This window comes from Schistocerca cancellata, chromosome 5, assembly GCF_023864275.1.
Source record: "Schistocerca cancellata isolate TAMUIC-IGC-003103 chromosome 5, iqSchCanc2.1, whole genome shotgun sequence".
In the NCBI taxonomy this organism is placed as follows: domain Eukaryota; kingdom Metazoa; phylum Arthropoda; class Insecta; order Orthoptera; family Acrididae; genus Schistocerca; species Schistocerca cancellata.
Genome location: NC_064630.1, coordinates 528,417,556 through 528,489,644, shown reverse-complemented (window position 1 = coordinate 528,489,644; position 72,089 = coordinate 528,417,556). Strand labels below are relative to the sequence as shown.

The following is a 72,089-nucleotide window of genomic DNA, read 5'->3' as shown; positions in this document are numbered from 1 at the left end:
CCACTCTTATGCGAATGGCGCGAAATGTCAACAGACATCATCTTTCAGATGTAGAAACAGGCCTACCAATTATAGGTTATGTCGCTTAACTCCTTCTTGGTGATGCTCTTTTTCAGTCAGTGTATTTTGTCGTTCTAGTCATATGTCGGCTCTGTTTTTTGTTGGGAACACTACCTGCTTCGTTAAGCTTACTGGCAATTAGCACGCCTGAATTCGCTCATATGTAGCATTGTTTTGTTTTTATCCTAACACTACCGAAAACTGCAGTGCTTCACAACGGCTAAATATTAATGTGAATAGGGTATACATCCTAATCTATAACTCATCCTCTCTCTGTCCATCACCTACTACCTCTCCCTCTGCCCTACCTCCCCCCCCCTTGTCATTGCTCCTCCCCCACGCTCTGTACATCTCCTCCTCCACCCTCTCCCTCTATATCCATTTACTTCTTCCCCCCTCTGCCCATTTTTTCTTCTCTCCACTTTTTTACCTTGAGCTTTGTTTAATGTTACTGTCAGCGAATCCTTGATTAGGAAACTAAGTTGTTGAAAATAAAGGGGTAAACTGTATACATGGTACCAAAAAATTTCTCTTTCTACTGCCTCTATGACGAAGGTAGCTTCGGTGACATTTCACGCAGTGTTAACCTTCGAATGGTTAGAATTGCAAAGTTTCGGACTATTTAGATTTCGTAGCAGTATTTTAATCATAAGCCGGTAAGGCATAAATATAACTATCTTATTTTCTGTTAAAACCAACTGCGAGGAAGAAAACAAACAGTACATTGTTATGTATACAAATTTTGTTTAAAATTATGTATGAGGAAAAAAAAATATGTGTCTAACGTTATATGCTCTGCCATCATCTTTGAAATCGATTACTGGAAAGGAAATAAAACAGCATATTTTCACGGCATAGCACACCATAATATTTCCATTTCCACTGTCGGTTTTAAGTGACAACCTGTACATTGCAGTTTAATAAGGTACACAGCCTATTTCCGTCTGAATACGAGGCTGAGTCAAATGAAAACCTGAAATTTGTAATAACAAATCGAAAGTTCGCGCCCTTATCCTGTAAGTTGGTAAGCGTGCTACACACAGCGTGCAGAATCGCCCGCAGGTGGCAGCATAGTGCAAATTCACACATACCGTCGCAGTATCAGTATATAGATGGCCGCCCCACTTGCAGCTTGCATCAGGGAAGAACAGCGTTCTGTTATTCGGTTTTTGCGTAGTGAAGGTTGAAACCTACTGAAATTTATCGACGAATGAAGGTTCAGTACGGTGATACATGTTTGTCTCAGCAGCAAGTCTACGAATGGAGTAGGATGTTCGCAAATGGTGTGACTTCAGTGGAAGATGCTTCTCGTCCAGACCAGGCACAACGAGTTGTGACTCCATAGAACATTGCAGCAATTGAAGCCATAATGAAGGAAAACCGCTAAGTGCCAGTGAATGACATTGAACCATGTTTACAGATTAGTCATGGGTCAGCACACCACATTGTGCATGATGTGCTCCAGTTTCACAAAGTGTCTGCAAGATGGGTGCCACGACAGCGGTCTCCTGAAATGAGAGAATGACCTTTTGATGCGTGTGAAAAACTTCTTCGGCGCTTTGAACGAGAAGGTGATGGCTTCCTTGCAAGAATCGTTACTGGGGACGAAATCTGTGTTCATTTCCACCAACTGGAAACGAAGAGAGCGGGCAGGGAATGGCGCCATTCCTCATCACCAAAACCAAAGAAGTTTCGCTGAGAACCATCAGCAGGGAAGGTTATGCTTACTCTTTTTTGGGACGAAAAAGGCGTTATTTTGGAGCATTACATGCCTTGAGGGACCACTGTCAACAGTGCATCATACGCAGATCTCCTAAAAAAATCATCTGCGGCCTGAAATCAAATCAAAGCGATGTGGATTATTGTCAGCAGGTGTCCTTTTGCGACATGACAATGCAAGACACCAAACTGCCCGTACAACAGTTGCAACAATCACAGACATCCATTTTGAGTGTCTTTCTCATCCACCATACTCACCAGACCTTGCCCCAAGTGATTTTCATATGTTTGGACCATTCAAAGACGCAATGGGAGGAAAGAAGTTCTGTTCTGATGAAGAGGTACGCCACGCGGTGCTTGAGTGGTTATGCCGACTACCAAAAGAATTTTTTAGTAAAGGAATTTATGCACTTTTTATGCGCTGGAGGACTTGCATTGAGCGTGGGGGAGATTATGTTGAAAAGTGAGACAGCTTTGTACCACTTCTGCACAATAAATAATAGTCAAAAAAATATTTAAGCTTTTCATTTGACTCACCCTCGTATTTAGTAGAATATCGTGGAAAATTTTCAGGTACATCGGTCAAAAGTTTTTTTCTAAAAACGTTTCCTCTCTCTCTCTCTCTCTCTCTCTCTCTCTCTCTGTCTAATGCTGATCAGCCAAAACATTATGACCACCTAGTTAATTGGGTGTTGGTCCACTTCTGAAACGCAACTTAGCAGTGATTCTGAGCTCAATGGATTCGACATGTACTTGATAGGTTTCCGGAGATTTGTGGCACCAGATGCATACGCACAGGTCACGCACTTCCTGTAATTTACGGGCCGATGGTTTATGGGTGCAGAGCTGGCACACGACAGCGTCCCAGTTGGGTTTCATGGGACTCAGATAAGAAGAATATGATGGCCAAGATATCGACGTCAGTTCATATAATGCTACCCAGACCATTTCAGCACGATTCTAGCCTTGTGATAAGAACGGTTATCTTGCTGGAAGATTCCGCCACTGCTGAGGAAGACATCAAGCATGAACAGTTCATGAAATCCAAAGCTGTCATCGTCCTTTCGATTACTACCGCAGACCCCATGTAGACCCAGGTGAATGTATCCCATTACATAATACTGCTCCCACCGACCTGCGTCCGTGGCGCGCTGCGTGCTTCGAACAGCCGTTCGCCTGGACGACGATTATCGAATTATTTTAACAATAAACGGGTTCATCCGACCAGGCGAGACGATTTCGTTTATTCGCTGTCCAATCTCGATGACCCAAAGTCCACTGTAATCATTACTGACCATGTTGTTGGATCAAAATGGGAACATGTAGGGGTCCTCTCCTGTGGAGCACTATTTTTATCACTGTGCGTTGAACCATGTGCACCAAAACCCTTGTGCCTGCGCCGGCACCGCAGTCAGTCGTCAGAGCTGTCACAGATTGCAGCCTGTCTGGTTTGGAGAGCGTGCAAGCGGCCGATCCGTATGTTTCGTTATGAGGTATTGGCATCCAGCTTCTTATTCATATTCTTGGTTTCAGAATTCTTCCACCAATTTTCACACATGCTCACGACAGTAGCACTCGAACAGCCGAGATGCTCGCTCCCAAGCACTGGGCTACAACAATCTGGATTTTGACCAAGTGGCGTAAGTCCGCGGATTATCGCATTTGCGCCAGTTTTCCGATCCACCATTCGTGTCTTCTCCGTTCATATACTTCTCTTACCGCGTCACGTCTCCTCAGCGTCATCAGGCAGCATAGAACTTCACAGTGGGTATTGGTCATAAAGTTTCGGTCCAACAGTGAATAAATGTCCGTTATCCTGCTGGAAGATGCCATCGCTGTTGAGGAAGACATCAAGCATAAGGTGTTACAGGTGGCCCGTTCGTACGTCTGTTAGAGTATGGTATAGAAATCTGAAGAATGCTGGGCAAAAACTTTTCTAGATTTTTGGTAACGATGTTAAACGACGACTTGTCTTTAAATGGTAGTACAGATTAGGTTTATGGTTAGTCGATAAAATGAGAAGACTCGTTTTCGAGTGGTGGTATTTTATTTTGCTACTGGACAAGTCAACCTGTCCAGTACAACTTGCTCGCTGTTTGGAACTTTGTGTTTGTGTGCGCCTGCCTGGCACATCCTGACTTCTTGTTCAGGGCGGCCATGTAGCTTGGGTACGTCGAAGCGTAACCCCTCCCAGAAGTATCACAATGAGCGGAACACGTTGTGTCGCGTATCGCACAAGCATTTATGAGAGTGAAATGAAGGTGATTTGTGTATCAAATTACTTGTTTCCTGTGTAACTAACTGAATAGATATTAGAGGGGTACAGGGACTCTTCTCGTATTGTACACTAAAAACTTAAATGCAGGAATCAGTGGCTTTCAAATGAACAGCTACTTACACCCCTAGTTCGAGTAGTACCTCTGCTCTAAGTGTAAGTAGGCTGTTTAGGTTCTTATATTGGTAACGCCGCCGCCACGTAGCGCTCTCTGTATGAAAATCACTGGCTGTGCTGTGTGCAGTCTGTGGCTAGTTTGCATTGTTGTCTGCCATTGTAGTGTTGGGCAGCTGGACGTGAACAGCGCGTAGCGTTGCGCAGTTGGAGGTGAGCCGCCAGCAGTGGTGGATGTGGGGAGAGAAATGGCGGAGATTTGAAATTTGTAAGACTGGATGGCATATATATTATGATTATTAAGATAAATACATTGTTTGTTCTCTATTAAAATCTTTCATTTGCTAATTATGCCTATAAGTAGTTAGTGCCTTCAGTAGTTTGAATCTTTTATTTAGCTGGCAGTAGTGGCGCTCGCTGTATTGCAGTAGTTCGAGTAACGAAGATTTTTGGTGAGGTAAGTGATTTGTGAGAGGTACAGGTTAATGTTAGTCAGGGCCATTCCTTTGTAGGGATTTCTGAAAGTCAGATTGCGTTGCGCTAAAAAAATATTGTGTGTCAGTTTAAGCACAGTCCTGTATAAATGTTCAAAGGGGACGTTTCATATGTCGACCCTTAGCCGAGGATACCTCACTGGAATCTTCTGATTTTTTCTTGTAGTTTGTGTAATTAGTGTAGATTTTGTTTATTGCTAGTGCATAATTGTAGAGAGAATCTCCTTTGTAGTTGCAGTCTTTCATTGTTGTACAGTAAAACAGTTGTGGCATGCATGCAGATTTGCACCAAGTATTTCGCAGCTGCGCTTGCAATTAACTAGATATTATTTTCAGTGCTATGTTAATGTGTTCCCCTATTTTTGCTCTTCAAATTGTGTTTTTCTGTGTTGTCGTGTGAAATATTGTGACAACAATGGCGTGTGATAAAACGTAACACTAGGCTCCAAAGTAAACTGAGAAATAATAGTGACAACGAGCGTAGCTTATCAACACCACTGTGTAGTGAATTAATAGACATTCGAAGTAGTAATTTGGTAATTGTGCATAGGGAAATGGAGCGGGCGGCAAACAATGGCGTAGGCAGTGAAACAATTAGTGAACAGGGAAGCATTATCGATCGATCGCTTGGCAACAGCTCGCCTCAGGAATCCGAAATGACAGGACACAATTTTGCAAATACTGTAGATTCAGGTTTTGCGTCCTCACCGTTTTCTCAAATAAGTCAAGACACATTTTCTGCTTGTCAAAATGTGAATGTTGCCGGTGCAAATACACTGCCGAAAAGCGTAGAGGAACAGATTCCAGACACTAATGCATTGTTATTACAGCTAACGCAACAAATGGAACAAAATTAGAGACAAACACAGCAACAGTTAGACACAATGGGACAAAATCTTCAAAGTTAGACACAATGGAACAAAATCTTCAAAAGTTAGACACAATGGAACAAAAGCTTCAAAAGTTAGACTCAGTGGAACATAAGCTTGAACAAACAAGTGAAGATTTAACTACTGAGTAATATAACATTCAATCGAAATGTCAAAAAGTCTGTAATGATGTGAAAACACAAATTTGTGAGCATTTCCAACCTATTTTTTCGCGGCATGAAAATGCATTACAGAATCACGAAGCAGCCATAAAAGAACTCCAAACTATTTTTCATGAAAATCACGACACCTTGCAAGCTAAAATTGACTCAGTTGCATCTGCCGATTCGGTTACGCAACTTGCAAAAACTCAAGAAAACTTAAAGGACACAGTAGATACAATTTCAACACAAATGGACACTCTGAAACTTGGTTCAGAAAAACACACTGAGGAAATAAGTACACTATCGGAGAAAGTAGCCGAACTTTCGGATCAGTTCACTAACTTATCTGCAAAGATAGATGATGATCTGAATGACACAAGACCTGTAGCCATCACTGACACAGAAGAGTGCAAACAAATTAGGAAATTCAAACAAAATCAGAATCAAATTAATACGCAAAATCAAAGAGAAATCCGGGAAGTACAAGATCAGCTGACACAGGTAATACAAGAATTACGTATTTCAGAGGCCACTCGCGCTCCAATACGGGAAGAGGGACATAGAAATACGGAACAGCCACAAAATAATAACTCAGGGCACTTCGGAAATTATGAAAGAAATTGGCAAGGTACACCGAATTTTGAGATGGAACCGCAGACACTACATAACAATGACCGATATGCTACTCGCCGACACGATGATTTTGACTATAAGCTGTTCATTACTACACGTAAATTCAAAACGTTTAAGAATTCTGCCAACGACATTCATCCACAAGCGTGGCTCCATCAATTCTCTCATTGTTTTCCTCCCAACTGGTCATTGGAGCACAGGTTAGAATTTATGTGTGGCTACTTGGAGAATGAACCAGCTGTAAGAATGCGATCGGTCGTTCACGATTGTCACAGTGAAGGAGAATTTTACCATGCGTTCCTCTCACCATATTGGTCTCAAGCTACACAAGACCGAGTAAAACATAGCATCATAATGATGAAACATTTCGAACAATCTGAATTTTCCAGTCTTGTGAAATATTTTGAAGACATGTTGCACAAGAATCAGTACCTGTCAAACCCATACAGCCCCTCAGAACTCATCCACATTTGCTTAACCAAACTGCCTGAACATTTACGACATATTATTTTAGCAGGTCGTTGCAAAGACGACATTGAAGCTTTTCAGGGACTGTTACAAGAACTGGAAATTGACACTGACAATCACGGAACGCGAAAACAGGAGCACAAAAATTACAGATCACATCCGTCACAATTCCACGATGACAGAAATAATATACGACAAGGCTATTCTTTCAATGTAAATCGTGACCGAAACAGACACCACCCGTATGAGAACCGTTGGCAGAGTAGTAATAATTACAGGGAAAGATCACCTCTCCGCGGTAATGACTCTCACAGAGACAATCAGAGAAACAGACAATATGGGAACCAAAATAATTATTACCAAGGGAGACAGAATAACTTTAGACACAACGGTCCAGCACGCAGTTACGACTCAGGGAGAAATTCTCCACCACGTGACCGACAAGAAAGAAACTACGGAATCTACCGACATGACGACAGATGATATGATCGTAACGACAGACCTGAACTGCGTCAGAACTGGCGGGATTTAAACAGGGCAGGGCCCTCTCGTCATGGTGAATTTGTAGAAGTTAGGTCTCCAAATCCCAATAACGACGCGCGCCAACAAAGAGACAATAGGCAATGACTCACGCCGCTGGCAGCCACAAAACGTACTTATGAAACTGACGACGCAGCTGCCGTAGCTAGTAATTACCAAAAAATGGAAGACATTAGGGACATCTTACTCCAGGAACACGACGTAAAACATAACAACATTGCATATCCTGTGATTCACATTACTGTAAATGACATAAAATTTACGGCAGTACTTGACTCTGGCAGTCCCATTTCAGTAATTAGTGAAACAGCTTTTAGCAAATGCAACAAATCGAACGATTGCCCCACACTTCCGTTACGTAAGATTAAATTACAAGGTGCAATCTTTGGAAAAAGTGTAGATGTACGCCAACAAACCAATTTAGAATTATTTTGCCAAAGCCACAGCTTCTCTATGAACTTTCTTATTGTTCCATTATTGTCGACGGAAATTATACTGGGAGTAGACTTTTTGAATGAATACAAAGCAATCTTGAGCTTTCACGATGCTGAAATAAGTTTAGAGAAAGAAGGTAAGTCAATAGCTTTGAAATTTGAAGACTGGCTCTCAAACCATGATGAGGAAATTAATCGGCTTTACCTTCTGTTAGACAACAGTTCGGAATTTTCGACGGAACTAGACACTAACAATCACTCTGCAAGTACTGACAGGGATGATATCAACGGCATATTTGAAACTAATGAGTTAATTCAGAATAAAATTCAAACAATTGAGAATTGTAATGACACTGATAGGCAGGACCTTTTTGAGATTTTACAAGCACATTCCACAGTTTTTACTCACAAAACAGGAACAATCAAGGGATTTCAATACCAATTTCGTGTTCGTGAGCATACTAAATTTTGTGTTAGACCATACGTAATCCCAGCACATTATAGGGACTGTGTTAGAACAGAAATACAATCTATGCTTGATGAGGGCATTATTGAGCCTGCAGTAAGCTCATACAACAATCCGTTACATGTTGTTGAGAAGAAAAATGGATTGATCAGGCTTGTCTTAGATTCGAGACAAATCAATACTATCATTATTCCTGAAACAGACAGGCCGCAGACGATGGAAGAACTTCTTCAAAATTTTAATGGTGTAAAAGTGTTGTCTTCCATTGATCTCAGATCCAGCTTTTATCAGATCGAACTTCATCCAGAATGTAGAAATTACACAGCTTTCCTTTGTTTCGGCGTTTGTTATCAGTTTCGGAAACTTCCTTTTGGTTTGAACATTTCTTCGGCAGCATTCATTTGCGGGCTAAATTCCATATTACCTGAGTTCTTAAAACGTCACATCACCTTATATGTGGACGATATTCTAATAGCAGAAGCTTCATGGGAACAACATAACCGCAACCTCAACAGTTTGTTACGTATTTTTGCAGAATCTGGAATTACAGTTAACTTGGAAAAGTCTGAATTTGGTAGGTCAAAGGTGAGGTTTTTGGGACATATTATTTCTTCTGAAGGCATTCAGCCGGATCCTGAAAAGTTAGAAGCAATCAGAGCCATTCCAGTTCCATCCACAAAAAAACAAGTCCGCAGTTTTCTAGGTCTCATAAATTTTTACCGTCGTTTTCTAAATATGCAAATTCTTGTTACACCAAAACTTTGTTCTCTCACTGAAAAAAATACTATTTGGAACTGGGACGAACAAGCACAGTTGGAATTCAATTCTTTGAAAGAATCGCTACTTAACGTGCCAATACTAGATCATCCAGATCTGTCACAAGATTTCTCCCTTAGCACGGATTCTTCTAAAGTCGGTCTTGGTGCCCATTTATTTCAAGAAGCCATAGAAAATGACACTACCATTCAGAAAACCATTGCTTTTGCTAGCCGAGTGCTAACAAAATCTGAAAAAAAATTATTCCGTTACTAAATTAGAAGCTTTAGCTATCGTTTGGGCATTTAAAAAATTCCGTTTCTTTCTTTCCAGCAAGCACGTAAAAGTATATAGTGATCATCGTGCATTACAATTTCTTATGTCTTCAAAATTAAATCATGACAGGTTAAAACGTTGGGCATTGTTTCTGCAAGAATTCCGCTTCACAATAGTCTACATTCCTGGCAAGGAGAACATTGTAGTGGACGCACTGTCACGCGCACCGGCTGGACTTGAGAAAAGTATCACAGAAGGCAACATTGAGAAAAATTTCAGTATTCTTTACATTCAGAAAGTCGCCTTTGAAAACTTCATCACCACATCTTTAAAGGACATTGCTTATGAACAAGATAAAGATCCGATTTTGAAAGACATCAAAAGTAAATTGCATGAAAAGACACACACTCAGCTTCGGCATTATTACCTGGTTAGAAACAACATACTCTTCAAACGCTGCACTGTTGATGACAAGCTATGGGTACTTTTCATTCCAGACGATTTTGTTAATAAGCTCATTTGGTACATTCATTTCAGCTACGCACATTTTGGCCCACGAAAATGTTATCATATTCTTCGAACGACTTGTTATTTTAACAATATGGAAAAGCGAATTCGAAGAGTCTTGTCTATTTGTAAACTTTGTCAAAGGGCGAAACCATCTACTATCTCACATCGTGCTCCGTTGTTTCCTATTATTCCTTCTAAATTAAAAGAATTTGCTGCTGTTGATCTCTTGGGACCCCTTGTCAGAACATCGAATGGATTTTCGTACGTTCTAGTCGCTGTTGAACTTACTTCAAAATTTGTTTCTTTCACTCCGTCACGTAAAGCCACTGGACGTTCTGTATCCAACACCTTTGTTAAAAATTTCTTACGTGAAGTTGGCCACGTTGCTGAAGTCATTTCAGATAACGGACCGCGATTCAGATCTGCTGTTTGATCACGCATGCTTCGGAATCATAAAATCAAACCTGTTTTTATTTCATTGTACTCACCACATTGTAACCCGTCTGAAAGGATTATGAAAGAAATTAATAAGCTTTGCAGACTTTATTGTCACAGAAAGCATCAGCATTGGGACAGATATTTACACTTATTTCAAAATGTGCTGAATGAAATGCCTGATGATTCCACTGCTTTACCACCTACTCTTGTACTAAAGAATGAAGAACCACCGAACAGAATCAGAGAGCTTGTACCTTTCCCGAATACACGTAAACTTCGACACAAAGACATAATTGATTTGGCTCTTAAAAATATAAAATCTGCAGCAAACAAAAGGAGAAAACTACACGGTAAAGCAAATGCAAAGAAATTATATATTGGTCAGAAGGTTCTCATTAAAGCTCATTCATTGTCACATAAGAAGAAACACTTGAGTCACAAATTCTTTCTAGTTTACAATGGACCTTACAGAATCCGACGTATACCACATGATAATTGCGTTGAAGTTGAAACTCTGCGTACTAGGAAGAGTAAAGGTTTACAGCACATTTCACATGTAAAACCGTTGATTGAAAGATAATCTGCTTTTTGACTTTGTCTTTGCCATAAAACGTTTCACTTCACATTTCTAGTATGCATTGTCAGACTTAGAAACTGTTACCATGCAACAATGTTTGAAGTTAAATATCCAGTCAAGAACCAAGAGAACTTATTTAAACAGAAATTGCGAATGCATTGTTATTGTGAACAGACGACACAGTGTTATTGTGTGGGTGCATTCTTGCTTGTTAGTTGCACGATTACGTAGCGACTATAAGGCTCACATACTTAGAACATTTACCAGTACTGCTAATGAGATTTTAATGCAACATTTTGGTTTACTTGAAAATACATTCTGAATTAAAGTACTTTCTGAGAGATGCCAGATGACACAGGGTTAGTTTATGTGACAGCTACACGATTATATCACGATGTTACTAATGAGTGACAATTTACAATGTTGCTTTTGCGGTGTATCTGTTTTATATCTGCACAGTTTTTCTGAATTCTTCTGTAAAGTAAAACATGTTTTAGTAGTAACTTTTGTGGTATAGCTACAAGGAGACAGCCTTTTCCGTAGCACAACAATACGTTACAGCACAATACTTTCATCATCACAACAATAAGTGTAATAACTAAGATATCTATACGCAAAGCATTTCACTTTTGCTTATCATGAGGTAAGTACATTGGCTTCTGCAGAACTTAGCTTTCGGAGGAAAATAACTACGACACTTCCACAGAGATTATCTTACAACAAGACGCACATTTAGCGCTACAGGACACGCATTTCAGTGATTAATTTTGTACTTAAAACATTTATTTTTAAAGATTTTTGAATTACAAAGAACGTTTTCCGTGATACATTTCATTCCATTGCTGTAATCTGTAACACCTGAGGGTATAATTACATTAATCCTCAGAGGGGTACGTGCTTGCTTTGTGTACCATGTGTTTGGCAAGCACAAGGAGCCCTAGCTAATATGGTATTTGCTTATACAACTTTACACATCGGTACCATATTTCTCCAACACAGAATTACACAGCTAACTGATCATTTAACTGAGAGATAAACATTTTTTTGTTACTACGTCAGTGACAGATGTGTAAGCAATTACAGAGTTGGATTACTTCACACTTACGAAATTGTATTTTGTCTGTACTTTGTGAACTGTTTATATTTTTTCAGAACCATTGTGATACTATGAGAGCTTTGAATGATGTATTTGGTAAGGGAGAATGATTTTAAAGTACGTTTGAGGTAGATGACACTATTGAAATGAGCAGAGAATTTTTTTTAGGTTTTGACATTAATGCAGAAAGCTACGACGTTTTTGAGATTTGATTGAGGTGTTATGATGTTATTTTTACGACGACGATGTGTATTATGCTGTTGAGGTATGTTTATGATCAATAAGCTGATGTTATATGAGGAATTTGATTATGCTACATATTTATTCAGATGAAATATTGAAGAAGTGTCGACGAATAAGGTAAGGAATAATGAGTAGTGGTTAGGGACTCTGGTTTGTGAAAAAGGTTGTTGGAAACCAAGAATCGTACTTTAAGAGTTATGAAATGTATGTAAATGCATGAATGTATTACAATGCCGACGAAAATTTTTGGACACTGTTATATCAATAGGATTTTGTTTTTACAGCTTTGTAACGCAAATTCTTGACCTGTGAAATATTTTTATATGAGACTGTCACTGTAGCGGAAACTGCTGTCGTAAATATTTCCGTAAGAAAGTTAAGCGACCACCTGCACGTAATGCGTCGTGAGCACCCAGCTGTGTCAGATGCCTGGAGAACAAGCCATTAGGGTGTGCCTTTTCAGAGGCACAGGTAGAAAAATAAAGGGAGGCCATTACCTCGCTATTGACATTCCTTTGTAGCAAGCATCGCAAATACGACACGCTCATTACTTGGAAACATTCTTACACCTGCACACCTGATTATGACAAGTATATTTCTACGAGAGTTAAGAGATTTTTTTACTACTTTATGAAATGCCATATGGCTAATGAATGATGTTTCATGCCTTCCTTTGTACATATTTCCATTTTTTTTAATATCTAGTTTCTAGCTGCACTGCAGCATTGGTTAAAATAGAATTTTATGGATGTACTAATATAAATATTTTCTGTCTACAGATCCAGTAAATACTAATTTTGTAATACATTTCCGAAAAATGGGGGAGCACAAAGACATCTCCCTTCACAGGATTTGCGTACGGAATTTTCTTTTCAAATACTTGGTAATTTTTTTTTTGTAGAATAACTTCTTGTGGTGCACCACTTTAATTACATAGACATTAAGATGTGAATATACATTTCCCTTGTCTGCATTGTTGTCTTTAGTGTAATGTTTTTTTCTGCTTGAGCTATGTCATGTTTAGATATAAGTTATTTCATTTGCTGCTGCTGTTTGCCAGGCATAGTGTTACTGAATTTGACTTTGTGTTACTCTGCTAAGCCAGTTTACTATTGATTTATTTTTCTTGTTTGCTGCTCATTGCCTTATATTAGTTGTAATATTGTTGCTTACTATGCCAATTTGAATTTTTTTGTCATTGCTGTTCATGTTAATTGTTTTGTGCTGCTGCATTGCCTCATCCCTTAGTTTAGCATCTGAGCTCATTAGATTTAAGTTAGCTTAAGAGGGGGTAGCCTACAAGAGAATGAGTTGCGATGAATTTGAAGAAATGCACTGAGAGGTTATACGAGAAAAATACAGAAAGCATGCTTGGATAGGATTTTTTTGACTGGAGCAAATATCGAAATAAGACGAAAGATCTATGGAATGAAGTTTTGGGTTGGACTGCAGTACCAAATGTTACACTGAAAACAAACCCTGTCCTTTCCTTTTTGGTGTTATCCCACTATGTGTTTATTTACCCTTGTGTATTTGTTTTCTTCCTGTCTCTGTGTAGTTTCATAGAATTTTTTCTTCTTCTAATACTAAGCTACATTCACTATGATGAGGAATACTGTTATCCTCAAATATAATTGGCATTGACAATATGTTATTTACTTTGTAAAGATGTTTAGACATTTATTCTGCTCTGTTTTAATGCTCATGTGTGAAGTTGATGTTTCGAATGTTATTCTGATCTTTTATGTATTTACTTATGTCATAATTCCTGTAACACTGATGTATATGTTAGTTCAATTCTTTTGTAAAGCCTGTACTACAAATGTTATCTGTATTGTTATGTTCTTTAATGATGTATTTTGTACCTTTGTTAATGTATTCTTATGTTATAAAATTGTAATTGACACCAGTTCATCAAATTAAGTAACTTGTAAGTTACATTTCACAGCACACGTTCCTGTTGGTCATAGTATATGGACAATATGTGAGAAGTTGGGACTGATAGTGTTTGCACATGTGTTAATAATTCAGCAAGGGACTGGATAACAGCATTGCTGGTTCTAAGGACAATTCCAAAAACTTTGTGAGTGTACAAGCGGTGGTTATGGACTTGCTATATTCTCCGCAAGACTCTGTGATGGTGATTGTGCACCTGCACAGTCGCAACAGATGGCTGCTGGCCGTCTCTACAAGGTCTGCAGTGGGTCTGCCCCTTTGATGACCCACCAATACCATTATCTCTACAAGGACTACAGTGGGTCCGCACCTTTGATGACCCACCAATACCATTATTTCTACAAGGACTACAGTGGGTCTGCATCTTTGATGACCCACCAATACCATTATTTTTACAAGGTCTGCAGCGAGTCTGCACCTCTGGTGGCCCACCAATAACATAATCTCTACCAGGACTACAGTGGGTCTGCTCTGTGATGAGCTACCTAACAATCTTCTTCAAAACTTCGAATGACTCTGCTGTGGGTTTGCTCTGTTGTGGCCCATTACCTGTCTGCATGTCAAGAGTCAGCACTGTCTTTCCGTTGGAAGGACAACACTACTTCTTCAAGACTGCATGGAAATCCACTACTTCTGTGTGCAATTTCTTTTACTAATGAGACTTTGTGAAAAAAAAACTGTAATTACTATTATGATGAATGATCAGGACTATCTTTATGGACTGTGAGAAAATTTTAGCTTTTGACCAACATTGTATCAATAAGTGCGTGCATTTGATTTCTTTGTTATTGTAATTACGATTATGAAAAATTTTAACAAATATGTATTGCCCAGTGCCCAAAATAATTTGTAAAACTTTTTGTGGGGAGCATGGGGGCTATGTAAGTAGGCTGTTTAGGTTCTTATATTGGTAACGCCGCCGCCACGTAGCGCTCTCTGTATGAAAATCACTGGCTGTGCTGTGTGCAGTCTGTGGCTAGTTTGCATTGTTGTCTGCCATTGTAGTGTTGGGCAGCTGGACGTGAACAGCGCGTAGCGTTGCGCAGTTGGAGGTGAGCCGCCAGCAGTGGTGGATGTGGGGAGAGAAATGACGGGGATTTGAAATTTGTAAGACTGGATGGCATATATATTATGATTATTAAGATAAATACATTGTTTGTTCTCTATTAAAATCTTTCATTTGCTAACTATGCCTATCAGTAGTTAGTGCCTTCAGTAGTTTGAATCTTTTATTTAGCTGGCAGTAGTGGCGCTCGCTGTATTGCAGTAGTTCGAGTAACGAAGATTTTTGGTGAGGTAAGTGATTTGTGAGAGGTACAGGTTAATGTTAGTCAGGGCCATTCCTTTGTAGGGATTTCTGAAAGTCAGATTGCGTTGCGCTAAAAAAATATTGTGTGTCAGTTTAAGCACAGTCCTGTATAAATGTTCAAAGGGGACATTTCATCAGGAGTGAAGTGCTTGCGCAGAGAGACAGCGTGCTTGGCTTAGGCATAAAACTTTGATACTCGACAATGTTGTGTAACTACCTTCAGGTGAATGAGCCCACACAACAGCCGCCACTGTAGCAGAGGCTGCTAATGCACACTAGTGTGGTGGAGTGCAATTGACAGGGAGAAACAGGTTCGAATCCTGGTAAAAGAATTTTTAAAAATTGTGGTAAGATCTTGTGGGACCAAACTGCTTAGGTCACCGGTCCCTAAGCTTACACACTACATACTCTAACTTAAACTAACTTGCGCTATGGACAACACACACCCACGCTCGAGGGAGGACTCGGACCTCCGACTGGGGGAGCCGCGCGGAGCGTTACAAGACGCCCAGACAGCGCGGCTACCCCGCGTGGCGAATCCTGGTGGTGGAGGAGCTATTAATCACAGTATTTCACCACAAGGAAGCAGAGATGTTGGCTAGCAGTTCCTGATCAGCAGACTTTACGTCATTATCCTGAATAAACTCCAAATTGCTTCATAATGTGACCTTACTGAGGGGTCACGAGGCACTCTTTTTGGTAATCCAACCGTGTGATGGGTACGTTCAGCACGGCGAACTCCTTGCTATTTTTCGAAAGAGTCAGGATATTTGTCGGCACCAGGTTCCCTCTCCCCTATCGTCGCCATTAACAAAGTGAACATAAATACGCAAATACACCATATACACACTCACTATCGTCACATGTACTTGAGATAGATCTAACTGAGAAACATGAAATGGACGCAGCCCAGGTAGTGTCAGTTGGAACGACTTGTAGTAAGTCCTCAGTCACGTGCTTCATCATCAGCATCATCACTAATACAGACATTCATGCTCAGTCAGAAAATCTAATTGTTTTGAGTTCTCGCTCAAATAAACAACAATGAGGTTAAATAAAACAGTTATTGAATTTTCAGAATTTTTATTTCTTATTAATGTCCTTACAACAATAGTAGCTGTAAATAAGTAACATCACTCTTTCTATTTCACTTTTTCCTAATCAAGCATCCGCCTTCGCGATGACTTTTGCAAGCCGGTCATATATTGTCTGAAAGAACAAAAACACGTTTATTCGCAACACATCCAGTTGTCATTTGTATGTTTTTATCAACATATGCTGAAAAACGTATTGAAGATTTGCTGTGTGGTAATTAATCGGTAGCTGTAAAGTAACAAGGTAAAATGTTTTAAAGCGATATCGCAACATCATTTCTGGATAAAACAGAGGTTTAGAAAAACCGTGACTTGGTAAGATTTTATTAGACTGTAGAATCAACAGAAGGAGCACAGCCAAAACATACTGTAATCTAAGTGGAGAAAAATAAGTCGAAGAGCTTACCCCCAGTCGTTTATTTTACAAGTACATTGTATCCTGCAGAAAGGGGTATCTGGAAAATGTTACAAAGACAATGATGTTCATATCATTTAAGTACTGTAGTACATCGTGTCTAGTTTTCATAATTTGCGAGGTTTGTGATCTTCGTCCGTGGTCGCGTAAGAGTCCAGAGGCGCTAAGAGCGCGAAATTTAAAATATTTTCTCGCGGCCCTACGGACAATATTATATGAAGTGAATCACCGTTTTAATATCGCCCCTCTTTTGCTGTTGTTCGTCAGGGAATCAATTATACTAGGTACATATACGATCTTCAAATGAATAAATTATTGTTATAGTTCAAATTTATAAACGTTCGCTAATTATTTACGACGATATCTGAGTCACTGACGCTAATAGAATAGTAACTAACAAGAGAAGAAGACTGCTTTTTAGGAAATACATAATTTGTGATGTATTTGTCATTCTGTCTGAAGTGAAATGACCTGAAACGGTTGATGCTCATTTTATTTTGGTGAAATTTCGTAGCTGCAACTCCGTGATTTGTTTCAAATAATTCCACTACTAGTTACATATTAAATACAATGATTTTTGTGCTGCATGTCATCGTCAGTAAAAACATATATTCTATCACTTAATCTGCTTTTAAATACGTTGCACTTTATAATGCAACACAATGAAATGATTTAACATTATGAAATATTACTGAAATACAGTGGTAATGTTGACCATAACAAATGTAAAATGGTGATTTTTATGAGTCATTGAGGAGAACCGTCAATAGAGTAGATGGAGTTGTTCAATAGAATGGTGTTTAATTCAACCTTAAACTTCACTAAATTACACGTAAGACATTTAATACACTCTGACAGGTTGGTGAACAAATGAATTCATGGCTGCCACTACTTTCTGTAACAATATTAAGATCCTAAAGTCTTTATAGAATTTATTTTTGGGTCTAGTAATATATTTACACTATTTGTTGGGAAATGTCAAATATGTGATAGAACAAATGAGACATCTACTTCCACATCTGAATCTGTACCTCACAGTCTGCGTTATGGAGGGTGGTGGAGGGTACTTTGAGCGCAAGCATCATTTCACTTTCTCCCTTTCTTGTTACGTGGGAAGAAAGACTGTTGGTAGGCCTCCATTTGACCTCGAAATCTTAATTTTCCTTTCATAACCTTTTTCCGGAATATGCGCAAGGAGGAATCAGTATAGTAAACCACACGGTTACCCACAACGCCACTCATGTAGCGTGTGCCACTGGAGTTGGGAAGCTTTCGCGCTCACTAAATAAAACGGACGAAACGCACTGCTCCTCTTTGGATCTTCTGTAATTCCTCGATCAGTCCTATCTGGTATACATCTTACAGTGACTAACTAAACTGAGTGCTTAAGCCACAGTATTTCTTATCACGCTCGGCAATGGTGTATCTACAGAAAATCATTGCTAGCGAAGAATGGGAATAAAAAATCTATATCCCGAAATTCGAGAAAGAGCGAAGGATCCTTTTGCCCCCCGCCCCCCGACCCCACACCCCCACCGACCTCCTCCAATTTCGAATGCCTGCTGGTTATGACGTACTTAATATTAGCTCTCTGTTATTACAAATAAAAATGGTTCTAATGGCTCTGAGCACTATGGGACTTAACATCTGTGGTCATCAGTCCCCTAGAACTTAGAACTACTTAAACCTAACTAACCTAAGGACATCACACACATCCATGCCCGAGGCAGGATTCGAACCTGCGACCATAGCGGTCACGTGGTTCCAGAATGAAGCGCCTATAACCGCACGGCCACACCGGCCGGCTCTGTTATTACAATCGTACGTAAAGGTAAGTCATTCCATTGTAATTAATTTCAGTACAATCTACACCCTTTAATTCCTCCCACATTCAAAAGATCCCCGGCCGTAGAATTCATGTATTTTAACGTGGCAAGACATGAAGGCGACTTTGTGACATGTTTTTTTTTAATTCTCTGCTCTTTTTGTAAATTAAAGAACGTTTGCGAGCAAAAGATTGTTTCCCACGGAAGGCACTTTGTTCATTCTAAATTTACGCATAATAAAAGTTGGTTCTGAGGTTACATAAAATACATATTCGGACACTATACATAAAATTGCTTGAAATTATCCGTATTTTTTAATAACGACCTTGTATATCTTCGTCTGTTTCCCGTTTTCATAACTGGCTTCTCTTTTAGAAATAATCCACAGCATTCCTAACAGCATAAATTCGAAGCTAGCACCACGTCCTTTTCGCAGAGACATAAGACCTTTTGTGGGTGATGGCTTCCACTTACAAATTCATTAAAGCCCAATACCCGAGCACTGCATGGATTACTTTTGCGCGTTTTTTGAAAAGCGTCTGATGTAACTGAAGCGCCACAGTGGATGTGTTAGGTCGAAGTACTTATAGACATGTAATTTGTTTCACAAAAACATCAATGTTCCAATTAATATCAGTTACTTAAAACATCAATAAATATGCATCACTCACATATGAAATACTTTGCTCAGATTCGGAATCTATGACGAATATGAAATCATTTTCTCCTCAACTTTGATTTTGACATCCTTCTAGTGACTTTTGTTTTGTACGTAAACACGGTTCAACCAATATATGACATACATGGTTTGTATGCACACTATTTTGATTCACTGAGCCCTGCTGAAAGTTGGCGTTCCTTATCACTGTTTATTGGCCAAAGATTTATTTGAGGCATTAAGATACTTCGTATATTTGACGTAGGAGTTGTTTGACGCCATAAGAATGACATCACAAGCCTCCATAACAGCAGAAGTCGCTTCAGACAAAGGTTGATAATTACGGAGTTTTCCGCGAGCTGGACCAGTTACTATGATGGGAGCAACAGTTTCAGCGGATTCGGTTCTAATAAACAGTATGGTGGCAACACTGAGATGACACAAAATGAAGGCGAGCTGTGCGGTTTTTGTGGTGCCAATTATTAAATCGTAATAAACAAACATCCCAGAACATTTATTTGTTATTCATGAATTTCAAAATCGTCTCGAACATAATATGAAGATATTGACTAGCAACTTTGGAAAAGCCATCGACTACAACATAGGTATATCCACGGAAGTTACAGATTTGACAATCTGCTGACTGGGCCTCACCATTCACGAACAAAACATGGAATCAAAGCCAAATCTCAATTTATGAGAAGGAGTCGAAGGTAATCTGTGTGCTGGAGGTTACTTCTTTTTGTCATCACTCATCTCGCTGGTTTGATGAGGCCCGCTATGATTTCCTTTCCTGCGCTAATCCCTCCGTATCAGAGTGGCTACCAGTTATTTGTTGGATACATTCCACTCTTTGTCCTACTCTGCAGTTTTTGCACTTTGCATCTCCTTCTAGTGCCATGGAGGTGACTCCCTGATGTCTTCACCCACGTCCTACAATTGTGTCACTCCTTCTCGTCAAAGTTTTTGACCTGTTCCTCTCCTTGACAATACTGTGTAGAACCTCCTCATTCATTACCTAATCTGTCCGCCTAATTTTCAACATTCTCCTGTAGCACCACATCTGGAACGCTTAGATTGTCTTCTGTTCCAGTTTCCCCACAGCCCGTCTACCACAACCATTCAATGCTGTGGTCCAGACGTACATTCTCAGAAACTTCTTCCACTGTTTAGGGCTGCCATTTGATGCTAGTGGACTTCTTTTGGCCGGGAATGCCGTCTTTGCGTGTTCTGCTAAATCTCTCCTTGCTTCGTCTGTCTAGGATTATTTTTCTTCGTAACAGAATTCCTTGACATCGTGTACCTCTTGATTCCCATTGTTGATGGTAAGTTTCTCACTAATCTGATTTCTGCTACTAATAGTAACTTTCTTCTTTCTTCGCTTTACTCTCAATCTGTGATGTGTGCTCATTAGAATGTTCATTCGATTCAACTCGTCCTGCAGTTCTTCCTCAGTTTCATTGAGGATAACACTAACATCAACGAATCTTATCAGTGACATCTTCTCAATCTGTATTTCACTCCACCTCCTGAACCTTTCTTTCATTTTGTAGGACAGCCACAAATCTCAATCAGTATTTTTCACTGGTCACTTTAGTTCAGTTTGACAAGGACGTCGTAATAACGTGTGGAATTTACATTGTGTAATTTCAAAAAAACGAATTAAATTTCCAATATGATAACTTACGTTCAAACTAATTGGCTTGTTACCTTGCCGAAAACAGAGATTAAGCTGGTGGTAGGTATCTCTAATGTCTATGATCATGTCTTTTATGCCAGTTTAACATATCATACCCTAACACTTTCTAAGTTCCACAGTTTCTGACGATGCTCTTGTTAAACTGCGTGATACTTTCCAATAAAAGACATTGACTGCGGCTTACGACTGTCTTAAAAACTTTGTTTCAACAGTAGTTGTTTGCCTATAAGGAATGGCTGTTCTCGCTTTCTTTTATTTCCGCCATTGCTTCTTCTGTGTATAGACTGAACAGCAGCAGATACAGACTATAGCCTTGTCTCATACCCTTTGTAACCCGAGCCCATTATTCTTGGTCTTCCATTCTTATTATTCCCTCTTGGTTCTTCTACATATTGTTTACTACCTGTTTTACCCCGTAGCTTATACCTACTTAGTAATAATCTAAAGACTCGCTGGTTGCACCTCAGGCTTCCAGCTTACCTCGTAGCCCTTGGCCTCCATTGCCTCGGACAAGCAGTCGCCTGCGACGATCCCGCATTCGCAGTAGCCGCTGCATCCTGTAACTGTGATACAAAAAGGCACAATGTCAGCGACTGTAGCACATTCGTGACGGAACAGACGTGTCATTTTCCTGCCATCTAGCTTCACAAGATTATTGTCTCAATAGACACATCCTTAAACAATGGTTTAAACAAATGGCGATTCATACAAAAGAGGCATATAACAGAACTTCAATAAACATCTACATCTACGTCCATACCCCGGCAGCCATCTTACAGTATGAGGGAGAGGGTGTTTCTGGTACTACCACCTCACCATCTACCTACTGCTCCCTTGTCTGTTTCACTTGCGAAGTCGCTTGCGTAGAACGACTGCACATCAACATCTCCATTAGCTCTAATGTGTCTTATTTTACAAAGTTTTTTATTAGGTTGCCTTCTTGTCTCTCTGTCTGTTCGGTACAAATTCTGCAATTGATTCTAAACTAACTTCCCGATGTGCTAGAGTTACGGAACTTATAACATAGCTCAGATCTGGATGACAATGCAGTATAAATTCGCTTTCATGTCTGTCTTATCAACATGGGTGGGAATGGGAGACAAAATGATTGCTAAAATCTGAAATCTCACCTGCTCTGCAGGACAGGCCTGTTGTTCAGATAGTACCAGAATGCATTCGAGGTGCCCATGGTTGAGCAGAGAGAGGGAGGAAGAGGAAATGGATATCACTTTCTTGTATGTTTGCATTGATTTTAAATTAACTTCGTGATGAGCTGGAAACTTGAAATTTTAAATATGGCTCAGAACTGGAAGGCAGCGCAATATTAACTCTCTTTCTTGTGCAGCGTGTGACGGAGGACACATTTCTGTACCTATGCCATTTCGCGCTTTTCCTGTTCTAGTCATAAAGGGATCGCGGGAGGAACGATCACTGGTGCCCTCTGAGTGAGTTTGATTCTGTCTAATTTTTACCTTCACTCTCATTTTCGCGAGGTATACAGAGGTTCGTTGAGTCAGGTGAAGATAAACTGAAATAAGCCGGAAATTTACATGTCGGCGTTGTCATGTCATCAAAATGTTTGACATCGATTGAAAAATTTCAAACACACACATAGAACAATAAAATTTAGAGAGAGTACGTTCTGGGAACACTGGAGCGACATATCACTTCCTGCAATATGTCTTCATGAAATGAGAATAATTATTTAAATGAAAATTAATTATTAATATGTCACATTTTTAATCGAAATAAAAAGTATAAAATATTTTCTCCCAATCACCACTTACAGATAGTCCTGATAACTTGTGACGAAAATACTTCTAAGATTTAAAGCGAAAAACATCGGGTGCATGCAATACATAATTGGCACATGAATACTTCACCTCCTTACTACTGCACTGGTTGCTAATTGACGCATGCGTAGTTCACCAACTTACTATTATCTGCTGCATGTACTCCAGGTTTTTAATTTTAAATGTTAAACTAACTTCACGGCCATTAAAAATTCCTTAATTTTGTCAGTTGTATTTCTGTGGGGTTAGGAATCTCTACAGGGCTAAGAAAAATTATTTATACTTTTTAGTTCGATTTAAAAACGTGGTCGATTAAAAATTCATTTTCATTTACTTGATTATTCTGTTCCGTTAAGAGCGACGTGTTGATTTCTATCTGCGAGCAATACAGTCACAAACCTCGTCTGGGACTCGAAAACTCGTATTCTGTTTTTCTAAACGACAATGAGAATTAAATCAATAGCCTTCGTCAAGTCAAGGAAGACAGCATGAATCTGGGCGTGATGTCTACGCCTCCCTTGTCTCATGATTGAACAGAGTGAGCTCAATTTCGCTACATTCCTGTTTGATGGATCCATGTTGATATTTAAAGACAACTTTTCAGTTCTTCAGGGATGTCACAATAGGTGATTATAAAATATGTTCAATAATTCTACGATAGATTGATGTCAGCAACATAGGCCTGTAGCCCCTTCTTTGAAGCGGTAATGACGTGCGCTTTCTCCAGGTACTAGGTACCTTTAGTTGCCCCAGTGACATACGATAAAGTACTGCTAGAAGGGATGCAAGTCCATTTGCATGATCTCTGTAGTTTCTCAGAGACAGAGTACACGCAAATAATTTGGACAATACCTGTGCAGATGGCGTGGTAGGGGAGCGGACAGGACTAGTGCTGGGGGATCCGTTGTGAACGGCTATTGCACAGTAGGAGAGGTGGATTTGGACTGCTGAAGCCTACGCAGAAATCGTAAGCTACAACTAGCGAGTAAGCAAACTGTCTAATTAACTGGTTATGTCAAAACCACCAATAATTCGACAAATGTAGATGTTCAGAGACAGTGGTTTCTCGCTAGAGTACCAAGAAAGCAAGTTCAACCACATGCTGCCAGAATGAAATCTCATAAAACAAAAAAGGGGAAAAACGGTTGAGTAGCGGACAATGTCGCTTACTACGACACTTATAATGCAAAATAAAGAACATATGTCACGTGGAAGTTGTGTCAGTTCCATGACAACCTGTATTACCAGAAACAAAATTTTCTTATACTTCTTCCACATATTTCCGAAATAGTAAGGCCTTGGGATGTACTGGTAACTATGCTTTATTCCATTTATTCAGCAATTGGAAACGTTAGGTGTTCTTGCAGTACTTTCAAGCGAGGTTTTCAGTGTGGTTTTTGCTTGCTCCTTTGTCTCTTCTGGCATAAATTTATTGGCATTTTGTATAATCGCACGTGTCTGCTTATGCAGAAATTCCACTGCTCCTTCTGTGTCCGAAGACTGCGGTGCCCCTCTGTGTAGCAAAGAGATAGGAATGAGAGTGGTCGAAGTACCGACCTTGCAAATTTGGGGGCCCTACCTTTGGAACAAAGGTGTAGAATAACATAGAGCTCTCGACAGGAACGCTTTTCTCTTCAGGAAACACGTTATTTTTTGCAGTCGTTACATCATCCAGTCCAGTCACCTCCCGCTACTGACGATCGCTTCTCAAGGTGTCGATATGGCATCATCTGCACCATCAGAGTAGCACAAAGCAAGGGGAATTTGTTCTGAAAGAAGGCTGCCTTCCAGCCGTCAATAGTAGTGTTAGTGCTGTGAAAAACGTGTGAGCGAAGCCATTGTTATTCGAGTAGTAGCTGTCTGGTTGGCATTAGGAGTGGGCAATTAATAGTAATTAATTGTTTTTTCGATTATTTTAATGAAGCAGTTAATCGTATCGACTGATTGTATCCTGAAATCAATTATTCGATTAGTTGTTATGTTGCGGTTTATTTATTTCTATAAATCATTGCCCTAAACTTACTTTTTATGATAAAAAAGCTTGTTCTAAGATAATCGGTGTTATCATACTTCCATTCCTCGATTGTTGGACTTAGTAAATTCATTGACCTGTTAACTATCGTTTTCTGAACTTTACAGGGTAATGGTAACTGGGGTACTGAAGTACATGATTGTCTTTTACAGTCGCATTGTTAATTTTCAAGTTATTCATCAGATGCATTATATTTCCTAAACATTCAGGGACTAAACTTACATTTACATCAGCCTTTATCACCTTCTTCAAAATGTTTCAGTACCCCACTTGTTTTTCTTAGTACCATGATTTTATTTTAGCGGCAATCTGCACGTTGGAAAGTGTACCACAATAATAAAGCTAGGTTACAGAAGAAATTCCGACTGCCTGAAAGGCGGGCGGGCAGAAGAGGGTAAATAACACTGCTGCCGTGTGGTGAGACTACGTGCGAGGGTGAATGTTTACTTATTTCCGTCCTGTTTTGATTACTCTCTGGTTCGAGCGCACCGTACCAATTAGCAATTATGGTATAATAAACCACACATGTAACAAGGACTGTTGAAAGCACGTCACAGAGACGTTCAGGTTCGAACACACGTGTTACTTTTATTTCTCAATAGACACACACAACAGAAGACTATGACATGCTATATAAGAGCAACTACTGTTAGATCTCTGATGTTGGCAACATCTGTGAACAGAACACAATCGGCATGAAATGTTCCGCCTTATGCGAACGTTATGCAAAGAATACTAGGGAAGAGTCCGTAAAGCTATACCTATACAACGAGTTAACACACAACAGACATCAAACAAAAAAGGAAAAATTGAAGTAAATAATCTTAAGGGTATACGATTGTGTAACATTAATTAACTTCAAAGAAATATCGTTGTATCCGAATTGATCATCAGAATAATTACGATTAATCGATTAACAGCAATTAATCGCCCAACCATAGTTGGCAAGTTAACGTCACAGGAAGTGAACACTAAGGCAGTGTGTGCGGGAAATAAGATGAAATGACTGTTGAATACAAACCCTAATGAGCATTAGTCGAAGCAGTACGCGTAGAACAATAGAGTGAAGTTGTTCTTTAGAGCGTCGTAGTCTCAACAATCAGCCACAACGCTGACACAAACCTAACGGTATTAAACAGTGGCAGTTTATCCGTGTGCCACGTGTAGCACATCTGTACGAATGCGTAGTGTCTGTTCTTTCAGACAAGTCCGAAAGAACAGATACAACGCGTTCATACAATTGATTCGACCTTCAGTGCGATTGCGCAATATCGTCATGTTGGACATGGAAGGGGACTGCGTATAGGTGGCTCTAGGCGGGAAGGATGGTCTCCCCGGAAGAGTGTCGAGGCAGTCTGCGCACTTGAGATGAACATCGTGACCGGATGGCGCAGTGGTGAACGCAACTACCTAGTTAGCAGGAGATCCGTGGTACGAATCCCGATTCAGAACGTGGAGCACACATTTTCACTCGTCGCTGCTGATTCTGCATAAATTCCCGATGCAGCTGATTTCATCAATTTCTTCCCTTTCCTTCATTTTTTTCCATCACCTTCAATTTACCATACATAATGTGTACCAACTCACTACTGGTTCGGTGATGTTTCATCATCATGCAGATTTCTACTTCAATAGTTACCCATAATTCTTTTTACATGATTCAGGGAAACTACAGTAAACCAATTAAAGATCCCTGGGTGTGGTGTTTGCACGAAGATTGTTTCGAATGTGAGTCCAGCCTCAGCTGCTGAGACACGTTATTCAGGACAGAGGTTGGAAGGGAAGTAGAGAAGTAGCAGGGAACTGGATGCTTAAAAGGAGTGATCGGGCAGATCATCTGGAAGTGCACTCGTGCACTCGTAGACCGATGACGGAGTTCGAGTACCGGCGTGGCACACACGAGGAATAATCATAAAGTTTATTAGTACTCTACATGTTGACGCTTCATTCGACATGACGACTGACAGCCTTGTATGTATCAGTCTGCGGCTGTTCATGAAGTTTCGCTGTCATTCTGTAAATGCCTACCACGTAACATTTTCGTCGTACGACAAAGAGGAAGAGGCCACTTGGTGTCATGTCAGGACAGTATGTGGGTGTGAGGCAAAATCTGATAGCCCCAAGAAGCAGCATGTTGGACCGTGTCCTGTGCAGGAGCGAGGGCCTTGCCGTGAAGCATATAAACGCTTTCGGATAGCTTCCAGTAAGCCTCCTGTAACTTCGCCAGGAAACTCCACCATTACGTCTCTTTGACGGTTAGCCTCTTACGAGAATAACCTGGTAGCAACACATCACGGCAGCCCTAAGAACGTAGCAGCATCTTGCCCGTTGGTGGCTGCGTCTTCGCCATTTCGGTGCTAACCATTCTAAATATTTTCACAGCTTCCTTTGTTCCTCTGTCTTGGGGTCGAAACGGTGGACACAGCACTCACCCCCAATGATTAGATGACGAAAGAAGTCGTCTGGGTCGGCCTGACAGGTGCAACGTTTTCGCTGCGTCATCAGTTCAGTTGGCCTTTTCAGTGGGCATGAGCTATCGCGGAACCCAGCATCTGGCGATCTCTGTCATGTTCCGAATGACGTGCAAGATGTTGTAAACCTTTCCATGAACATGATTTTCTCTTTATCCACTATAGCTTCGATTGTGATAAGGTAGTCTTCAAACACTAGGGGCTCCTCTTCTCTTGTGATCCCCGTCATTCATGCTTGTTTGACCTCACTGGGACCAGCTGCCGCATCTAACCACTGTGTCATACGATGGCGCGTTGTTTCCGTACATTTTCATCAAGCGTCGATTGTGGCAGCATTGTTTACTTTTCAATTGAGGAAACGGCTACTTCTACGGTACTTCACTTCATCAAAGGGCTGCCCCATTTTGTTTATGCTCATCCAACGGCGCGATAAGATACTGTGGTGCCAAGATGACTACCCAACTTAGTAAGTGCTAGGAAACTGCAATTAGTCAGATTACGAAGAGGAAGGAAATACCGTACAAAGAAATGACTTCGGGGGCAGGCACAGGCGCAGGAACAGCTGAGATTCCATCATCAAGCGAACGTAGGTTGCAGTAACGTGTTGGAGGGAGGAGTTGGGAAGGAACTGGTACGCCGTGCTCGACGCTCCCCTGTAAGAGGCACAGACCAGATTCAGAACGACGTTCCACGCCGAGACGGAAGTTACCTGCCTCCTGCTGCTGGAAACCTACCACGGCTAGCTGCAACTGAGTCGCGAGAAGCACACTCTGTCGAGCACATAACCAAACTGGCGTCCTCAAAAACCGAGGGCCACCCTGGACAACAACAACCGGGCACGCAGACGCAGACGACCCAAACGGACCAGCCGAAGCTCCGCCCAAGGTAGTCGTCACCGGAGCAGTAAAGGCGACACAAGTCAACGCGGAGACCATCCCGCGGGCGATCCCAGAGGTCGCCCCGAGAACAGCGATCAGTATGACGGTAGAGAGCGAAATATGTGGTAACTCCAGCAATTCCAACTAGGGTTTACGGAGGCCTCCCTCGGACAAAAGGTGAATACTGGAGTTGTTCCAAATCCCCCCACCCCCCTTATTCTCAATTGGGAGATTAGTCCACCCATAACCCAATTCGAAACGAAAAGAAAATTCCAAATTAGTACACATGCATGCAACGTAACTTAATAAAGGCAAGACTCTGTACCCAGTACTTCAGAAGACTGGAAAGAACAACGTGCAACTTGCGATCTCTCAAGCGGCTCGATCCACCTCTCCCTGGTGGAGAACGAAAGGTGCGAAGACAAACATACAAGCGGTCATTTCATCAGCGCACCTAATGGTATCAAGGTGGACGCTTGTTGAAATATTATACCTACTGGACACTGACTTCCGGCCGTCCACACGTGAACTATTTCGTCAAACCAATACCGAATGACGTAACTATTTTTTTTTTCGGGCGATAGTTAAAACTTTATGATTTTCAGACTTGATTCTTACAAGCACATTTGCCGACAATGTTACTGCAAAACACGTTGGGCCACGATAGAGTTTCCTAAAATAGTTTCCTGCAAGGAACGAGCGGTAATAGACTCAGATGAAGATACAAAGAGTGACGTATGAGACATGGTTCGTACCTTTTCCAGCGCAGCTTTCGGCGACTTCGAGCGCAGCTGCTTTCTTCTGCTGGTCCTTCATTAGCTCAGGACAGTGATTGATGTGTTCCTTCAGAAAATCCAAGTCGTATTCACCATCAGAGTTGAGCTGAAAACAAACATAACGTAAAGAATTTTACAGTGATAAGTGACAACGCAGCAAGTAGGGAACTCAAAGAGACCTTCGGGGAAAGGAGAAGTACCTATAAGACTATTAAGGTGCTCCAATGTACTGATATGAGCAGTTCTGATGTGCAATGTATGTGCCATAGCAGAACGAAGTCTATGTTTACAACTTGACGTAATAACTGAAATAAATCGTATCTCCGTCATAAGTTGCATTAAGAAGGAGGGAAAGCTGAAAGACGGAAGGACAACGTAAACGGTCTTTACAGGGTGATTCCTTGATGATGTTACAAATTTTCAGGTACGCTGTGGAAGAGTAAATGTATCAATTTGAGGTAATGGACCCTGGCCCGCAAACGACCGGGTCCCAACCGAAAATGTTCTAATATCTCTGATAGGGGAATGAATACATGTACCAGTACTGCTGTTGCCAAGTTTGTAGAGTAGTCAGTCCCGGCGAGCACTGAGATATAGAGGTAGGTATAGTATGTACTGATATGAGCAGTTCTGATGTGCAATGTATGTGCCATAGCAGAACGAAGTCTATGTTTACAACTTGACGTAATAACTGAAATAAATCGTATCTCCGTCATAAGTTGCATTAAGAAGTGCTTTCTTCTATTTCATGATGGTGATTAGTTTCGAACACCTATGCCCAGGTTCAAATCATCCGTATAGTAAGTGTGACAATACAAGCGAAAGCCTATGCACAAAAACTGCCCCTGCACTAGTGGTCAGAGCAGCACTATGTCCGACTCAACCAAAGTAAAAGGATAGACGCAGGTGTCCGACACTAGTCACTATCAACAAATTCAAAAATGGCTCTGAGCACCATGGGACTTAACTTCTATGGTCATCAGTCCCCTAGAACTTAGAACTACTTAAACCTAACTAACCTAAGGACAGCACACAACACCCAGCCATCACGAGGCAGAGAAAATCCCTGACCCCGCCGGGAATCGAACCCGGGAACCCGGGCGTGGGAAGCGAGAACGCAACCGCATGACCACGAGATGCGGGCCATCAAAAAATAGAGAAGAATACTTGTTAATGCAGCTTATGATAAAGCTGCAACCACCTATTTCAATTTTAAAACAAGATGCATGTTGCAAGTTCGTTGACGTACGAATTTCGTTCAACCCGAATGAAATGGAGTTGCAGCCTTTGGCGGAACTTGGAGACATGATTTTCGCATGTGGGCAAACAAATGGAAGCCGCGGAGAATCGAGCGACTTTCCAACGATTAAGTGAATGAGGGCAATTCGTACCACTGTACGACGATCGAGGAATTCGACGAACTACACGGACTCCCAACTTAGATGAGTCAGTGCTCGGTCGAGTGGATGACGTGCTTGCAGTCACCAATCTATCAGCTGCACTACTAACGAATGTTTCGCAGTATTACGTGGCGAGTATTAAGGGTACCATCAACAGAGAGTGCATGCTTTGAATCCTTCGGACTTCGTGTTGTCTTCACGATTCTTTAGGACCCTTGCAGTCGATCATCTATTGCGCATGTACATTTCACGGACGAGGCCTCTTTCATCACAGATGGCATGCTCATGACTTGCAATAATCATGTTTCGACCGATGAGAACATATACGCTACAGTTATCAAGAGCCATCAACACAGATTATCCGTTAACGTGTAGGCATATTCAGTGACAATGTAAATGGGCAGTTTCTTCCTTATCCCCGGTAAAAGGCACTAGTGTATGAAGCATTAATGAGAGACATAACACTCAGGTTCCTGGAAAATATCGGACTTGTTATTCGTGAACGAATACCGTTCTACGTGATCGAGGCACATCTCATTTTGGTCTAACAATTCGTGAACACCCGAATTAGCCATGCCCTGAATAGTGGATAGGCACAGGACGTCACTTTATTTCTCCTTGTGGGGCCATGTGAAAAGTCTTGTGTACGAGACGAATGACGAGAATGAAGAGGAACTCCTGGTAAGAATTCTCGCTGCCTGCAACATTGGGATATTAGGATGGGTATGACAGAACTTTGTACAGCGATGCCATGTCTTCATTGACGGTAGGAGGACTCCATTTTGAACATCTGTTGTAAATTTTACAGTTTGTGAAACAGTTAAATGAAATTCATTATTACTGTACCGTAGACTTAGGATTTTCGGTCTCTCAACTCCAAATTATGTACACCGTTACTAGTCCATCAACAGGGAGAATTCTATACGTCATGATAAGGTGCAGATGTTGGGGCCCTTGATTTGATCCCTGTGCGAGGTTATGGCGGAAGTGGAGTAGATTTTCGCTTACAGCTTTCGGCTCCGACGTTTCCGGACTAGGGTACTTTATCTCAAACTTGACACATTTATCCTTATACATAATCTCTGATCGTTTGTAACATCATCACGGAATCACCCTATATAACGGAAACAAATTTGGGGACATTGTTACAGAAAGAGAAAAGGAAGTATATGAAGTTGAAATGGGAGATATAACACTTTCAGGAGAATTTGAGAGGCCTCTAAAAGACGTAAGTCGAAACAAGCCCTTAGAGACGACGGCATTCTTTCTCAATTACTGAGATCCTTTTATAAGCCAGCCATGACAAAACTATTCAGTCTTTCATGTAAGATTTATGAGACAGGTTTAAAGCACTCCCCACACCTTACCGGTGAACTAGCCAGTTGGTACTGAACCTAGCTTACTCCTCTTCAAATTTCACCGTTCCACAATCACTATGCACTCGATCATATAGCTGACTTATCAAGCCCAAACTCTTTTACCTTAACATCAGGACATTTACTGATCAATATTCTTTAACACAGAATTACGCACCAAATTATACAAACAATACAGCAACTTTGAAAAATATTACTTTCCAATTATCCTTACCGTCTGTACACCACAGCCCCATTCTTTCTCTGTTAGAGCCTCCTGATAACTACTACAACAATGCTTAAGTGCAGAAAGTGCGGGAAATAAAATATCATCTCAAAACTTATCGACTACTCACAGATATTTTCAAAAGATACACTATGGTTATTGTATGCAAAGAGTAATGTGGCGGGGAGGGGGGGGGGGGCAGCTGCTTGCTGTTTCAACAACATGGAAACCTGTAACCTAGAGGGTGAGTCCCTGGGTCGCGGCTAGAGCGAGAAGGGAATGCCTCCCAGATATTACTGATAGAAGGGAAATAAAATGCCTCCCACTGAGCAAAAGGCACACCAGCGTCTGATCCACGGTCGAAGGTTGCTGACAGCGTCTGTCTCCATGTCAGGAGCGGATGACATGTTGGGGGCAAACAATGGAATATCACGTTAGAAACCTCCTAGTGAACCACATGGATACATTCACCGCTAAACGTGCCGTACTTTCAAATCATTCCTCAACAGGCTCTCGAGAAGGGCAGTTTTGAGTGGATCCACGTTAAAGACGAATATAAGGAAGAAAATCAGTGTTAGAACATGAAATATTCGAAGTATACATGAAGTGAGAAAACTAGCAAATGTGATCCACGAAAATAAACGGCTTAGTGCCTCATAGTCACAGAGTGTATTTCCCAGAGTATTAAAGATTTTATCCCATATTCCGATAAAACTGTCTTGATAAAGGTGAGTGCCAGTCCTGTGAACATCAACATCATTCAAGCTTATGCACCAATGCTGATACCCATGAGAAAGAAGTGGATTCATTCTATGACCAAATAAAGAAAGTACTTACACTTAATACGAAATTAATATAATATTAGGAGACCTCATAGCCATACCGGAAAATAATGGGAGACCTCATAGTGAAACTTGAAAAAAGGCAGATGTATACATTTGTTAGAATCTTTTGGTTTAGGAACATGAAACGAGAAAGTTAAACACCCAATACAATTGTGCCAGGAACAAAACATGAAATTCGCTAATAATTTGTTCAAATTACCACGAGGATGATTGTACCATATAGCTACACATGGAAATCTACGGCAGACAGCAAGATAACGATATTCGCAACTAGACAGACTATATTTTAATCGATAAGCGTTTTGGAACCTGAGTCACCAGACCATCCATTTTTTCCAGAGCACATTATCCATCTGGCCATACTCTACACTTAGTTTCTCTAAAAACAAAACTCGTAAAACATAAAAAACAGCTAAACCTAGGACAGTAAGCACTCCATCTTCAGGCCACGAGTGGCCTACCGGGACCATCCGAGCGCCGTCTCATCCTTAGTGGAGGATGCGGATAGGAGAGGCGTGGGGTCAGCACACCGCACCCCCAACTGTTATGATGGTATTCTTGATCGAAGCCGCTACTATTCGGTCGAGTTGCTCCTCAGTTGGCATCAAGAGACTGCGTGCACCCCGAAAAATGGCAACAGTGCATGGCGGCTGGATGGTCACCCATCCGAGTGCCGGCCACGCCCAACAGCGCTTAACTTCGGTGATCTCACGGGAACCGGTGTATCCACTGCGGCAAGGCCGTTGCCCAAACCTAGGACAGTAGCTTATGAAAAACTGAAACAGCCTGAATTGATAAATCAAGTGATCATATATATCAACAGTAAAATAGTGACAACAAAGACCTCCCTGATTGATCAAGAGAACTATATCAAAGTATAGGAAGAGATGAAAACAATATGATAACAGCTGCTAAAGAGACACTTGGTTGTGAAAAAAAGGGTTTTAAAAAGAAATGGATGCCTGATGAAATTCTTTCATTGATGGGTGAACGCCGAAGGCAAACCCAGACAGATCTAATTGATTACAATAATTTTTAGAAACTTACGTGGTCGGCAATCAGAACAACAGAATATAAATGGTGGCATCTCGAATATGAAACTGAAAGCTTGCAAGTTCCACATGATGCTTTTAAATTATATAAAAAGCTACGATATGGAAGAAGAAACGTCTCTTTGGTAGCCAACAAAAATTATAAAATAGTTCCTGATGAGACAGAGAAGAAAGAGATATTGGAAGACAGTATCAGGAACCTCTTTCCAAATGACAAACGAAACGCTGAGATTTCTACGAACGATAAGGTAACAGGACCTTCAGTTATGAAAAAAGCAACCGATAAAGCCACAAGAAACTGTTAAAACAATGAATCCACAGTACCTCATGAAATTCCATTTGCACTCATTGGACTTCTTGGTGAAGAGGTATAGGGGTCCAATACAAACATTTTAGCAAGATTTGCATTGCTCCTAATTTCAATGCCGTATCAACTTTCATTTCCTTGCCAAGAAAGGCGAATGCTCTAATATGTGAATTCACAGCCTAATGTCTTATGAGCTATTTTCTGAAAATATTTCTGCATGTCATTCATCAAAGGTTATTGGAAAGGTGTGTGAAATGTTTAGGCGCAAGAGAAGCATTATTTGCAATACAAGTTCAAGTGAAAAAGTGCTATGTTCAGGATAAAAGTGTGAGCCTTTCTTGAATTGATTACGAACGAGATTTTGATTAAGTACAACATCATAAATATACGAAAATTCTCAAAAGGATGGGTATAGACGAGAAAGACATTCGCTGTATAAAGAAAGGTCATCAACTTAGTTAATTCTGTAGAGGGTACGGCAAGCGTGCGTTATGTCACGTTTGTTATTCAGTTTTTTACTCAGAGAGTATATTTCATGAAGCACATTGTGATTTAGAAAATGGCGCAAAGGTTAATGGAGTCTCCATCAAATCATTCACTATGCTGATGATACTGTGCTGATTGCTAATAAGTCAAATGATCTTCAGTGACTCGTCAACGTACTAGGAGATAACGACACAAACCTACATCTGAATATTAACACTAAAAACACGCGTTTATAATTGTCCCAATTCAGCACAACGCCTTCACAAATGCAGATCTACGATTCAACGGCTCCGTAATAAGAAGAGTGGACAAGTTTAAGTACCTTGGAATGTGGTTCTGTGAAGAGCAGAGATAAAATACCGCTAAGAAAACGTCAGTAATGTTATCATAAAATTCCAGAAAATTAGATCGATACTTGCACACATTTCTGTAGGATGCACACTAACATACGCCAAAAGTAAAGATGATCGAGGTATTTGAAATCTGCTTTCAGCGCAGAATGCTTAAAATACCTTCTACATCTAAGTGTTACTACGATTAAGCAAACAGCGAGAAACGTGAGCAGCATTAAAAAGAATAAATACTGTATACTTAGGACACATCGTGTGGAAGAGCAAATATACGCCTCTCCAGATTAAAAAGGCAAGATTGGGGTTGAAAGAAGAAAAGGACGAAGAGGAATATTTTGGTTATGTAACATAGTAGTAGACAAGATTACCAAGTGCAGACCAACTACTACAAACTTCGGATCACAGAATAAAGATAAATCGCGTGGTCACCAACTTCCATTAATGGATAGGCAGAAGAAGGAGAAGAAACATCCTCAGAGTTCAAGAAGAATGTAATAATACCAATTCCGAAGAAGGCAGGTGCTGTCAGGTATGAATATTGCCGAACCCTAAGCTTAATAAATCATACTTGTAAAACCCTCCCCCCCATGAACCATGGACCTTGCCGTTGGTGGGGAGGCTTGCGTGCCTCAGCGATACAGATGGCCGTACCGTAGGTGCATCCACAACGGAGGGGTATCTGTTGAGAGGCCAGACAAACATGTGGTTCCTGAAGAGGGGCAGCAGCCTTTTCAGTAGTTGCAGAGGCAACAGTCTGGATGATTGACTGATCTGGCCTTGTAACATTAACCAAAACGGCCTTGCTGTGCTGGTACTGCGAACGGCTGAAAGCAAGGGGAAACTACGGCCGTAATTTTTTCCCGAGGACATGCAGCTCTACTGTATGATTAAATGATGATGGCGTCCTCTTGGGTAAAATATTCCGGAGGTAAAATAGTCCCCCATTCGGATCTCCGGGCGGGGACTACTCAGGAGGACGTCGTTATCAGGAGAAAGAAAACTGGCGTTCTACGGATCGGAGCGTGGAATGTCAGATCCCTTAATCGGGCAGGTAGGTTAGAAAATTTAAAAAGGGAAATGGATAGGTTAAAGTTAGATATAGTGGGAATTAGTGAAGTTCGGTGGCAGGGGGAACAAGACTTTTGGTCAGGTGATTACAGGGTTATAAATACAAAATCAAATAGGGGTAATGCAGGAGTAGGTTTAATAATGAATAAAAAAATAGGAGTGCGGGTTAGCTACTACAAACAGCATAGTGAACGCATTATTGTGACCAAGATAGACACAAAGCCCATGCCTACTACAGTAGTACAAGTTTATATGCCAACTACCTCTGCAGATGATGAAGAAATAGATGAAATGTATGACGAAATAAAAGATTTTATTCAGTTAGTGAAGGGAGACGAAAATTTAATAGTCATGGGTGACTGGAATTCGTCAGTAGGAAAAGGGAAAGAAGGAAACGTAGTAGGTGAATATGGATTGGGGGGAAGGAATGAAAGAGGAAGCCGCCTTGTAGAATTTTGCACAGAGCATAACTTAATCATAGCCAACACTTGGTTCAAAAATCATAAAAGAAGGTTGTATACCTGGAAGAATCCTGGAGATACTAAAAGGTATCAGATAGATTATATAATGGTAAGACAGAGATTTAGGAACCAGGTTTTAAATTGTAAGACATTTCCTGGGGCAGATGTGGATTCTGACCACAATCTATTGGTTATGAACTGCAGATTGAAACTGAAGAACCTGCAAAAAGGTGAGAATTTAAGGAGATGGGACCTGGATAAACTGGAAGAACCAGAGGTTGTAGAGAGTTTCAGAGAGAGCATAAGGGAACAATTGACAGGAATGGGGGAAAGAAATACAGTAGAAGAAGAATGGGTAGCTCTGAGGGATGAAGTAGTGAAGGCAGCAGAGGGTCAAGTAGGTAAAAAGACGAGGGCTAATAGAAATCCTTGGGTAACAGAAGAAATATTGAATTTAATTGATGAAAGGAGGAAATATAAAAATGCAGTAAATGAAGCAGGCAAAAAGGAATACAAACGTCTCAAAAATGAGATCGACAGGAAGTGCAAAATGGCTAAGCAGGGATGGCTAGAGGACAAATGTAAGGATGTAGAGGCTTGTCTCACTAGGGGTAAGATAGATACTGCCTACAGGAAAATTAAAGAGACCTTTGGAGAGAAGAGAACCACTTGTATGAATATCAAGAGCTCAGATGGCAACCCAGTTCTAAGCAAAGAAGGGAAGGCAGAAAGGTGGAAGGAGTATATAGAGGGTTTATACAAGGGCGATGTACTTGAGGACAATATTATGGAAATGGAAGAGGATGTAGATGAAGACGAAATGGGAGATAAGATACTGCGTGAAGAGTTTGATAGAGCACTGAAAGACCTGAGTCGAAACAAGGCCCCGGGAGTAGACAACATTCCATTTGAACTACTGATGGCCTCGGGAGAGCCAGTCATGAAAAAACTCTACCATCTGGTGAGCACGATGTATGAGACAGGCGAAATACCCTCAGACTTCAAGAAGAATATAATAATTCCAATCCCAAAGAAAGCAGGTGTTGACAGATGTGAAAATTACCGAACTATCAGTTTAATAAGTCACAGCTGCAAAATACTAACGCGAATTCTTTACAGACGAATGGAAAAACTGGTAGAAGCCGACCTCGGGGAAGATCAGTTTGGATTCCGTAGAAATGTTGGAACACGTGAGGCAATACTGACCGTACGACTTATCTTAGAAGAAAGATTAAGAAAAGGCAAACCTACGTTTCTAGCATTTGTAGACTTAGAGAAAGCTTTTGACAATGTTAACTGGAATACTCTCTTTCAAATTCTGAAGGTGGCAGGGGTAAAATACAGGGAGCGAAAGGCTATTTACAGTTTGTACAGAAACCAGATGGCAGTTATAAGAGTCAAGGGGCATGGAAGGGAAGCAGTGGTTGGGAAAGGAGTGAGACAGGGTTGTAGCCTCTCCCCGATGTTATTCAATCTGTATATTGAGCAAGCAGTAAAGGAAACAAAAGAAAAATTCGGAGTAGGTATTAAAATTCATGGAGAAGAAGTAAAAACTTTGAGGTTCGCCGATGACATTGTAATTCTGTCAGAGACGGCAAAGGACTTGGAAGAGCAGTTGAACGGAATGGACAGTGTCTTGAAAGGAGGATATACGATGAACATCAACAAAAGCAAAACGAGGATAATGGAATGTAGTCAAATTAAGTCGGGTGATGCTGAGGGAATTAGATTAGGAAATGAGACACTTAAAGTAGTAAAGGAGTTTTGCTATTCAGGGAGTAAAATAACCGATGATGGTCGAAGTAGAGAGGATATAAAATGTAGACTGGCAGTGGCAAGGAAAGCGTTTCTCAAGAAGAGGAATTTGTTAACATCGAGTATAGATTTAAGTGTCAGAAAGTCATTTCTGAAAGTATTTGTATGGAGTGTAGCCATGTATGGAAGTGAAACATGGACGATAACTAGTTTGGACAAGAAGAGAATCGAAGCTTTCGAAATGTGGTGCTACAGAAGAATGCTGAAGATAAGGTGGGTAGATCACGTAACTAATGAGGAGGTATTGAATAGGATTGGGGAGAGGAGAAGTTTGTGGCACAACTTGACTAGAAGAAGGGATCGGTTGGTAGGACATGTTTTGAGGCATCAAGGGATCACAAATTTAGCATTGGAGGGCAGTGTGGAGGGTAAAAATCGTAGAGGGAGACCAAGAGATGAATACACTAAGCAGATTCAGAAGGATGTAGGTTGCAGTAAGTACTGGGAGATGAAGAAGCTTGCACAGGATAGAGTAGCATGGAGAGCTGCATCAAACCAGTCTCAGGACTGAAGACCACAACAACAACAACTTGTAAAACACTGACGCAAATTTTGATCAGAAAAATGGGAAACTAGCTGAAGTCGACGTTCGAGATGATCATTTTGGGTTCCGGGGAATTTTAGGAATACGCAACAGATGCTGACTCTAAGACTTATCTGAGGAGAAAGCCTGAAAGAAGGCAAACCTAATTATAACATTGTAGATTTAGAGAAAGCTTTTGAAAATTGGACACAGTCTTGGAAATTCTGGAGGTAGTAGGGATAAAATACATGGAGCCAAAAGTTATATATGGCTCGTGCAGAAATAAACTAGAAGAATCGAAAGACGTGAAAGGGAAGCATTAGCCGCGAAGGCAGTGAGACAGCGTGGTAGCCTTTCCCAGATGTTATTCAGTCTGAAGAATGAGCAAGCAGTAAAGGAAACCAACGAGAAATTTGGATAGTTCAAGGAGACGAAATAAACAGTTTAAGGTTTACAAACGGTGTTTAATTCTATCAGAGACGGCAAAGGACTTGGCAAAGCAGTTGAAAGGAATGGATAGTCTCTTGAAAAAGAGTTTGTGATATGAACATCTAAAGAGGTAAAATAAGGTTAATTCATTTGATAAATGACATTATTTGTATGCATAGACAAGGACGAGGCTGCTTGCTTTTTACATTATTGTTGTTTCGGTCCGGTATTGAGCCCCGCGCTCATCGTCAGCGTACATTATATTACGTGCTACAATAACTTGTGCTGTTTTGCTTTACTGTCTAGTATTTACATGTATGACGGCTACAAGACACCTCGAACACAGGACTGAAATTCAGTTCAGTTTAAATAAATCAGATGGCTCTGACGGAATTGGAATTTAAGTGAAGACAATACCGGCCGTGAAAGCTTACATTGTATGATCATTGGAACAGATAGTTAGACGTCAAATAGTAGTAGATGATTTCGGCTATTTTGGCATCAAAATAACTGGTGGTGCCAAAAGTAGAGTCCACCAGCAACAAAAATCAAGAGCAGTGAAATATTTATTTCATGAATTATAATAAAGTGAAACTTCCTGGCAGATTAAAACTGTGTGCCGGACCGAGACTCCAACTCGGGACCTTCGCCTTTCCCCGAGTTCGAGTCTCATATCAGCGCACTCTCCGCTGCAGAGTGGAAATCTCCTTCTATAATAAAGTACCTGAAAACATTTCTGGTATCATTGAAACAGGAAAATTTGTTTTTTTTTCCCTCGACAATAAAGCGAAAGTAATAGAAGAAGTTGTTGACCCTTCTCTAATTTCCGTTTCAAAAAAAAAAAAAAAAAAAAAAAAGCTACGTGGTATCTGATTTTCGTTTTCTTTGTAAAGCCCTTCTGTTTCTTCTATCATTGAGCCCACTCTACGTTGATGCTGGTAAAGTCGCAGTCTACATCTGACCTGCTGCAGGACACCAGTTACCTCTAACTGCAAATGGGGCTCCGGGGGCGTCTCTGTGACATAAGTTTGTAAACGTCACCAAGAATGTATACTCTGCTCTGAGGGGAATGCAGACACGATCAAGACTTATGAATTGTGGATTATCTTAGAGTCAAGGGTCTATTCGAGGTGGGTAGATTCCTTTAATACAAAGAGAGGCACCTTTCTTGAGAAAACCTTGGCAGTTACTTACAGTGATTGATCGTTTCTTTCCATCCTACTGATTGTGCTTAAAATTTTTACAATGAAATGGTTAATCACTGACGATAGGACATAAATACATAGCAGACAATACAAACGAAACATTGAGTACTATCAGTGAATAGAGAATTAAATCAGGACTGCATAAAATTTCGGATGTTGTTCAGGAATATATTCTGAGTATTTTGCTATAAGAATCCTGTGGTTTCCGGTAGCTCGTTAAGGAGTAATTACATTTCTCTTGATTTGTATTGCCTCAAAATATCTGAACAGCGGTCCAAATGATGATGATGTGAGCTGTGTGTCTTGTTTGGAAACAATCTAGCTCCAGTCATATGTTCAGGTTGCGTCAAGAGCTCGTGCAACAGATTGACAACTGGTGGCACGATTGTCACAAATGGTGTGTAATACATTCTGTTCCAGATAACGTGTTCTCGTATATCTCGTACAGTTCTGCCACAGGATGATCCAAGTTCTAGTAGAACCCACGCAGAGATGCAAAACAAATGTGACGCTTTTGCCGCCGCTGAGTATTAGGTCGATGTGCTGTTCTTCCGTTTCATCCAGTTGACCCATAGACAGTGTGACATCGGCCAACTCTTAATCAGTAAACCTACCCTTCTATGTATGTATTAAATCGGGGACCTAGAAACGACTGAGAGGCTTCGTCCCACCATAGCCCTCAGTGGTTCGCAACCCCACACCCAACCACCGCCCCACATCGAACCCAGGGTTATTGCGCGGTTGGGTGTTTGCGTTGTAGAATAATTATGGCCTACGCATACGTGGAAACGGTGTTTGCGCAACGATCGCCGACACAGTGTAAGTGAGGCAAAATAAGAAGAACCAGCGTGCATTCGCCGAGGTAGGTTGCCTTAAAAACCATCCACAGACTGGCCAGCATAGCGGACCTCGACGTTAATCCACCTGGCAGATTCGTGTCGGGGACCAGCACTCCTTCCCGCTTGGGAAGCAGCGTGCTATACCGCTCGGCTAGCCGGGCGGGCAAACCTAACCATACTGCCCTGCATCATTGCGTACGTCCAATCACCACAGGGAATCTCTGAGTAGTGAGCGTGGAGAACATGGACAGGGACTGTGGCTAGATAGCGTTGGGTCGGCCGAAAAGCGTGCCGACATAGTGTGCACAGCCATGGTGAGAACCTTGTCTGGGTGGCGCTGTGATTAACGGCCGACACGGTAGCTCAGCATATTCGGTCAGAGGGTGCTCGCCCTCTGTAATAAAAAAAAACTGAGTAAAGGAATCAACGATCAACTTGAACGGATGTCTTGTGACGTCCACCCAGACCATACGCAACGAACAATACCGAACAAAATGGAAAAAAGTTCGAAGCCCACTGATGACGATTTAAAAAAAAAGAAACGCAACTGCCTAATAAGCGGGAGATCCCGAGTTCGAATGCACGTCCGGCGCACATTTTCACTGGTCGCTGCTGATTCCACTTAATGCGTCCATGCGGCTGACATCAAAAATCTGTTCTGTTTGCCTTCTTTTCTCCCCCCTAACCTTTACTTCAGATATAATGTAAAGTGGGCATTACTGTTCTCAGCAGTAAGTAGTGTGATTGAATGGAAACAAATTTGTTTCAATTCGCGACACACAGCGCATACCATCGACATTTACACTGTTGTGCATATGCTTGGTCTAGCTAAATTCCCTTCACAGACTTTAAGGATAGGTTACTTATAACAAAACGAGAATTAGAATTCTGATACATGTGGACACTAAAATGTATACGTGTAGAGATGTGAGCACTTGTTCATCTTGGCTACTGTGAAAGACATCTCTCCCAGTGAAATTTTTCTCGTTTTGTTTCATACCTCTTCCTCCCAAAATGCGGAAAGTAAAGAGCTTGCAGTAGAAGAAATGTGTTTCACACCTATCGAAGATTAACAATTGCTCATACCTCTTAAGGTATGGTTTATAGAGCATATGTTTACTAAACATTTCTTTCTTGTATGGTAGAAGGAACCTGTCCTCAAAGTCTGTCCTCTAAATGTGCCAGAAAATTAAGTGTGATTCACTGAGTATGCATGTAGATTGTATATGGAAGGTAATAAAATCACACCCTCTACTCTCAATGTATTACAGATTCGAACATAAATGGGGATTAGTGACGCACTCCAGTCAAGGGTCCCTTGTACCAAAATACACAGAAAACATCCCTGAACCTGAAATTTTTTCGGTGGAGTTCGGGTTCAACCTAGGTAACAAAATGTTATGTTAAAGCGGTGACTTTTATTGAAAGAGTGTCAAATTGCCAGCTAGCTAAACTAGTCAGTCAACTGATTTTAACTCAACATGAGCGGCCTAAGCGCAAATTCCCCTGGCGCGAGCGCAGCAACAGGACTTACCACATGAAAGGACTTCATCATGCAGCCGATAAAACACTGAAATCAGAAAGAACAACGACATTTACCATTGACTCCTTAATCCAGTTGATACCTTACGAACTACTGAAGCACAATAATATTGCTACAAAAATTGTATGTATACGATAGTATTAACACTTAGGAAAAAATATAAATCTTAAATATTAAGCAAAATATTCAGTGTAGTAGACTTACTAACGCCCAGCAAAAACTTTTAAACGATGGATTCTTCGGGTTCACAGGGAAAAAATACTATTCCTCCATATATATTCAGGTATCCTTGTGTTTCGAGTTACAAAGATCTCCTGATGGCATTCTAATTGTGGCAAAGAACACAAAGGAATGGGAGGGCCAATTGAACGAAATGGATAGTGTCTTAGAGAACAATTGTAAGACACCCATCAAGAAAACTAGAATAAAGGTAATGGAATGTAGTGGAATCATAATTAACAGCGGAAACTGTTGTGGGTGAAAGTATAGGATAATAGACCAAAAATGTGCCAGTAAACATACCTAAGTCTGCTTCAGTGTGACGTTTTATCCTAGTTGGTACAAATATGTTTGATTCACTGAAGATATGATCTCTTTTCACTTAGCACTCTGGTTCTCAGTCTGGTGGGAACCAAAAAAACATTTTTGAACGGTTATAAAGATGGGCACAATTGTGTTTAGGTCAAGAAATAAAATATTTAAAAGTTGTTTTTATTTTTATTTTTATTTGTTAAATACGTAAACTGATAAAAGTCATTTGTCCACACAGTATGAAACCATTAAGGCATCGAAACGGTAGATGACAGAGATTGTCGTTGAGGCTCAACATAAACAAATGTGTCGTGTTTAATTACGTAGAAAGCCCCAGTATTTTCCGATTGCACGATGCAGACCAGTCATTGAAGCAGTGATATCCGTTAAATGTCTGGATGTATATCTACGAAGCAATTTATGGAGGAACGAACACATAAAACTATTCGCAGGTAAGGCAATGCCACACTGAGATTAAATGGAAGAATCCTCAGGAAGTGTGTTTCACTCACAATTGAGTTGACTTCGCTTGCCCAATGTTTGAATATTGCTGGTCAGTACTGGATTAGTACTGTATACGACTGACAGAGCAAATACAGCAGATCTAAAGAAGACCAGTGCTTTCCGATACAGGTTCAATAAGTAGGCACGAAATCGTCCGAGAAACGCTTAGCCAACTGCTGTGACAGAAGCTACAAAAATGCTGTGCATCGTGGTGTGGCTTATTGTTATTCTGAGGGCGTGTATTTGTAAAAGAATGAACCAAAACATTACATCCTCCTTCCTACAAATCGTGAAAAGACCACGAAAGTAAAAGTAGAGATATTCGAGCTCATACAGATGCTTACCAACAATAGTTCTTTAACGAACCATTCGTAACTGGAACAGGAAACGAGAGCGAGGGAGGAGCAGTAGTACACAAGGCAGCCTCCGCCACGCACCATAAGAACGCTTGGGGACTGTAGATCGAGATATAAAGATTGAAATAGATCCGAGGAGTAGGTAAAATTCCATTACCGTAGTAGTCGTTGCCGATGTTTATAAAAGCTCTCGACACTAAGTTACATCTGTATTATGAGATACACTTTGAAAAATCCCCTTAGAAAAATTTATAAATGACAGTGCTGGAAAACCTTTACGTTATTTGATTTTCAAACAGCTGAGCAAAACTGAACGTACTCAGACATTTCTCTCTTTACATATTCTGATCGTCACTAAACTGACACACAATATTTTTAGCTCAACGCAATCTGACTTCCAAAAATCACTACAAAAGAATGGCCCTGACTAATAATAACATATATCTTACATGAATCACTTACCGCACAAAATCTTGGTTACTCGAACTACTGCAATACAGCGAGCGCCAATACTGCCAGCCAAATAAAAGATTCTAACTATGAAGGCCCTAACTACTGATAGGCATAGTTAGCAAATGAAAGATTTTGATGGAGAACAAACAATGTATTTACCTTAATAGTCTTCAAAAGTCATTATATATGTAAGTTCATGACATCCAGTCTTACCAATTTCCTTTCTCTGACGGACACACGTCCTGATCATCCGCTTTCAAAACTCTGCCGTCTCTCTAACCACATCCACCACTGCTGGCGGCTCACCTCCAACTGCGCAACGCTACGCGCTGTTCACATCCAACTGTCCTACACTACAATAGCAAATATTCCAACAATGAAAACCAGCCACAGGCTGCACACAGCACAGTCAGTGATTTTCATACAGAGCGCTTCGTGGCGTTACCCACATAAGTACCTAAACAGCCTACTTACAATCTCGTGGCATACCTGTATAAGTTAATTATAGGAGGTGAACAAAAATACGTAAACACCACCAATACAACAAGTTAAGATGCTTAATTCGGCGAAGAAAAACCGTTTGCATTCTATATAGCTTCTAGTCATCTCAGAGTGGATAAATACAGTCGTGCATAGTTTTAAAGGGAGTCTCATACCATTCTTACAGCATAATAGTGGCAAGTTCAGACGACGATGATGCGGGTGAATAGCGATCACGCTTCTCTCCAAAGTAGACCACAAAGGTTCTATGACAATGCAATCTGGTGATTGTGATGTCCAGAGGAGATGCTACAGTTCATCCTTGTGGTCACAAAAGCAGTCTTGCTTGATGCAAGCTGTGTGAACAGGGGCCCCGTTGCCTTGGAACACAGCGTCATCATTGGCATACAGACATTGCACCACAGGATGGACTTGACAAGCCAAAATGATCACGTAATCTTTGTAAGTAAAGCGACCTTGCAGAGTACCCATTGGCCTCATAAGATATCGCGATATGGCTGCCCAAACCATCACCTAATGCCATCCGTGTTTCGCACTTGGGGCATAAACTTGGCCAAAAGTTGGAAACAGTGTGAAGCAAGACTCCTCCGGTTAAACGACATTCTTCCACTGCCCCATAGACCAGGTACTGTGGCTTTGGCACAATGTTTTACTCTTAGGGACATTTGCATAATTCCAGTTCGCTCTACAAATACTTGCTTCTGGAGCTCTCTTCGTGACGTTTTGGTGAGACAGCGTTCGCGACATTCAGTTCTGCAGTGACTTTTGGAGCTGTTATCTTCTTATTAATCGTAACAATCCTCTTCAATGACTGTCCGAAAGATCACTCACCACACACTTTCATCCGCCTTGTGACTCGACAGATAATATTTTTCCGCTTTCTTTGTATGCGTTGTAGACTTTCGATACGGTGCCCCTTGAAACACCAAACACTTTGCCAGTCTTGGTTACGGAAGAACCCACCATACGATCATCAACAATTTGCCCTCGTTCGAATTCACTTAGCTCCGATATAATGCAAACTACACATGACGCGGTTTTCGATGCATTTTCATATTTATGTTCAATCCTGTATATTATTCAGCATGTGTTGTAAATAATGAAATCATTTGTTTCAAACTATTGTCAAGTATGTTTTACATATTGCAATAACTGATCGTCATCACATCCTTTATTTAAAAAAAAAGGAACGAATTGAAAACAAAAGGGGAAACTAATGTGTCACACAATACATTTCTTTTACAGTGTCTAATAAATACGTACTGTTTAATCAATATATTCCAGAAATTGTAGAAATGCTATTAATGATGTTTCACAATAAACATTATTATTCAGTACTCAGGTAGCAGTCTACTGTTTCAAACAGTGTACTTAGTTTCAGTAAAAACACTCTATTTAAGAAATGCAGTCATATTTCGGTACCTACAAAGTATGTATTACCTAAAATTTCTACAGAGATGAAAGGTATGTTTATTAAGTTTGACGTAAATCAGTTAAAAGCTCTTTTTCCACATATTTCAAAGCAAAATTTTTATTTTACAAAAAATGTTTTGTTAAGTTATTGACGATAAAAACTTTCGTAATCTAGTATATTCACTTGTAAAATTGAGTAAGGTTTGAATAACCTGTACTATATTCGTGTAACCTATTTCTCAGGTTTTTGCCAAAATTACTAGACAAATTATAAAATTACTGACATTAACAAGTTTCTGTCTAGACAAAATTCTTGCGGGAAATGCGAGATTGTAAGTGTGGGCGTTGTGCTCAAATTCTGCGAGCCTATGTTAAGTTTTTGCCTTATAAAGTTAGTGTCAGTCAGTTTGCGATTAACTTACGACTTGCAAGATACTGCACCACTCCTCTCAAGACTTTTGTCATTTCCCTCACTTGTCGGTAGAAATTTCGTCGTGAATATCTGTGGTAATTTTAGCAACTGACGAAAAAGGCCAACAGACCTGATCATAGACAACGAGTAGGGAGGAAGAGAGAAATATAATTAAAACTTATTTTGTATGTAATCACTCCAATCGTAATTAAGTAGTGTAAAAGTGGTGATTACTTATACCTAAATGACACTTAACTTTGCTTAATATTAAACTTCGTTCCATACTTCTTGGGATGGAATGCTACATAAAGCAGACAAAGATACATTCTTCTAGGACGACGGATCAGTTTGCCTATAGTGTGTGGCTCCTCTGACTAACTTACCTTCTCCTCTGTTGTTGTGGCCTCCTCGTTGGTTTTGAGGCCATCCAGACTATCTGCAGACAAGGAAAAGCAGCAGTCAGAGACATTGCACATCAAATATCGATCACTTCACAGCGCGGAACACTGTTCAAGACGCAAAAAATAATTAACGGCACAAAGGCAGTTGCACATTTTTCTAAATGAATCTGTAGAATTCTTTTCTCTCTCTCTCTCTCTCTCTCTCTCTCTCTCTCTCTCTCTCACACACACACACACACACACACACACGCGCGCGCGCGCACTCTGATGAGCCAAAACACTCTGACTACCTGCTTAATAATATGTTGGTCTACTTTGGAAAACGATATAGCAGTGTTTAGTTTTCTTGAGGTATGTGGCACACAGGGCGTCGACTTTCCAAAAATTTTGTGTGTGCATACCAATCGCGGAATGTAACGTATGTTTTCTTGATACTCTCGATATTTTTAAAACTATTACTTTCCATTTGCAATCTTTTATGAACACTGCCGGTGTCACAAAGATCTGTACTGTGGTAAAGTAAATATACCGGTACTACACTGAAGCACCAGAGAAACTGATACAGGCATGCGTATTCAAATACAGAGACATCGAAACAGGAAGAATACGGCTCTGCGGTCATAAAAGCCTATATATAAGCCAGAAAGTGTCTGGCACAGTTGTTAGATCAATTACAGCTGCTATAATGCCAGATTATCAAGATTTAAGTGAGTCTGAACGCGGCGTCATAGTCGGCGCACGAGCGATGGGACACGTCATCTCCGAGGTAGCGATGAAGTGGGGATTTTCCCGTACGACCATTTCACGAGTGTACCGTGAAGATCTGGAATCCGGTAAAACATCATATCTCCGATATCGCTGCTGCCGGAAGTATATCCGGCAAGAACGGGACCACTAAAGACCGAGGAGAATCGTTTAACGAGAAGGAAGTGCAACCCTTCCGCAAATTCCTGCACATTTCAATGCTGGACCATCCTTAAGTTTTAGCGTGCGAACCATTCATCGAAACATCATCGATATGATCTTTCGAAGCCGAAGGCCGTCTCGTGCACGATACAAAACTTTGCGCCTCGCCTGGGCCCGTCAACACCGACGTTGGACTGCTGATGACTGGAAACATGTTGCCTGGTCGGACGAGTCTCGTTTCAATTTCTATCGGGTGGGGGGGGGGGGGGACGTTTACGGGTATGGAGATAACGTCATGAATCCATGGACTGCATTTCAGCAGAGGCTGTTCAAGGTGGTGGAGGGCATGTGCAGTTGGAGTGATATAGGCCCCCTGATACGACTCTGAGAGGTGACACGTACGGAAGTATCCTGTCTGAACACATGCAACCATTCGTGCCCGTTGTGCATTCCGACGGACTTGGGCAATTCCAGCAGGACAATGCGACATCCCACACGTCCAGAATTGCTACAGAGTGGCTCCAGGACCACTCTTCTGAGTTTAAATACTTCCGCTTGCCAGCAAACTCCCTTACACGATATTAGGCCAGTATACCAGGTTCTTTGGCTCTTCAGTGTATAAGCATACGTTGAGACTGCCCTAGCTCCCTCGGTAACACAGCTGACTTAAAGGCAACGGAATTGAAATCAAACTCAGGTTCAAATGTACTTGGACGAATCGACAGACCCAGAGGCGTAACGTAAGCGATACGGGCCCGCCTGTTTCCCTAATACAAAATATATAACCTATAATTAGCTAACATAACTATCATTACGAGAGATAGAAATAGGAATTTAATGGAGTTTGTTATAAAATCCCATGTAATACAAGCAAAGAGATGTGAATAGAAGCAATTCTCAGTACAGTATTTCAGCGTTCCATATACCTCCAGTAATCGCGCAATGTTTGGAAATTGCGAAAATTTTTGCCCGGCGAAGAGCTTTTGTTCCGTGCAACCCGTCAGGTGACATCTACTTTGCACTAGCTATTAATGCAGTAATACCCTTTGAATCTACAATATAAGCTCCAGCGTCCATCAAAACCATTGTTTCAACAAACTAAACGATTACAATTCAGATTAGGTGAAAACAATTTCAATGAAATCTTAAACCGCATCGCTGGTATGTTTAAAAAAATAATAACTATTGAGGCAGTCTGTAACAGTCTGCCGCCCAGAGTGGCTGAGCGGTTCTAGGCGCTGCAGTCTGGAACCGCGCGACCACTATGGTCGCAGGTTCGAATCCTGCCTCGGGCATTGATGTGTGTGATGTCCTTAGGTTAGTTAGGTTTAAGTGGTTCTGAGTTCTAGGCGACTGATGACCTCAGAAGTTGAGTCCTATAGTGCTCAGAGCCATTTGAACCATTTTGTAACAGTCGGCTTCCTTGTATCTCGGGTTATTCTTTATTATTGCTCAATTATGACAGGCAGATTTTTAAAACAATTGTTGACGAATGGCGTGGCCGTATTCTAGCGTTTCTTTTGTAAGGAAAAATGAAGCAAGCCGAAAAGATGGGATTCCATTCACGGTGTTACGCGACTGTTTTTTCTGGGGAATTCATTTGACTTGGCAAGGGAAAGGCAACGAACGGTGGAGTGTGTTGCTTGGTTGTGGAATTTTGTTGCTTGGTTGCCTTTGCCTTGGTTGATATGTTTTACAGGTCATAAATTTTAACTTGCATCTCAGTATTTTAATAGTTCATTACTTTTTTGATAAAAGCAAGTGAGAAATATTTATCTTATTTTGTTTTTATCACACTAAAAAATTTGTTTGTGCGGTGCCGCCACAAGATTACTTGTGTGGGTGCTCGAGCCCCGGCACGCCCACGCAGTCGGCCCGCATGTGTGGTACCAGAAGTCCACGCACAGGTCATGTAATTCCCGTAACTTACATCCCAAATGTGTCCTCGGGGCTCAGAGCACACGAATTAGATGCCAGAATTTCAGTATAACGCTCCTGAAACCATTGGTCTTGTGACACGGACAGTTATTCTGGTGGAAAACAACGTCGCTGTCGGAAAGTACATCTAGCGCCAAAGGATGCAGGTGGTCCACTGCAGTGTTCACCTGGTCCACGACTCTCGTGATGACCGATTATCAACACTGGTCCCATGGAAGCCCTGACGAGATCGCCGCCTATCCTGCTTTACGAAGCGGACAAGCTTACAATCTCCACATTCTGAGATGAGACACGGAAGCACAACTGCTTGATGCCTGCTCGTGGTTTCATCGTCCTTCAACCACTTTCCATAGATGCTTACGACAGCAGTACGTAAACAGCTCTTCGCCATTTCCAAGGTGCTCATTCTATGGCGCGGGGCCTTAACAGTCTGCCCTTTGTCAAAGTCGCTCATGTAAATGGATTTCCCCATTTACCACCACTGGCGTCGCGGAATGGTTCGCCATTCGCCTCTGCCCCAATTATACAGTTTTCTTACCACATCACGTGCTGGCAACGGAGCAAGTGGCATTCAGTCTCACGGTGAGTAGTGGCCATAGTGTATTGGGTCACCAGTGCATACCTGAGTGGCGATTACGCAGGGAAGCAATATAAGGCCCAGCTTTAAATTTGTCCTAAAAGCTTAAAAGCTTCAGTTTAAGTAGACAGTACTTCCTTGATAGCCTAACAGAGGTTAAGATTCGGGGAGTCCTCGCGAACTGTGCTGCCAAAGTACCAGGCAAATGGTCCTCCCGCAGTGCAAGGTATCATCTTTCACAAAGAAAAATCCTTGTGAACAAATTTTAGGAAATGATGGGAAAAGTGAAGGACACGTGGAAGTTTTGGATGTCTTGATGGCTCCTTCCAGTCGCAGAGATATGTTAGTGCCCCTGCCAATATTCCCCGTGGTATTATAATTTCTCTCATATGTTTGTATCTTGTCTTACAGTTAAAGGAGTAACGAGTGACAAACGTTTCAAATACATCTTTTCATTTCTCCTTTGCTAAAAATCCTAATTTTGTGAATATATTTTATACTTCCTGAGTTTATTAATGACGAAACAAATTTCTTGTCTCATTAGCCTATCTTTAGAGCTCAGATTCCGTTCCCTCTTTCGGTTTTGATTTTTTTTTCCGTTTTCACGTTGCAACTGCAAACGCAGCTACTTCAATCGCCTGGTCATTCAAATAATGATTATACAAACTGTGTTGGCGCGAGAACTATTTGTTCATTCTTCTTCAGCACTAGAGCCCTTGATCGACCTAGCCCCCTGCCTCCGCATACTTGTGTACTCTACTTTTGTCCTCCATCGTCGGATCTCAACTTCGTAAGGTCAGCCAACACGTTACCAGCCATCTAGTTTGAGGTCGGCCCTTCCTTCTGGGTAATACATCTTCCCTCTCATTATCTTTCTGCGTATTCTGTCATGTGCCAGCTTCTCTGACATTCGATATATTTTACTGTATATTTCTCTGTATAAGATGTCTTTCGTAATCAACCCTTACTCTGCAACCTCCTGTCCCTAACTCATATGCCCGTAGGTCTTTCTCGGGGTTTCTCTTTCAAATGGCTTAGGTTGTTCATATCATCCTCTGATTCAGGTTAATAATACCATCTCAACTTCTTTGTTCTTGCAATCAGAGAATTCTCAAATAATTATGTTAGCATAATAGGCCATTTCCTACTTGTAATCTTTTTCTAAATCTTTGCCTCATATTACCATTCACAGCAGTGGAAACCTTTACGTGTTCAAATAAAGGCTTACCATATCTACATATAGACTCTGCGTACCCCTGTGAAGTGCAGGGCAGAGTGTGCTTAGCATGGTAGAGTATGTTACTCTTTCTTCCAACTGCAAAAGCTCATCGAGTGCGGAAATAATGACTCCTTAAATGCCTCTGGGCTTGCTTCAATATCTCAGACTTCGAATTCACAGCCCGTAAGGGAGCGACACGCAGCGGTCCGAAGAATGTCTTCAGATTTTTCACTTAAAACTAGTTCCGTGAGACATTTCATCTGTCTTCAAGAACCTGACAAATCTGATTGTTCATATTTTTGTAACGTTCTTCTGTGAGTTAAGCAAACCTGTGACAGTTTGTGACGTCCTTCTCTTTACACATTTAATATCCAGTGTTAGTCCTATTCTGTACGAGTTCCACACACTTGATCGATACCCTAAGATAGGACGCACGAATGTTTCATAAGCAATTTCCTTTGCACGCTGTCTCGATTTTCCTGGCATCTTACTAAGAACCTAAGTCTGCCACCTGCTTCCCCTACGACTAAAATGTAAATGTCGTGTGAGTACGGCCTCCCGTCGGGTAGACCGTTCGCCGGGTGCAAGTCTTTCGATCGAAGTGATGATTAGACAACACAACACCCAGTCCGTGAGCAGAGATCTCCGACCCAGCCGGGAATCGAACCCGAGCCCTTAGAATTGACAGTCTGTCGCGCTGACCACTCAACTACCGCGAGCGGAACCCCTACGACTGAGTATCTGTGATCATGCCGTTTCATATTCCTACAAATCGTTATTGATGATTCTATAAGTTTACTGATTCTAATAGTGAGTCGTTGATACTGTACTCATAGGATACTACGTGTTTTGTTTTCCGGTTTTTGAAGAGCATGATTTATTATTTCTATAAATTTGAAGCAATTTGCCAATCGTAGGACCACACTGAAGTCCCAGCAAGATCTGATTGTTTTTGTACCTTTTTTCAGGCAATATTTGACTATAGAAAACTACATCACTTGCGAAAAATTTGAGATTCCTATTAACATCGTCTGGCAGGTCACTGATTTGCGACATGAACAAAAAGGCCCTCAATGCACTCCCCTGGGGCATGGCTGAAGTTGCTTGTACTTCTATCGATAACTCTCCACCAATGATAAAATGCTGTTACCTATGTGCGAACAAATGCCCAACGCAGGGAAAAATTTTGTTTGTCAGCCCATACGATCCTAGTCTTGTTAATAAACTTAGTTGTGTAACGGAGTCCAATGCTTTTAGGAAGTACTGCATCTACATAACTGCCTTGACCCTTGACTTTCAGGATGTCACATGAAAATCGCTTAAGTTTGGTCAATGTTCTTTTCTCCTCGCCTTAGAATACGCCATTGTGATGTGTTTTAGGTTATCTCCAGTTTGTTCATGCGTACAAACGGATGCTTCTCAAGGATGAAATCATTTTTCTGGCCATCTTAGCTCACGAACATGGAAATCCGAAAAGATGTAGACTTACCTAGGTTCTCAGAGGCCATGCAGTCCTTTAAATCCTTGACTGCTTTTGTCAGGTCTGGCTCGTCTGCCTGGAAAAGACAGTGACGCAGTGTGAGATATACAAACTGCATTGATTGCACACAAAAGAGCGGGACCTAGCTTTACTGAAAGAAACATGCGAGACATGTGTAAATTCTCCTGGTAGAACGCCTGCTCGTAGCTTTAACAACCTTATACTATTTATTATTATTATTTATTTGATCTTCTTTCCATTCTTTTTCTGAATTGGAAAAAAATGTGCAGTTAATCATCTCATCTCGTCATTTGTAAGGCATCTAACTTATTCAAAGTATATTGTTATAACCTAGCTTCGGTTTTTTGCCTTTGGATGCAAAGAGGAACAAGTTATCTTGTTGACAAAACGTGAACATGCTACGACCTATCTAACGGTTAGAATCAGACTCCTATACAGTTAAATTATCTTGTAGAGCAGTGGTGGAATCCACCCGCTTCGCTACGACGCCAACACAAGAAGTAGGTTCAGAAGAAGAATAGAAATGAAAAGAAATTGGAGCCTTTTAAAGCATAATGGTAAGTTAATTCTAATAGTCGGAACTTTTGATGTGACTACGGACCTGCCTTTATTTTTCAGGTAAATATTTCCTCCTCTATGGCGCTGTTTAAAAGTTTTTGTGGGGGCATACAAGGAGCACTGACGGAATGTACGAATTAGGTTAGGAAGTTTACGCTTTCGCCTTGATTTGTCGTTGTATCAGTGGGTTAAAATATTTTTTCTTCTTCTGGTGTAGTAATCTACTTTTGTTGATTTATCATGAACGGCTGAACCTTCTTTTTCGTGAAAATGTTTGCTCACATAATTTTTGTTTGTCTACGTAGTTCCTCCTTTTCCGTAAGTCTTTAGTACCTTGCGCAACTCATTGGTTAAGGCGACTTCCCCGGAATGCGGATCAATGCGATATGTGTCTTTTTAGGTTATATTCTACAACATTCGAGAGTATTGTAGAAAATTCAGAACATTCCAGAATATTCGGAAAACTCGATAACATTGATGAACAATCTCGCAAATTTTCCGTTGAAAAATACGTTGATGCGACAGAGGCAGAAGATGTCGTGGTGATCACCACAATGTGATGGCGAGCACTTCGAATCCGTATATCACCATATCCACAAGGGCTGTTATTTCACAACCACAACAGTGAGCATTTGAACTATTAACCAGTATGTGGTGAAAAAGGTAAATACTGCTGTGATACGACTGATGAGCCGCACACTGAATGGCATATTTAAGCAGAATAATTGAAGACACCACACTAGTGTTCACAAGACACAGCGAGGAATGTTCAGTTCCTCGACTCGCAACCCCCATCCCCTGATCCGTTACCTGTGAGAAGACGAACTATGTTATAGCAACCTCCAGCCAGTAATCAACGTGTACTGTGTTTCAACAGTGGCAAGAAATTTCTTAAGATTCTTCGGAGGCAGTTTTCTTCCACTGCACAACGAATACGTTAATCTATAGGTACGGGAGTCACAGCACATACCGATGTTGATGATGGAAATCAGCTGCCAATGGAATGTTAGGTTAATCGATTAAAACACACTGCAAGATGAACGCCCCCACAGAGCTTGATAAATGTAGAACTGATGTTCCATACTACAAGACCTTCACTATTATCAATGTGTGCTTCCATTGTAGTCAAACAATTTCGAATGACGGAAACTAAATGGCGGAAAACCACGACGACGAACCGAGAGTCGCATGGCAAGTGCAGTGTATGGAGCACCAAGACGGGTCCATCAAAATCGACAGAAACTTGAGAAAGTAAAAATCAGTCATGTATCAGTTTTCAAAATCTTACACGACAATTTGAACACGAGAAAGGTCGGAGCCACCCGGTTCCCACGACTACTCACTCCCAATCAAGAATACCGTCGAAATGAGCAAGCAGTCGAAATTTTATAGCTGTGTCAGACTAGCTTTGTTCCACGACTATGAACCAATTTATTCAGCACGGAAACAGTGTCCCTGGACTATCAACCGTTGTCTGACCAGTGACTTCATCTGTACTCGGATCAAGAAACAGTTGCGTGGCAGGCGTTTCCACAACGACAACGAAGTGATTTTTGAGGTGGAACGTTTTATTACATTGTTTTTTTTTGGGGGGGGGGGGGGAGGGTCATTAGTCTTCTGACTGGTTTGATGCGGCCCACCACGAATTCCCCTCCTGTGCTGAACTCTCCATCTCAGAGTAGCACTTGCAACATACGTCCTCAATTATTTGCTGAATGTATTCCAATCTCTGTCTTCCTCTACAGCTTTTGCCCTCTACAGCTCCCTCTGGTACCATGGAAGTCATTACTTGATGTCTTAATTCATATCCAATCATCCTGTCCCTTCTCCTTATCAGTGTTATTCACATATTCCTTTCCACTACTATTCTGCGAAGAATCTGCTTATTCTTTACCTTATCAGTCAACCTAATTTTTCAACATCCGTCTGTACCAACAAATCTCAAATGCTTCGATTCTCTTCTATTCTGGTTTTCCCAAATCCATGTTTCGCTACCATACAATGCAGTGCACAAACGTACATTCTCAGAAATTTCTTCCTCAAATTAATGCCTACGTTTGATACTCTACGACAGCCGGTTTGGTAGCCGAGCGGTTCTAGGCGCTACAGTCTGGAACCGCGCGACTGCTACAGTCGCAGGTTCGAATCCTGCCTCGGGCATGGATGTGTGTGATGTCCTTAGGTTAGTTAGATTTAGGTAACTCTAAGTTCTAGGGGACTGAAGACCTCAGAAGTTGTCCAATAGTGCTCAGAGGCATTTATATTTACGACATCCGGGGCAAACAAAATTGTATTCTGTGACACCGCAATCTTCATGAGCCCAGCGATAACATTTCGTGCACTGTGCTCATTTCTCCCCGTGTTCGTCTCCAGAAAAGCGTCCAGTACAGAACAGACACTCTGCGTCATCGTCATCACTGCTGTCTGAATCCCCACTGTCATCAAGATTGGCATCGGATGCCGAGTCACTAAACGATTCTTCTGCTTTAGGTCTACGATTTGAAGGTTTTCCACTCTTCTCCCCAAACAACTTTCTGGCTGCTTTCTTAGCTTCAGCCTCTGATTTCTTCTGTTTAGATTCTTGCAATTGCTTCACATGAGTTCAAGTTAGCAACTCAGCAGAGCAATAACGCGGTGTTAGACTTATTTGACTATCTCCAGGTGGTTTCGCGATGTGTGGGAGAAGTCTGATGTCTGCCGGGCTCACAGCTTGACCATCACCGTCAGTAGTTTCATATTCGTTTTTGGAATCTCTTTCATGAAGAGCGTCAGCATGGCGATGAATTTTTTATAAGCACTGTGAACGGAGTACTTTGAATTTGGAGTAATATTGATCAACTTCTGAGCAAAATACTGCCTTGGAAGACAGTTCCAGAAAACATTCCAATTTCTGATCATAAGACTAGTCAAAGTAATTCCTGTTTATGATAATGTAATCGAATTAAAATAAACGCAGTTGCCAAAATTTTACTACAATAAATGGTAAAATATTCTTATCTCATGATAGTATTGCGTAAATTACATATAACAAATCGCGAGAGGACGAGTTCCCCCAATATGCGATAGGTATCGTAATATGCGACACTGTCGCGTATTTGGATCCCCATACTATCGCATATTAGGAATTTTGCCATTTTACACAAAGAATCACACACTTGCTAACAACTTTCGTTGGAAAATGAACCTAATTGTCAATAATTATAGGTAATACAGTCACAAATAACAACAATAAAAGAGTGCAGTACTATCCACTCACCTTTAAGCTGAAATATTGTCTTAACACCGAAGTCGCAGAAACTCCAAACACAAGAAATTTTGTATCAACCTCTACGTACTGTGTCCGGCTCAACTATGGCGCCCTATTCGCTGTGTCGTCGTCTGGCACGCAATAGACGTGTTTAAGAAACTCTCCACCAGAGTGCAACCACTAACATGAGCACAGTTGGGGTGTCTCATATTAGGGAACTATCTCATAATAGGCACCTTTCCTCTATTTCGCCATACTCATACGTTCTACACAACAACGTTAATAGTCGTTTTGTTTCCACTTCCTCCTATTATTGTAGAAATTCTAATGGGATATTACACTCCTGGAAATGGAAAAAAGAACACATTGACACCGGTGTGTCAGACCCACCATACTTGCTCCGGACACTGCGAGAGGGCTGTACAAGCAATGATCACACGCACGGCACAGCGGACACACCAGGAACCGCGGTGTTGGCCGTCGAATGGCGCTAGCTGCGCAGCATTTGTGCACCGCCGCCGTCAGTGTCAGCCAGTTTGCCGTGGCATACGGAGCTCCATCGCAGTCTTTAACACTGGTAGCATGCCGCGACAGCGTGGACGTGAACCGTATGTGCAGTTGACGGACTTTGAGCGAGGGCGTATAGTGGGCATGCGGGAGGCCGGGTGGACGTACCGCCGAATTGCTCAACACGTGGGGCGTGAGATCTCCACAGTACATCGATGTTGTCGCCAGTGGTCGGCGGAAGGTGCACGTGCCCGTCGACCTGGGACCGGACCGCAGCGACGCACGGATGCACGCCAAGACCGTAGGATCCTACGCAGTGCCGTAGGGGACCGCACCGCCACTTCCCAGCAAATTAGGGACACTGTTGCTCCTGGGGTATCGGCGAGGACCATTCGCAACCGTCTCCATGAAGCTGGGCTACGGTCCCGCACACCGTTAGGCCGTCTTCCGCTCACGCCCCAACATCGTGCAGCCCGCCTCCAGTGGTGTCGCGACAGGCGTGAATGGAGGGACGAATGGAGACGTGTCGTCTTCAGCGATGAGAGTCGCTTCTGCCTTGGTGCCAATGATGGTCGTATGCGTGTTTGGCGCCGTGCAGGTGAGCGCCACAATTAGGACTGCATACGACCGAGGCACACAGGGCCAACACCCGGCATCATGGTGTGGGGAGCGATCTCCTACACTGGCCGTACACCACTGGTGATCGTCGAGGGGACACTGAATAGTGCACGGTACATCCAAACCGTCATAGAACCCGTCGTTCTACCATTCCTAGACCGGCAAGGGAACTTGCTGTTCCAACAGGACAATGCACGTCCGCATGTATCCCGTGCCACCCAACGTGCTCTAGAAGGTGTCAGTCAACTACCCTGGCCAGCAAGATCTCCGGATCTGTCCCCCATTGAGCATGTTTGGGACTGGATGAAGCGTCGTCTCACGCGGTCTGCACGTCCAGCACGAACGCTGGTCCAACTGAGGCGCCAGGTGGAAATGGCATGGCAAGCCATTCCACAGGACTACATCCAGCATCTCTACGATCGCCTCCATGTGAGAATAGCAGCCTGCATTGTTGCGAAAGGTGGATATACACCGTACTAGTGCCGACATTGTGCATGCTCTGTTTCCTGTGTCTATGTGCCTGTGGTTCTGTCAGTGTGATCATGTGATGTATCTGACCCCAGGAATGTGTCAATAAAGTTTCCCCTTCCTGGGACAATGAATTCACGGTGTTCTTATTTCAATTTCCAGGAGTGTATTTATTCCTTCTGCCTTATTTGATCTTAAGTCCTCCAAACATCTTTTAAATTCTGATTGTTATACCGGATCTCCTATTTATTCTAAATCGAGTTCTGTTTCTTCTTCTATCACATCAGGATAAATCTTCCCCCTCATAGAAGGTTTCAATGTACTCTTTCATCTACCCGCTCTCTCCTGTGCATCTAATAGTGGACTTCCCGTTGTTAGTGTTAAAATCCTTGCTCTTAATGTCACTGAAGGTTATTTTGACTTTCCTGTATGCGGAGTCAGTCCACCCGACAATCATTTCTTTTTCGATTTCATCACATTTTTCATGCAGCCATTTCGTCTCAGCTTTCCTGCACTTTCTATTTATTTCATTCCTAAGCGACTTCTACTTATGTTTTTCCTAAATTTACCTGAACTTTTTTGCATTTCCTTGTTTCATCGATCAGCGGAACTATTTCTTTTTTACCCTTGGTTTTTTCGATGTTGCCTTCTTCATACCTATGTTTTTCAACTTGTGTGGCTGCCCCATTTAGAGATGTCTATTCCTTTTCTACTGAGGTATTCCTTATTTCTGTGTCCACAGCCTTAGAGAACTTGAAGCGTATCTCGTCATTCCTTAGTATCTCGTTATCGCACTTCTTTGCGTATTGATTCTTCTTGATTCACCTCTTAAACTTCAACCTACTCTGCATCACTACTACATTGTGAACTCAGCTTATATCTGCTCCTAAGTACACGTTTTTGATTAGTATTCAAAACGTCTACGAACTCAGATTCCAAACCCACCACCGCCTAAATTTCGGATAATAAACGGCATTAGCAGCTGAAGACTTCTGGCGTAAGAAGTCACGTTCATTTGGCATACGGTCCTGTCAAAGAGGGCGGCGGACCAGACAAATTTTCAGGACACTATCTTGTCGTTTGAGTGGTAACTGCCCCTAAAGACGGAAGAATCAGCAATGATCAACGGCATGTGGATGCAGAATGCAATGGAAACCACTGCATTAAATACACACAATGTGTATCGACACGACGTGTGGATCATAATTCAAAAAGTGTCATTATGATCCCTCCATTGGTAAAATAGTTCCCCATTAGGATGTCTTGGATGGGATTGCCATGGAGGGGGGTGGGTGGGTTGGGGGTTGGGGGAGGGTTACCATCATAAAAAGGTTGAACAACCAGCGAAAGGATAACGTTCTATGAATCGGGGAGTGGAATGTCAGAAGCTTGAACTTGGCAGGGAAGCTAGAACATCCTAAAACGGAAATGCGAACTGTTACTGTGAACATTTCAAGGATGGGGCTGTTCTTATCAGAATCGACTGCATACCAACACCGACAACGATACTGCAGGTATACATGCCGACCTCGCAAGCTGAAGATGAAAAGACAGAGAAAATATATCAGGATATTGAAATGGTAATACAGTACGGAAAGGGAGATGAAAATCTGATAGTCATGGGTGACTGGAATGCAGTTGTAAGGGAAGGTGTAGAAGGAAAGGTTACAGGAGAATACGGGTTTGGGACAATGAATGAGAGAGGAGAAAGTCTAATTGAGTTCTGTAATAAATTTCAGCTGGTTATAGCGAATATTCTGTTCACGAATCACAAGAGGAAAAGGTATACTTGGAAAAGGTCGGGCGATACGAGAAGATATGGTGAGGCAGAGATTCCGAAGTCAGATACTGGATTGTTAAGCGTACCCAGCAGCAGATATAGGCTCACTTCGAATGTTGTAACTATGAAGAGCAGGGTGAAGGTAAAGAGATTTGTCATGAAGAATCAACACGCAATAAAGTCGGATGCGGAAGTACTATGAAATGACGAGATATGCTTGAAGCTCTCTAAGGTTGTAGATACAGCAAGAAGGCGTAGCTCAGTAGACAGTACAGTTGAAGAAGAATGGACATCTCTATAAAGGGCTATCACAGAAGTTGGAAAGAGAAACACAGGTACAAAGAAGGTAACTCCGAAGAAATTATCGGTAACAAAAGAAATACTTCACCTGATAGATGAAAGAAGGAAATACAAAAATCTTCAGAGAAATTCAGGAATACAGCAATATAGCATGCTTAGAAATGAAATAAACTGAAAACTGCAGGGAAGCTAAGACGAAATGGCTGCGTGAAAAATGTGAATAACTCGAGAAAGAAATGATTGTCGGAAGGACTCACTCAGCATGTAGGAAAGTCAAAAAGACTCGGTGACATTAAAAACAAAGGTGGTAACATTAACAGTGCAACGGGAATTCCACTATTAGACGCAGAGGAGAAAGCGGGTAGATAAAAAGAGTATATTGAAACCTCCTACTAGGGGGAAGATTTTTTATGATGTGAGAGAAGAAGAAAGAGAACTCCGGTATTAGAATCAGAATTTAAAAGTGGTTTGGCGGACTTAAGATCAAATAAGGCAGAAGGAATAAATAATATCCAATTAGAATTTCTAAAATAATAAGAGGAACTGCAAAGAAAACTGCTAGACAGGTTGCTGTGTTGCATGTATGGGTCTGGCGACATACCATCTGAATTTCGCAAAAATATCACCTACACGATTCCGAAGAATGCAAGACCTGACGAGTGCGAGAATTATCGCCCAATCAGCTTAACAGCTCATGCATCCAATTTGTTGACAAAATAATATATACAGAAGAATGGAAAAAAATTGAGGATCTGTAAAATAATGATCAGTTTTGCTTTAGCAAATATAAAGGCACCAGAGAGGCAATTCTGATGTTTCGATTGCTAGTGGAAGCAAGACTAAATAAAAATCAGGACAGATTCATAGGACTTGTCAACCTCGAAAAAGCTTTCGACTATGTAAAATGTTACAAGATGTTGCAAATTCTGAGAAAAATGGGGGTTAGCTGTATGAAGAGACGGGTTATATAGAATATGTACAAAAGCCCAAAGGGAATAATAAGAGTGGTCGACCAAGAACGAAGAGCTCGAATTAAAAGGAGTGTAAGTCAGGGATGTAGTCTTTCTCACCTTCCGTTCAATCTGTGCATAGAAGAAGCAGTGGTTGAAATAAAAGAAAGGTGTAGGGTTGGAATTAAAATTCAAAGTGAAAGGTATCAATGATTCGATTCGCTAATAACGTTGCTATCCTGAGTGAAAGTGAAGAAGAATTACATGATCTAGTTAATGAATGAACAATCTAATGAATACAGAATACGGATTGAGAGTAAATCGAAAAAAGACGAAAGTAATGAGAAGCATCAGAATTGAGAACAGCGAGAAACTTAACATCAGGATTAATGGTCATGATGTAGATGAGGTTAAGGAATTCTACCAATGAGAAATTTCCGAGAATGTACGATTCGAGCACGGCACTATGTGATAGTGAAAGATGGACTTTGGGAATACCGGAACAGAAGAGAATCGAAGCATTTGAGATATGCTGCTACAGACGAATGTTGAAAATTATATGGAATGGTAAGGTAAGGAATGAGGGAGTTCTGCGCAAAATCGTAGAGGAAAGGGAAATGTGGAAAACACTGAGGAGGAGAAGGGACAGGATGATAGGACATGTATTACGACGGCAGAGAATGATTTCCATTGTACCAGAGGGAGCTGATAGGGCAAAATCTGTAGGGATAGACAGAGATCGGAATACATTCAGCAAACAACTGAGGACGTATGTTGCAAGTGCTACTCTGGGATGAAGAGGTCGACACAGTAGAGAAATTCGTGGCGGGCTGCATCAAATCAGTCAGAAGACTGATGGCTCAAAAAACGAAATGTACGTTATTCCTTATAATTTGTTTTGAACAGAACTGGTACACTGGTACCACCTACAGGCAAAATGTACATTATTCGTACAGTGTCTAGTTTGAGAAGGTTGCCATGACTCAAAGACATGTCATAAAAGTAGCTTGATCCGTCAGTGCGCCACATTGCGTATTTTCGTCCTCTGTGTCTGCCAGTTGGGAAAGCGTAGCTCGTAATGTGCAACCCCTCCTCCCCCCCCCTCCCCCCTCCTGACATCAACTGCCACAGCGCACAACAACGTGGCATCCACAACGGCGCTGCGATTGGCAATTTTATCCAGACTAAATTATTTCATGGAAATTGGTTCAGCTCTTTACTCTTGGAAAGGTAATAGACAAACACACTTATGTTCAGAAAGAACAGAACACCTTGAAGGACACGTTCATATCACATAACATGTACATTACTATGTTCTGTAGAAATTATTAGCATTTGAACCATCTCGGCCAGCCGGCTCAAGGCCAACGTCAATATCGAGATGCAAATCCACCTACCGGTAAAAATGTGCCTGCTGTCGTCGCTATAAAACCAAAGGTAATGGATCAGTTTGATTTCAGCAGATGTGCAAGATGCGTCATTGACATATACGCGAACCGTACCGTCAAATCAGTGTGTTTGAAAGCGGGCGCATTATTGGCATCAGAGAATGTGATACATACCTTCAGGAAATTGCTGCTCGTATGGGGCGGAGTGTTTCGGCACTGCAACGGATGGATGCAGAATGGTTCACGGAAAGCCGTAGAACAAGACAAGATGGGTCAGGTTGCACTCCGCCGAGAAGATTGACACCTCATTCGAATGACATTGCGGGACAGATCTGCGCTCTCCTCGGCTCTAGCGGAACTGTGGAATAGTGTAACGCATCCTACATTATCAGTAGCGATAGTCCGTCGCCAATTATTACGGTATGTGATACGTGCGCGACGTCCACCTCTCTGCCTAGCTTTAAAGAATGTGCAGAAACATGCTAGACGGCATTCGTGTATGGAACGACGTCACTGGGAACAATAACAGGATCAGGTAGTGTTTTAGGACGAATCAGGGTTCTGTTTGAAAATGATGGTTGCATTTTGGTTGGCCGCAGACAGTGGGAGCGGTATCACAGTGATTGCTTTCGCACAAGGTATACAGCGCCAACTCAAGGCCTTATGGTGTGGGGTACTGTTGGGTACAACCATCAGTCACAGGCTGTGCATGTCCAGGGTACGGTGACCAGTGTGACCTATGTAAATGATATCTAGCGACACGTAGCCATACCCTCTCGGCACAACGCCCAATAAGCCATTTTTCAGCAAGACAAGGAAAGACTACATGTTGCTGCACCAACACGTGCTTCTTGTTGTTACAGGATTTCAACCTTTTACCCTGGCCCATCAGATCACCAGACTTCTCGCCAATGGAAAATGTGTGGGGTATAGTAAAACGAGGGGTGCAGCGCTGTGACCCAGCGCCAAACACCACAGATGAACATTGGAACCGGGTAAATGCAGCATGTGTAGCTATACCACAAGAATCCATTCGTGCTTGATACGCGTCGATGCCATCAAGCATGGAACAAGTTAAGAGGGTCCATGGTGGACCCTAGGCAACAGGACACATGCTGGACCGAGGCAACTGGTATACTATTCATTTTTGAAGACATATTACTGTAGACATGTTCTGAGGCATCAAGGGATCACCAGTTTAGTATTGGAGGGCAGCGTGGAGGGTAAAAATCGTAGGGGGAGACCAAGAGATGAATACACTAAGCAGATTCAGAAGGATGTAGGTTGCAGTACGTACTGGGAGATGAAGAAGCTTGCACAGGATAGAGTAGCATGGAGAGCTGCATCAAACCAGTCTCAGGACTGAAGACCACAACAACAATTACTGTAGATGTCCTATGGATATGAACTTCCTATCTCTAGTCGTTCAGGGTGATCTGTTTTTCAATTCATAACATGAAGTCTGAAAATGAGTCCATGGTCTGTTTTTTCTGGACATGAGTGTATGTACATATATATTTGGTTTGTTACCACAGTCACCCTTGTTTCTGTGAGAAAACCTGTAATATGCAATAACCAAACACACGACACATAGCAATATAACAACACTTTAACGAAACTCTTCACAGTTACGTACGTGCCGCCGCTGTGAGAACAGATCAGCATACCATCGTTGTGCCGTTGCATTCAGTGAACCCATTCAGAGGTGATTCTCGGCCAGCTCTTCATCATTGAAACTATCCATACACATATGTATCGCTTTTAAGGTACACGTAACACGGCTGGAAAAGCATATACAGGACAGAACCTGTCAGAGGTGAATGCAAGCTTGAAGGCGAAGAGTAAAATGGAAGTAGCGTTGTCAACAGCAAGCACTGTGAACGAATGTGTAGAAGACACAGAGCGTATACCGTCGACATTTCCACTGTTGTGCAATGTTTCCAGTACAATACTGCTAATTAGGGCAAAAAACTAAACGCAATGCATTAACTCTGTAACGAGGCTCAGCAGGCTTGTGGGTCGCTTATATTAAAATATTCAGAAGGTGTGCTGAATAACCTCTAAAAGTTTGTTGGTGGAGTTCTTGTTCACCCGGTACATAGCCCGCCTGCCACGTTATTTTCCCCTCACTGAAAACGAATGTACGAAACAAACAAGTGGATTGCCACGAGGGGCGGCCACCCTTACGGAAATACAGTGCTGAACTTAAACACCAAGATAAGCCACGGCCAGTCAGTGGGCTTGAGGGGAAAGAAGTCGAAGCACTGTTTAGGACCCAGCGGTGTAGCAACAGTGGACGTCAGGAAGCTGAATGTTTTCAGCCGGCCGAGCGGTTCTAGGCGCGGTTCAGTATGAAACCGTGCGACCGCTACGATCGCAGATTCGAATCCTGCCTCGGATATGGATGTGTGTGATGTTCTTAGGTTATTTAAGTTGAAGTAGTTCTAAGTTTTATGGGACTGATGACCTCAGAAGTTGAGTCCCATAGTGCTCAGAGCCATTTGAACCATTTGGAATGTTTTCGAAACATAGAGTTAGGGTGAGCGATGGAGCGTCCCTTTACTTCATCGAGGAACCTCGAACCCCTGGCGCCTCGTATTCTAACGATCTTGATGACCGCTACTGACGTGTTCAGGAAATCGTTCCGAAAGTCTCATCTACTCGACTATTTTTTATGTGAAGTTGTTCGATTATATATCGGATTCTTAGCAGTACCAAAAAGTGGGGATATCTGGCGTTCCACGTAATACTTAAAAACCGGGACATGCCACAAAAGTCAGGTATCGGGCACCACTACCCGTGCAGGACATAAGCAGCATGTGTGAAAGAAAAGATGGCGACTGACAAAAGGTATTCGTTTGACCCACTCCATGTCCCTAACGGGGTACTCCGGTGGGGATAAGAAAGTGGAAAATACGTAAACTACCGAGTCGGCATGACGTTTCAGTTACTGCGAGTCCGCTGAAGTTAAACGAATTGGAGTAAAAGGAGAATTACCAACTAAGTCTGAGCCGTGCACGATTTACGTCCGGGGGGAGGAAGGTAGGAGTAGTGATATGTTCCAGACGGTAACAAAACGGCGCTTCGTCTCTCGAGGCATATTCGTTACTCCATAGCGAATTCATACGACCACCAACAGGTGTAGCTTGAACTCCGCGTCGGCTTACCTTTGCGGGGGCTGCCAGCAGCATCGCGCTGACGACGACAGGCAGGAATGTCCTCATGGTAGCTCGCGACTGGAGGCTATGGCGCCGGTCGGTTCGCTCGCAGCTTCACTTGTACCGCGTCATTATGCTGTCTCATTCCACGTGACACAAAACTTGACAGGACGGCTAAACATAATTTACTGTCAGCTGGCTCTGGCGTAACGAGCCGGGTTTCCTCCGCTGTCGCAAAAGTCTGTTCAGCTCTCTTCCTGCTGTCAAGCCGGAGTGTCGGCCTAACATGACAGGCTGGGAATACAGTTGTATTGTTCTCGCCTGTTGTGCGACGTCCTCAGTGGGTAGTTTCCGCATTTGTCTCCCGCCACTGTGGCCTAGGCTCTAGGCGCTTCAGTCCGGAACCGCGCTGCTGCTATGGTCGTAGGTTCGAATCCTGCCTCGGGCATGGGTGTGTGTGATAGTATTGTAACATGGCCGGTGCCATTCCAAAGTACCATTATCCATTATGGCGGCCTTGACGTCACAGACATTATGAACTGTTTTGATAACACCGCCACCATTCCAAAGCATCGTTATTCGACAACAACAAGGTCGCACGCAGTGTATCCGGCACGTGTTGCCTCTCTAGTCTTTATTACCGTAGCGGGGTGTGTGAGAGAGAGAGAGTTAGCGCCATCTCTCTCTATGTCACAACCCCGCACCTACATACACGCGCTAGGCAGGACCTATATAAATCAGTGCACGGCCCACCTCACTCTCACACTGCTCGTATACTTCATTCGTCCAGTACTTGTCACGTCTTCGTAATTAAACATGCAAAAATGAAGCGATCACGATCAACCAGTGGCAGCAGCAGCAAACGTGCTCATGTGGACGAAGTTCCCTCGTGGTTCTCGTCTGCTGTCCTGCTCGTCGTCAGCTGGCCAGTCACCGCCACAAAGTGTAACTGCACTCACTAAGAATACGATATTTTATACGTGATTACTTATTGCCTAAGCCACTTCCTCTTACGTCATCACGTACAATACATTATAATTATTTTACAGAAATACATTTCTTAAACAAAATTTTCATAAAAAAATTATAAAAACAAACATGATGGTCTGTTCCTGTGGATAAAATAAACGTTTATTAATTTAGTCATCCCATCACCACATGGTCTCTAACTAATAATTTCTCTATTTCTACTTTCTACAGTTGACGTCAACATGCTACTACTACATGCCGTGACCTTTTATAGTAAACTCCTTTCCCTGGCGTCGCTCAGTTGCTGCTATTATCTGTGAACAATTAAAAACATTTGTTGCACATTATTGTAGGTTACTGTAACTCCGAATTTCTCCGCACCCCTTTGATGTTGTGCTTGTTTGACTGGTTATCGCATTGGTCTTCCGCTCCTAGTCTGCTTCTGTCTGTAACGGTAGGCTCAATTCAACGTCATGCCTATCTGTTGAACAAAACAAGAGTTAGTTTTGCACGTTACAGCAAGTAAAATCAGTGACAGTGGTCAAGGTTCATAGCTGGACTTGAGAGCATCTATCTTTTGTGGTGACCTTCATTATCATCCTTTAAACTGACTGGCGTGTTGTTTTAGCGTCTCTGCTGAACTCAAATAGTTAAGCCCAGACTCGGCTAGCGTCGCTAATACGTCTCTACAACACTCCTACGGCCCAAGTCATCAATAAGCTCTGTCGATCACGCTATTGCGTGCGACCAGCCACCTGATTTACGTCTTTCTATGACGGCTCAAAACTCGCCTTTTCACACAACATCCTCATCGCACCCATTACGAATTATCCATGTTTGGTGCGTCCCTATCGCCTAATTTCGATTGACTGGCCACCAGCTAATCGTTTTGATCACCGTACTCACACAATCAACACAATTGAGATTACAGGTGCGTCTCTAACACTACTGCGTCGGACAGACCACCTCATAATTATCACCCGAAACACCCACAATCGCCATATGCCGATAACGCAACGGGTGGATCCTGAACACTACCGCGTCGGACATCATACCCTGCACTCGTCTCAAGAAACGCAACACATTCGGTGGGACGCGATATCCACCTACCACATCACAACACGCTCAACACACCCCAAATCCATCCACCACAGATCCAGATTTTGTCCTGAAAGTTCTCCTGTCCAATAGCCTTGCCATAAAATTTTGTATACGAAGTTATCTACATAAGATAACCCCTTCTATAATTAATCTAATACTTCTAAATATTGTTTGTGTCATAGCTGAAGCAAATTTTCTATACTAAGCGACCCAGTGGTCCCCATACAACAAAATTTAACATCAAACACATAATATACACACAATCCATACCAAAATAAGACAAGCACATGAAAAATAGGAAAATAAATACACACAACATAAAACAAATAATCACAAAACACAAATAAAACACTGCCTATACTAATACAAATTAACATCGCCAACAAATCACAAAAATCTAATCTAATTATACGCTACTTTGTTCCCTGCCGCGTTCTTCCGCTGCCGAGTGTGCCGCCCTAGTCATTCTTGTCTGTTTTGCGCAGTTTGCGTACGGCCAGGGTTCGCCGGACGTATTTCGATTATTTGTGTTCTGGATTACGGTCTTCACTCGCTCTCCAGTTCTGCACTGGTTGATCCCTTCCATTTTGATTGGCTGGGTTCCAGTTATTATTACCCTGATTCCACCTACATTCCTGTGACGGAAAATTTTTGTCCTCTATTATCGCGCCACTGTGGGTTGTTTTCCCTATTGTTACCGTTACCGGCATAGTTATTCCTCATCTGGTTTCTGTTTCTCTCTATATTCGCGTCTTGGCCTTCCTCATGCGGTTCCATTTGCTTCTTCTTCTCACGCACCTGCTGCTCGTTAAGGGCAAACTCCAGTTCCCTAAGAATGCCCTTAAATGCGTATACTTCATTTCCGCATCTGCCAGCTAGCGTCTGCTGAGATGTAAGTGGCAACTTCATATAGCATACGCGTATAATCTCCCCAAGGCTGCACGGTTCGTCCAGATACTGATTCTTTTTCAGCATGTTCTCAAAAAATTTCACAACACTTCGGAAACCTGAGCTCTCGAAGTCGCGTGTCATAAGGATTTCTTGTTTAATTCTGTTTTGGGTCTCCTTTGACCAATATCTGCTCATAAATGCGTCGCGGAACTCTTGGTATGTTCTGCAACCTTTAGTAACACTACGCATATTTTCAGCTGATGCACCTTCCAAGTGCGCACACACAAAGTCAAGTTTGTACATTAACGGTCACTGTGGTGGTAACGTTAGATCAAACTGTCCAATGAACGTTTTTGGATGTGACGTATTATTATCATCCTCATAGTGCTGGAACTTGTGTACCGATAGAAAGTGTTTATAATCAAACTGCCTAGTTTCATCTTTCTGCGGTGGCGTTTCGATGTTTTCATGAACTACCTCCGTGTGCGCCTCCTGGATATCCTGTGGCTCTTGCAAGTGCGAGGTGGATCGTCTAAGCGGGTAGCAATTGCTTGCGCCAGTTGTTCTGCTACTGAACTCCGCCTCCGGCAATTCACTTACTACACGCGGTATCTCCGCACGTGTGACTCGCGGTTCATAGCTGCCCTGACGTTCTAACGGTCTGGTTTCCAGCATGCGTGCTTCATTATCACGTCGGTACACAACTCCTGTGACAGATACTGTGTCCCGTTGCCGTACTTCCGAGGTTACCTCTTCCGTGGATACCGTCTGAATATCGGCTCCAGTTTGTCCTGTATTTGTAGAAGTTCTGTCGACTGACAGTACCTCTACCCTGCTCTCGATTTGTCGTTTAAATTCGGCAAATTCTGCCATCAGTGATGCCTCTCCAGCTTCCTCCTTCCTGCTCGAAGCGGTTTCCTCAATCTTTTTCACTCGTGTCTGCAGCTTATTTATAACAGTTTTGCCACCTTGATCTTGTTCTCTGTGACCTCGTTCGTTTCTCTCGCTATTCTCTTGGCTCTCCGCGCAACTAATTTCGTCTCATTGGCAGTTCTTTTCGCTTCGGCTATCTCTCGCTCTAACTTCTCACCCAACGCTTTTACTTCATCCTTCACACCGCATGTTTCACGCTTTATGATGGCAAGCTGCGCCCGGGTTTCCTTTCTACACTCCTGTATGCTGCTGTGTGTTTCTTCGCTGATTCTTTCCAGACTAGCTTGCCTCTCCTTTCTACTCGTTTCAATTCTTTCCTGCATCACTTTCGTACTAGCGTCTATCTTCTGCATCATACATTCCAAGAATCCAGCGATACCTGAACCGTCTACAGCCAAGTCTCCCCTTTCCGCATGATAACTACTGTCATGAATTGCAGGTGATCCCCTGCTCATTCTTCCGTCTCCTGTCGTGTAAGGTCCAAACCCTGCTCGGTACGACAGTGTCGGACTATTCCGTTCCGATCCTCCTGTACATAACCCATTCATGCTTCTCGTGGGCGACGTTTGCCCCCGCGGTGACACACTGCCGAACTCGCGCGTAAGTATCACCAGTTCAATGGGCCTGATTGCACCTCTCGGACTCGCCAATGGCTCACCAATCCCTGCATCATGCTCCATGTTGTCCGGTGACGTCATGCGCTCTGTTCGTTCCCGAAAATAGCTGTTTTCTCTTTCGAATTCCGCTGCCGCTAATTCGTGTAAGCTGTCGCTGCTTCCTCTCATGACTGCCATTCTGTCAACCCCTGTTGCGCTCTGAACTGTCTCTATTAAGCGCGCCTTAGCCTTCGTAATCATCAATGTTTCCATACCCACTAACGTTATACACTAACAAAACTTTACACGCACAAAATACACACTATAATCATTAACTCCCAATACCTCTACAATATTCACAAACAGGTTACCCAACAAATCTCACAAATCTTCCCGATCTCTGCGGATCCTATTCCTAACCAATTACTCTCATTATTTCCCTAATCCAAAATATTTATTCAATCTGTGACAAAACAGAGAACACGAAACAACACATTTGTAACGTCCCCTTAAAAATTAACGAATTACTGTGCTGATAAACCTCTCACATTATTTGCTTTTCAAACAACTGAGCAAAACTGAACGTACTTAGACATTCACTAAAGTGACACACAATATTTTTAGCGCAACGCAATCTGACTTTCAGTAATCCCTACAAAAGAATGGCCCAGACTAACATTAACCTATACCTTTCACAAATCACTTACCTCACAAAAATCTTCGTTACTCGAACTACTGCAGTACAACAAGCGCCACTACTGCTAGCTAAATAATTCAAACTACTGAAGGCACTAACTACTGATAGGCATAGTTAGCAAATGAAAGATTTTGATAGAGAACAAACAATGCATTAACCTTAGCAGTGTTCAAAAGTCATAATATGTATAGCAGTTCATGACATCCAGTCTTACAAATTTACTGTCTCTGATGAACACACGTCCAGATCATCCGCTCTCAAAACTCCGCCATT

At 41.8% G+C, this 72,089-nt stretch overlaps 1 protein-coding gene across 1 annotated transcript; it reads right to left on the bottom strand.

The window, feature by feature from the left end:
• Positions 1–16,460: 16,460 nt before the first annotated feature.
• Positions 16,461–66,743, bottom strand: LOC126187742 (uncharacterized). The gene is made up of 7 exons (XM_049928991.1): positions 66,639–66,743; positions 53,644–53,710; positions 47,497–47,549; positions 42,935–42,970; positions 29,019–29,145; positions 21,570–21,652; positions 16,461–16,606 (listed from the first exon to the last, which is right to left on the bottom strand). Exons 1-7 carry the CDS (start codon positions 66,693–66,695, stop codon positions 16,559–16,561), a joined length of 471 nt encoding a protein of 156 aa, XP_049784948.1. The 5' UTR covers positions 66,696–66,743; the 3' UTR covers positions 16,461–16,558.
• Between the last annotated feature and the right edge of the window lie 5,346 nt (positions 66,744–72,089).

Excerpts from the sequence above, each read along its gene's own strand:
- LOC126187742 (XM_049928991.1), bottom strand. The coding sequence starts at position 66,695 with ATGAGGACATTCCTGCCTGTCGTCGTCAGCGCGATGCTGCTGGCAGCC. Across the intron at positions 47,550-53,643 it reads CATGGCCTCTGAGAACCTAG|ATAGTCTGGATGGCCTCAAA; the intron begins GTAAGTCTACAT and ends CCTTGTCTGCAG. Across the intron at positions 29,146-42,934 it reads TGATGAAGTCCTTTCATGTG|CTCAACTCTGATGGTGAATA; the intron begins GTAAGTCCTGTT and ends GTTTGTTTTCAG.